General features: G+C 37.0%; 5 protein-coding genes and 1 long non-coding RNA gene across 6 annotated transcripts; 1 reads left to right on the top strand and 5 right to left on the bottom strand.

Annotated features, from left to right (window-relative positions):
- Positions 1–22943: 22943 nt before the first annotated feature.
- Positions 22944–32652, bottom strand: LOC127114580 (uncharacterized; the record flags this gene model as incomplete). The annotated part of the gene is made up of 4 exons (XM_051046637.1): positions 32216–32652; positions 31976–32054; positions 31231–31431; positions 22944–23855 (listed from the first exon to the last, which is right to left on the bottom strand). Coding segments are annotated over exons 1-4 (1629 nt in total), but the record flags the coding sequence as incomplete, so codon positions are not given.
- Positions 32653–33171: 519 nt separating this feature from the next.
- Positions 33172–37750, top strand: LOC127080111 (transcription factor GTE9-like). The gene is made up of 10 exons (NM_001426871.1): positions 33172–33385; positions 34186–35041; positions 35231–35291; positions 35616–35665; positions 35757–35814; positions 35904–35987; positions 36078–36199; positions 36290–36356; positions 37007–37128; positions 37212–37750. Exons 2-10 carry the CDS (start codon positions 34319–34321, stop codon positions 37467–37469), a joined length of 1545 nt encoding a protein of 514 aa, NP_001413800.1. The 5' UTR covers positions 33172–33385; positions 34186–34318; the 3' UTR covers positions 37470–37750.
- Positions 37751–38211: 461 nt separating this feature from the next.
- LOC127080120 (eukaryotic translation initiation factor 4E-1) lies at positions 38212–40707 on the bottom strand. Its single transcript, NM_001426872.1, has 5 exons — positions 40320–40707; positions 40063–40228; positions 39848–39973; positions 38581–38646; positions 38212–38496 (listed from the first exon to the last, which is right to left on the bottom strand). Exons 1-5 carry the CDS (start codon positions 40595–40597, stop codon positions 38446–38448), a joined length of 687 nt encoding a protein of 228 aa, NP_001413801.1. The 5' UTR covers positions 40598–40707; the 3' UTR covers positions 38212–38445.
- Positions 40708–45723: 5016 nt separating this feature from the next.
- On the bottom strand, positions 45724–47933 carry LOC127080108 (uncharacterized). Its single transcript, XR_007788006.1, has 2 exons — positions 47732–47933; positions 45724–47231 (listed from the first exon to the last, which is right to left on the bottom strand). It is a non-coding gene; the product is annotated as an uncharacterized LOC127080108 (long non-coding RNA).
- Positions 47934–49950: 2017 nt separating this feature from the next.
- Positions 49951–53806, bottom strand: LOC127080097 (serine hydroxymethyltransferase 3, chloroplastic). Its single transcript, XM_051020428.1, has 11 exons — positions 53320–53806; positions 52521–52716; positions 52238–52412; positions 52018–52135; positions 51807–51919; positions 51570–51692; positions 51303–51407; positions 51075–51161; positions 50887–50994; positions 50608–50680; positions 49951–50414 (listed from the first exon to the last, which is right to left on the bottom strand). Exons 1-11 carry the CDS (start codon positions 53501–53503, stop codon positions 50140–50142), a joined length of 1557 nt encoding a protein of 518 aa, XP_050876385.1. The 5' UTR covers positions 53504–53806; the 3' UTR covers positions 49951–50139.
- An 11428-nt stretch (positions 53807–65234) lies between these two features.
- Positions 65235–69053, bottom strand: LOC127080087 (uncharacterized). Its single transcript, XM_051020419.1, has 9 exons — positions 68856–69053; positions 68699–68779; positions 68538–68587; positions 67222–67299; positions 66417–66474; positions 66284–66333; positions 65827–65935; positions 65685–65746; positions 65235–65604 (listed from the first exon to the last, which is right to left on the bottom strand). The coding sequence occupies exons 1-9, from the start codon at positions 68937–68939 to the stop codon at positions 65562–65564; spliced, it is 615 nt and encodes a 204-aa protein (XP_050876376.1). The 5' UTR covers positions 68940–69053; the 3' UTR covers positions 65235–65561.
- Between the last annotated feature and the right edge of the window lie 3036 nt (positions 69054–72089).

Raw genomic sequence — 72089 nt, 5'->3', positions numbered from 1 at the left:
GTTTGATCCGTTTGCCTGAGTTTCATTTTGAATTTTCTGTTTACCGCGGATCCTGACCAATCGCGTGCTGCCAGGGCGTTTTAATGAAACGCCGCGTTTCATCGTGGCTGTGGATAATTACGCAAATGCCATTTTCAATATTAATTTGTATTATTTCATTTTCTTTTTCATTTTTTATTTCATTTTGATTCATGATCTTTAAAAGATCATAAGTTCTTCATTTCTTGTCCAAATTTGATGAGACTTTTTGCATTATTCTCCTTGTGATGTGTAGTTTTTTATGGTGATTTTTATTATTTTTGTGCACGTGTGGAAAAATAAATTGCCTAGGGATTGCTTGAATGTATCATTTGTGTACCATGCTTGCCATTTCACTCATAAAATGATGATGCTTCCATAGAAATGCTTGAAATTTTACATGCATGTTTTGGACTCTTTGCTGGTGATTTTGATGTATAGTTGGCAATTTTTGGATCCCTGGTTGAGGAGATATGAATTTTTGATTAGAGGTGTGACAATTTGTGTCACACCATGCTTGGTGAATTTCATGATTTTATTTGATGTGCTTAGGGACATTGGATTGAGTTGAATTTTTGCATGATTGAGCATATGGATGTTGAGATCACATGAGAATTTTTCTGGAATTATTGCTTGCATTTCCTATTTGATTGGAATTTTTCCCCCTGTTTGGTCATTTGTTGATTTTTTGTGACACATGTTTGTATTTGGCTTGTGAAATTCTGGTCATTAATTGGATGGATGTGAAATTTGACATGTGTATTCTAGACACATTATAGGTAATTTTGGCTTTGATCCCATTCATTTATCATGTTTTGTCACTGTTTTATGATTGATGGAAGTTGATGCTTGTTTTGATGCCTTGTGTTGGCTTGCTTGAACTTGTCTGGACTTTCTGATTTTCATTGACCTACTTCCTCTTGTCCAAATGGCATGAAATTTGATATGATGCTCATTGAATGTGTTCTGTTTAGGCCTGAATTTTTGTGGAATTTATTGAAATGTTTTGAGGTTGATTTGATTGAGATCATTCTGTTTGGTCCTTTGAGGTTGCAAATTGCATGTTTTGTGCCTTTTCTTTTATGAAATGATGATAATGAATGATATGAGCATGGGACCAATTGGATTTGTTTCTAAATTGTTTGATTGTGATTTTGGATAATTTTCACTTGCTGTTTTGGATTTTTCATCTCCTTTTGACCCTAGGCTTGTCCTAGTGGTCTAGTTTCTCATATTTGAGTTTGGCTTTTCAGGATAAGATGCAAATGCCTTAAGGAGGATGTTAATTCAAGTTGATTGAATTTGGTTAATTGTTGTGAACTAACTTGTGTGTTTTGTAGGATGCTTGGCTCACTTGCTTTGAGCTTGTGCCTGGCTCACTTGAGTTGATTGTGCTTTGCACATTGCATTATTTGATTATACATTGTCTGTTGGTTCTTATGCTGTTTGTTTTGACTTTGTGATTGGTATACTGACTGAATTAGATTGATTTCAGGTACTTTAGTCGCTAACAGTTCATCTTTGAACTTGATTTGTGCTGCTGCTTGGTTGTATAAACCAATTGAGGTAGACTCTCTTGTCTCCATGTAGTCTGGAAGACCTGGCATGTTACTTGGCCAGGCAACTGTCTGAAGTCCTCCTTAAGAGGCGATGTTTGTGATTGTTTAACTTTGTCCCCAAGCAGGAAAAGACCTTGATTAAGGCAATTGGCGGATAAGAGAGATATGTAATCTATCTCCCGCTATTCTGTTGAGTCGTCCCTCTGCTCACACCACTGTGTTGATGCATTGGGACATTAACCCAAGATCTTGTACAATTGTACAGTTGAGTCAGAGTCATGAGTGTAGAAGGGTTCCCCCTTTCTGAACCCACACTCCTTTGTCTGAAGCTCTCCCTGGCCAGGGATAAGAGCTGTGAAGTCTAATCTTCACTCACCTTTCATCTGGCTTCACCCTGACTCTCAATGTCAGGGTTAAGAGCTAACACCACCCTGACACAGTTGACTTGCCTTGGCAGTCTAACCCTTTGTTTGAGCCCACTTTGACTGGATATAGTGTGTGCTAACTGTGAATGTTTGATTTGCTTTGTTTATGCTTGCATGCTTTGCTTCTTCCTGGTTAGGATTAGCTTGCTGTTGTGCAAGTAGGTAGAAACCATAACATAGGGCGATGATGCATGATAACGTCTAGGCTCGAGTCCAGCTCCCTAGTAGTGCGTCTCCCTTTGTATCTGGTTAGAATTTCTTTCCCATTCAGGGGAACTACGTCGCCCTGATCCTCATACCAGATGAGGTACGTAGGCAGGAGACCGTGCGAGGTCTCTCCGGGCACTTTTTTCCTTTTTTGTGTGTGTTTTCTTGTTAACCCTCTTGTGTGTCAGGATATGGATGTAAGCCCAGCGATTGGCTGTCTGTATCCTGAGTGTGTTTGTTTGGTTCGGAAGCCGATGTAAGTCCAGCGATTGGCGTTCGGGTTCCATGTTTGCCTTTTTGCGTGTGTTTTGTTTTGGCGTGCGTGAGCCGAACTACGGCAGCTCTGATTCTCGTTCCAGACGAGATACGTAGGCATAGGATGCGATATCCTAGCGAGCCCTCTCCCCTTTCCCCATCTGTGTTGTCTTCAGTGTGCGTGTGATGTTTGTTTTAGCAACCTTTTTCTATCTTTAGAGCGTGGATCCCGTCGAGTACGACGGACGTGAGGGGTGCTAATACCTTCCCCTTGCGTAACCGACTCCCGATCCCATTCTCTTTGGTCGCGAGACCATGCTTTTTCCAGGTTTACTTCGAGCGTTTCCTTTCCCTCTTTTGGGATAAATAACGCACGGTGGCGGCTCTGTGTTGTTTTTGTTTTAGCCCGCCGGTTGTTTTTCGCGGATGCTACACAGCGGGTCTCTTTATATGAAGTATTTTCTAACTGCGTCCGCATTCACAAAGGATGGAAAATCCTCGTCATCCGTAGTCATCAACCACAAGGCTCTGTCAGAGAAAACCTTTTTGACCAGGAATGGGATCCATAACTGTATATCCACTTGCCCCACGATCGTCTTGAGGAGGAAGGATCCTTTTCAACACCATCTCTCCTGCGTGGTACGCACGAGGTCGCACTTCTTGGTTAACAACACGCTTCATTCACTAGGTACAACTGCCCCACGATAAATAACTGTCAGCCCTTTTTCCTCAGTCAGGCTCAACGCGTCATACCGAGTCCTTATCCACTCAGCCTTTCCTCATTTTGCATCCATCAGGATTCTCCCCAATGGGATCTAGACTTCAGTAGGTAATACCACTTCTATCCCATACACGGGTGAGCGCGGCGTTGCCCCAGTAGACGTACGCACCGCAGATCGATACCCAGGATACAAGCTTCGTACTCAGCCACCGTCGTTGGTGCATTCACATGTTATCCGGGCAACGAAGGAATGTGGGATCTTTTTGGCGTAACCAACACGGCACTAACTCATCCACATCAACCTTTCCCCCATCAGACATCAGAATCCATTCGGATTCAGGGTCAGGCCCCTCCTCTGGGATCGGTTCCTCACAATCTTTCGATTTGAGCACCTCGAGATGTCCTCATCAGGGAACTCAAACTTCCTTGGTTGATAATCCTCAATGGGTTACTGTATATCACGAATCAGTCAGAATTATTTTCCATCTCGCAACCCGTCCGGTCAATGCTAGCTTCTCAAGCGCATACTTGATTGGATCCATCTTGGACATCCACAAAGTGGTATGAACCAGCATATACTGTCTCAGTCGGCGAGCAGCCTATGCCAAAGTACAGCAAGTTTTCTCGAGCAGTGAATGTATTGTTTCACAGTCGATAAACTTTTTGCTAAGGTAAATTGCATACTCTTTTCGACCAGACTCGTCATGCTGACACAATACGCACCTCATAGACCCCTCGGGGGCCGTCAAGTACCAGATTAACAGAATCAGAGGTTCCTGCAACTTATTCTTTTTTCAATGCCCTTTTGGCAATATCCACCCGACCGTTTGCTATTTTTTTTTCGGTTCAGGCGTTTCTTGCATTGCTTTTTCCCTTTTTTTTTTTTTTTTTTTTTTTGCCAGGATCGACCTCGATTCCTCTTATCCGCTCATAATAAACCTCAGCAGTTTACCGGACAGCACTCCACAAGTGCACTGATTCGGACTCAACCTCAGTCTGATTTGTCTCAACTCAGTTAAACGACTTGCCCCAGATCCACCAGATGCCCCTCTTCTGCTTGGGGCTTTGCTATCATGTCATCAACATAGCATTTGATTCCACGATGAATCATATCATGAAACAAAGTCACTCTGACACGTGGCACTGGCGTTCTGCTTCACTAGAGGACAGTCTTCTCTCCATGGTAGCTTGTGCCCAACGACATCGGTACCCGACCCTGGCATATCCTGACATGACCAGGCGAAGGTATCCACATGCTCTTTTTAGCAATGCTACCATTCTGCTCTTGACATTTGCCCCTGAAGCGGTCCCAACTTTCACTTCTTTTCCGACCTCGGCGATGCCTGGATTGAATCTCTCCTTGAGCGGTTGAATCACCTTCCCCTCTTGTTTCAACAACCTGGCTAATTCCAGCGAATCACAATCTTCTTCGCCTTCTTCTTCGGCATGATAGATCGGATTGTCGAAGTCATACAGAGGTGTAACCGAATTGTTATCAATGAGATCAAGAGGATAGTCACTTTCGAAGTCGGAACAAGACAAATCAAAAGGAAAGAAAAATGAAAATAAACATTGCCATTTTTATTTTTTTAAACTGCAAAAATAAATGAAAAACAGGGAACACCGCTTTTAATCACAAAAACATCCATTTATTACTGATGCAAAATGTTGCATAATGAAACACATGAGATGGCCCTTACAATGGACCATTACGTTTCGGGCAAAACGTATGGCTTTCATGCAAACAAAATTAAGAAACAGAAATACTACACTTCCGGATGAGTGACAGTGATGATCTTGGAGGCCTTCCAGTTCCCTGGTACGCACGATTTTATCCACGACTCAAGCTCGCGGTCACTGTCAATCTCTTCACCCACTGTACAGGCATGACCAGGATCCAGCATTCCTGCACTGACGAAAGTGTACGGTGGACGGCATCCTTTGCTTTGTCTAGACAAGTCTTGATCTGGCTGATAGCCAACCCCGAACATGTCCGCTTTTACCACAATGTCCACGATCTTTCCCCAGCCTAGAGCTTCTCCACTCTTCACCACTTCCAAAGCCTGTTTGTAAGAAGAAATGGCCAGCTTCCTCTCTTTCTCAGCAAGAATGGCGTTTTCTACCTCGACGGTTTCAACGGCCTGTCTTGGTGTTTCAACTTTTTCACCATCCATTTCTGCTTCTGACATCTTCTGAGTCGTCTCCCTCATCATTACACACATGTTTGTAGCGACAGCCGCACGACAGTTATCAACACTAGGGAATGCACCACTCTCCATCAGATGATTTTGGACCACAGACATCGGAGTTTTTAACCGATCCCCATCAGTCACATCTGTTCCTCTCTTGTCTTTGGACATTACCTTCGCACCCACAGGACCTTGCATCAGCACGGGGTTACCGTTATCATTCATTATCTGTGCCAAGTTGATAGCCTTGGAGTCCACCATGTCTTGGACGACATGCTTAAAAGCTCTACAACCTTCCATGTTGTGTCCTGGTGCCCCAGAATGGAACTCGCACTTAGCATTTTCGTCATAGTTAGGGGGCCTCTAATCTGATCTTATCGGAGCCATCATTCTTGGCTGAACCAACCCAAGATCCCTCAACTTTTTAAACAGAGAAGCATATGTCACGGGTGGCTTGTCGAACTGACGATTCGTCCCCTTCTTCACCTGGCTCTTGACTTTTGGTGCCTTCTGTTGAGGTAGCGGTTGTTGCGGTTGTACAGGTGGCTTACCAACAGGAGTGGTTATAGTGGCAACATAGGGGTGGTAACGATCCTGACCGCGTTCCTTTTTGGCCTTCATCCCTCTTGACTCAACCTCCTTCTCGAGTTGACCGCTGCTAGAAGGCTTCTTTACTACAATGCTAGAGGGCTTCTTTACTACAGATGACGGAGCCTTCCCCTGAACTCTCTCCTTTATCATCCAGCTTTCAATCCTTTCCAACCTCTCGACCATTGCTTTCTGCCCCAAGGCGAGCCCTTGCACGACTTTGAAGAACTCCTTCATCATCTCTTTCAGTTCGAGAATGTCGGCACTGGGTGGATCCATCAGTCTAAGCTGGTTGAGTCTGGCGGGACGTTTGAGCAGGAGAGCTATGTGCACTGGTTAGATACCTACAAAACAGCAAACGGGTTAGTATGACTCACACATGCAATGTCCATCCGTACTAGGAATATTTTGTCCTTTGATTCAGGCTTCATTGAGACGGATAATATTTTATTAGCAACATTCTGACATCCCGATGTCCCTCAACCGGAATCTTAATCAAAAATGGACCCTGAGTACATACAGACATGGGTTAAATGCAAATGAATGCGAAATGGGAATAATGCAAATGCATGCAGGCAAGATTGTGCCATCCTCCAAGTCTACTGAGGATCAACTGTACTGGACCGGTCTCTGAACTGATTATCATCATCTGAAGGCCCGAGTAACCATCAATCCAACTTGGGAGGTTCCGAAATAAACGGAACCGGGGGATGCATCACCATCACAGGAATCCACTGGACGGATGACAACCGGATCTTCTGAACAAATATCCTCTAATTCAACCCGGGGATCCGAAATAAACGGAACCCGCTGATAGATATCACGGACACAACTATGACGTCTCAGAAGTAAGTACCCACAAGTTCATTTGAACCATAGTCACCATCTGTACCTGCAAAATGATTCAAACCCTCCCCACTCACGGGTGTCATCTAGGTCAAGGTAAAGTCGAGAGAAACGCAGCATAAATAACCCTTTCATAGAATATCATCATATGCACACCCGAAGTATGTAACGACGATACCCCATCAGAGTCTGAACTGCTCGTGATATCAATGTTCCGCTAAGTGGCGCAATACCACCCGCTTCCCATGAATCACTCTATTCCTAGGTGTCCTAGATTTCACTCATAGCCTGGGTATTGGGCCTTTTACCTCAAGTAACTCCCACCCCAACAGAGACAAACAGACAACCAGCCAGCCAAATGAACAGATGAATATGAATGAATGCAAACATGAATGCAAACATAAATGCAAACAATAAATGCGAACAATAAATAAATGAATGCGATAAATGAAACAGCAAAAGCAACCAAAACCCTATCCTAGAGAGCGCTAGGATTGACTCGCTTAGGGAAGATGGACCAGCAAGAGGTCAACTTCTCTATGTCCCCAGCTGTCGCATTACGCGAAAAACCGGCGGGAAACGAAAACAACAGAGCCGCCACCGTGCGTTATTTATCCCAAAAAAGGGAAAGGAAACGCTCGAAGTAAACCTGGAAAAGAACATGGTCTCGCGACCAGAGAGAGATGGGATCGGGAGTCGGTTATGCGAAGGGAAGGTATTAGCACCCCTACGCATCCGTCGTACTCGACGGGATCCACGCACAAAAGGAAGGAAAAAGGTTGCTAGAAACTGCTCAGACATCACACAAGGCTGGAAGGAAACACAGGAAAACAAGAGAAACTAACTCGGCAGGATATCGCATCCTGGGCCTACGTAGTCTGTCAAACACAGACATCAGAGTCGACGTAGTTCGGACAGGGGAAACGTGCTCGCTAGGATATCACATCCTATGCATACGTATCTTCTCGGACTAAAGAAGAATCAGAGCACTCGTAGCTCGGCTAACGCACGCCAAACAAAACCACACAGGAAACCGACTGCCAATCGCTGGACTTACGTCAGACTCCACACAAACAGGCAAACATGGAGGTCGAATGCCAATCGCTGGACTTACATCATACTCCGAACCAATAAAACACACACACAGGAAACCGACTGCCAATCGCTGGACTTACGTCAGACTCCAAACAAAACAAACAAGACACAGAAAACCAACTGCCAATCGCTGGCCTTATGTCGGACTCCAAACGCACACAAAGGGGTTGAAAAAGAAAAAGGGCGCCCGGAGAGATCAGCTCATCTCCTGCCTACGTACCTCATCTGGTATGAAGATCAGGGCGACGTAGTTCCCCTACGCAGGGAAAGAACTTGCCTAACCAGATACAAAGGGAGACACAAACTACTAGGGAGACTACGACTCGAGCCTAGAAGTTGTCATGCATCATAGCCCTATGTTAAGGTTTCTATCTAACTTGCACAGGAAGCAAGCTAACCTAAACATGACTTGCACAGGAAGCAAGCCAAACAAACCCTAACTTGCACAGGAAGCAAGCTAAACTAAAAAGCACAAACATACAAGCACAAGTAGCACACACTATATGCAATCAGTTGGCTCAATCAAGGTTAGGTTTTAGTCGAGGGGTCATATCAACCTCGACAAACAAACCACTGTAACAGGGTGATGTTAGCTCTTAACCCTAACATTGAGAGTTAGGGTGAAGCAGATGAAATAGGAAGTGAGGGGTGTGCCTCACAGCTCTTATCCCTGGCCTGGGAGAGTTTCAGACAAATGAAAGTGTGGGAGTTCAGAAAGTTGGAACTCTTCTATCCACATGACTGACACAACAAAGATCTTGGGCTATTATCCACAATGCATCAACACAAGGTGTGTGAGAAAAGTGGATGACACACTGAGTAGCATGAGATGGACTACACATCTCTTGTATCTGCCAATGCCTCTTCACTTAGGAGGTCTTTGATATGTACAGGGCACAATGATAAACAAACACAAGCATTGCCTCTTAAGGAGGACTTCAGACAGGTGCCTGCCCAAGTAACAGGACAGGTCTTCCAGACTACATGAAGTTAGAGAAGTTATACCTCAATGCTTAAGCAATCAAGCAAAGCAAAAGCAAGTTCACAATGAACTTAAGCAACTAAATTACCTGAAAACAATCCAACTCAATCAGTACACAACTAAAATGAACTAAACAGACAGTTAATAGTCAACAGTCAACAGACATAGTCAAACAAGCCAAGCATCAATGTGCAAGGCACAAGCCCAAACTCAAATGAGCTAAAAGCAACCTACAAAACAAATCAATGTTAATCAACATCAACCAAATAGGCAACTCAAACCAATGAATCAATTCCTCAAGGCCATATGCTTCTTGTCCTAAAAACAAAGCTCAAACATAAGCACAAACCACTAGGACAAGGCCTAGGGTCAAAGGTGGAGAAATAATCCAAAACAGAACATGAAAATTGACATGAATCAAGCTCAATCAATTAAGAACAATATCCAAGTGGTTCCACATCCATATCGTGCACCCAATTCATTTCACAAATCAAATAAGGCAAAGCATGCAAGTTGAAAGCTCATTGAAGCAACAGAATGAACAAATGCATATTAATTCCAAAATGATTCAATAAATCCCAAGAAAAATCATGGCTAAACAGCACACATCACATGATCATCATACCAAAATTCAAGGCATTTGGACAAGTTTAAGCATGGCAATCAAATTCATCAAGTCATGGTAAGCACAAACAAGCTCAAATAGGACCACAATTGGTACATCAACTTCACACAAGCCTAAAACAGAATCCAAACATGATAAAGACATCAAACCAAAGCCACAATAAACTTCAAAGTGTCTAGAAACAATGTGCAAAATTTCAAGTTCATATGATACACAACCATCATTTCACAAATCATTGAAGTTCATGACTATTCAAAAGTCCACAAATGGTCATCCAGCAAGAAAAATACCAAACAAATCAGAAATCATTCCAAAAATTCTATAAAAAATCATGATCAATCCTAACATCCAGAAGTAGCATCATGCAAAAAATCACATCAATTGGCATTTATTTGACATGGCAAAGAAAATCAACAAGTTGAGCAAGCAATGGTGTGACACACATTGTCACACCTACCTTAACCAGATCATAACTCAACAACCAGAAATCAGAAAAATGCAAACTCTATACCAAAATGTCAATTAGGATGTCTAGTTTGAGCATGCAAAGTTTTAAGAGCATTGGATAAAATCTCATCATTTCATGAAGCAAATGGCAAGCAAGGTCAAGAAAACACACATGTGAACAATCCCTAGGCCAAAAATATTTTCCAACCGTGCACAATTTCTGGAAAATTAGTCAAAAAATACTAGACATCATGAGGAACAACATGCAAAAAATCCCAGGTCATTTGGATCAATATTCATGGAGTTATGATTTTTTGAAATGAATGGCAAAATAAAAAACACATGAACAAGCATACATGAACATGGATGGAATAATGATGAAAATAATGCAAGGCCTTTTGGAAATGTCCGGAGCTAAGAATCGAACTGTGTTGAAATTTAAACTTGGCGCTTAACAATGAAACGCGTCGTTTCATTAAAGTACATGTGGCACGGCAAAACGAGTTGAACCAATCAATTAGCCACGCCGAGGCCACGCTGGACCAATGCATGGTCTAATAACACAAAGTCACATGCAAAACGCGCTGAACACGATCAAAGCAATTCTGGACAGAAAACCCTAGGTTCTTCAACATGTTCATCGCGTTCATCACAGGTCAAGAACATTTGTCACAGAAATTCAAAACGAGCACACCATTGCATTCATCTTTCAACATACATCACAGATCAAGGCTCGGTTTAACCTAATTCGACCTAGGTTCAAAGATTCGAGCAAAATAATTTTCATGTATCAAACTTAGATCTATCATAACTATCTCATTTCTCCATGGAATTCAATGAAACAAAGCTCCGATTAATCACCTATGAAAGACCTACAACATGCATCTATCAATTTCCTCAATCATGACATTTGAAATCTGACCTTAATGGAAGTGCAGAACTGGAATTGGTTGTTTTAAGTCCTGGAAAGCAAAAACAGATGATCTCCAATGCTCATGTAAATGAATGGATGAAGAAATTATGCTCAATCGTGCTTGATGTTGCTCAAATCTTCAATTGCCATTAATGGATGTAACTTTCAACAGTTCCAAATTAGCTCGAAAATGGATGGATCTTGCTTCCAAAATGTCCAACTATGCTTGTGGATGAAGGATTAATCAAGAAACATGCAATGCTTTTGAAGAAATTTGCAGAAAAATTTGAGAGCACAATGTGAAAAAAAGTGTGAAATAGATCTAGATCTGAGAAAATATGAAGTGTTAATGCTGAAATCTGTTAGGGTTTCACTTATATATCATCTGTTAATCAAGTTCTTAATCATGTTCAGCCATGTGGTAAGTGGAATTAGTGAAAACAAGTGTTTATGAAAATTGATATTTCCACCTCTATGCATGGTATGAATGGAACAGTACACGAATTTGGGCCTAAATCCACTCAAAATTCTGTTTGTAAGCCAATGGAAGTGTTGAAATGTGTAAACAACGCATTACTTTAAAATTTGAAAATTCCATCCAAAAATCAAGTGAAAGATCAAATGATTATGTGATGGAAATACATGGCTTATGATGCATGATTTGGATAGTATATGTCAAGACATGAATGTTGCAAAAAGAACCACTCCAATTGGCCTTATGGTGTGAAAGTTATGCATGTTTGAAGTTCAAAATCACTTGGCAAAGATTGATCCATATCTTTTCAACCACACATGAGAAATTCATGTTCTTAGACTTTTTGGAAATGGGAGAGCAAGATCTTCAACTTTCATGTTGGACAAAATTTTATTTGAAGCTTGCTTGATGATGTAAACTTGAGGAGAAAACCTTTCCATTTTTGGCAATTTCAAATTACAGGTCACCTGCTATTTTTGGCAAGTTTTCATCTGACCTCAAATTCTTCATTGTTGATGTTTGAAATGTCAAATGAGACTCGTATGGACATGAATGAGGCCTCTCTAACCATCTCCCACCTTCAAATCCATGATTGAACTGACAGTTGACTTCTGTTGACTTTCTAGGGTTTCAGGTGAATTGCATCTTGACTGATGATCTCTGAACATCCAACCTTTGGCCAAACCTCTTCAAAATGATCCCTAGGTCATATGAACACAATGAACCAACTCTAGGGCTTTGCTTCAATAGGAATTGCACTTGCTTGCTTGCACAACTGAACCTCCTAACCAGTCTTGACCAATCTTGCCTGATGACTGTTGACTATGCAAATGAAATGCAATGTTAATGACCTAAAATGAAAATGTATGTACAAATAGGAGGTGCAAATTTGAGGTGCTACAGTTTTGTACTTCATTCTTGAATTCCTTGAACTTTTCAAAGGACTCTGAATTGTGTTTCATTAAATACACATAACCATATCTACTGAAATCATCAGTAAATGTGATGAAGTACTGAAAACCTCCTCTGGCTGGTATGTTCAGTGGTCCATATACATCAGTATGTATGAAGGCCAAAAGATCATTAGCTCTTTCACCTTTTCCTGTGAATGGAGACTTTGTCATCTTTCCAATTAAACAAGATTTGCATGTCTCATATGATTCATAATCAAAAGAGTCCAAGAGTCCATCTTTATGGAGTTTGGAATTGCGTTTCTCATTTATGTGGCCTAATAGACAGTGCCAAAGGTAAGTTGGATTTAACTCATTAGGTTTCATCCTTTTAGTATTAATGTTATAAATAGGCATTTTAAGATCAAGGACATATAGTGCCAAAGGTAAGTTGGATTTAACTCATTAGGTTTCATCCTTTTAGTATTAATGTTATAAATAGGCATTTTAAGATCAAGGACATATAGTCCATTGTTCATTTGTGCAGTAGCGTAGAATATATCATTCCAATAAATTGAGCAACAATTGTTCTTTATTATAAATGAAAAACCAAACTTGTCCAAACAAGAATTGGAAATAATATTCCTGCTAATTGCAGGTACATAATAACAGTTCTCTAACCGATTTATTAAACCACTAGGTAAAGTCAATACATAAGTTCCTACGGCTAAAGCAGCAACCTTTGCTCCATTGCCAACTCGTAGGTCGACTTCACCTTTTGCCAAATCTCTACTCCTTTTTAGTCCCTGCACATTTGTATAAATGTGAGAACCGCATCCAGTATCTAATACCCATGATGCAGAAGTAGATAAATTAATTTCAATAACAAAAATACCTGAAGTTAAAGTCTCTACTCCATTCTTTTTATCTTCCAGGTACTTTGGGCAGTTTCTCTTCCAGTGTCCGGTCTTACCGCAATGGAAGCAGGTGCCTTCTTTTGCTATGCCTCCACTAGGCTTTAAAGCAGTAACGGTGGGTTTGGGTTTGGCAACTTCCTTGCCTTTCCCTTTATCACCCTGCTTGGTGGGCCTTTTGTTCTGTCTCTTTCCATTTCCGATCATCAGAATGGACTTCCCTTTTGACTTCAGGTTCTGCTCAGCAGTTCTTAACATGGCGAGCAGTTTAGGAAGCGATTTGTCCATATCATTCATATTGAAATTTAGGACAAATTGACTGAACCCATCTGGCAACGATTGCAAGATCAAATCAGTCGCAAGTTCCTTTCCGAGGGGAAAACCCAATCTCTTAAGGTTTCCACATACCCAATCATCTTGAGTACATGGGGACCTACAGGGGCTCCCTCAGCTAACTTGCCTTGAAAAAGGGCTTTTGAAACTTCAAACCTCTCATGCCTTGCTTGCTCTTGATAGAACATTTTCAGGTGTTTGATCATATCGAACGCTGCCATGTTCTCATGTTGCTTTTGCAATTCTGAGTTCATGGTAGCTAGCATGAGACAAGTAGTTTCATTGGCATCATCGACATGCTTCTTATAAGCATCTCTTTCTGCCTTAGGTGCAGAACTAGGAGGTTCCTCTTCAGGAACAGGTGTCTCCAAGACATACAACTTTTTATCATGTTTGAGGACAATCCTCAGGTTTCGGTGCCAATCCAGAAAATTTGTCCCAGACAATTTTTCCTTATCAAGGATTGATCGAAAAATGTTGTTAGAGGTGTTTGTTGTCATGGTAATCTACATAAGAATTAATGAAAATATAAGCATCATTGACATATTTAATTAGGCCTTTAATCAAATATGCTCCCACTATTTTACTCAAAACAAATGACCCTCATCATTTGATTCGGAAAATCCTGTTGGAAGATTTTCTAGTGGGTCGAGATCCATATTTCACTTCGTTCTAAGTCCGCGTAGGCGGATTACACAAAACTAGGTTATTTAGGTAGGAACTCCTTCCAATTGTATCTCATACAACTCTCGAAAATTTCAGTTGGGTGAATAACTCCTTATTCCAATCCATCATATGGATCATTCCCAACTCTTGCTTCTAAACATATATAATATTATTATAATTAAGTTTGACCAATCGTTTTAGCATATGGATATTACAATTATCCCATCGCACCTTACCAATATAGAAAATGCACCTCGCGTAGGCGAAACCTACATTATCCGATACTAGTCTTGATGAGTGCTAAAACTTGGAAAGCAAACACATATAATATTATAATTTTTTGTTTAGTTAAGTTTGACCCATTGCTTTGACAGTTGGATATTACAATTATCCCATCGCACCTTACTAATATAGAACATGCACCTCGCGTAAGCGAAACCTACATTATCTGATACTAGTCTTGATGAGTGTTAAAACTTGGAAAGCATAAACTTAATATTTAATTTGAGGGAATTGCAATTTTTCTGATCTCACCGGCTTATTTATCATATAAATCGCCTCTCACATGCATCAACATACATACATACATAATGAAACAGTTATGGCCCCTAGCGCAATTGTTCTCCCAAGCCAATGAGAGAACCTAAGCTAACCTAACAACGATCTACGCTTCTCCAAGCAAGATCTTCAAGGTTGTCCTCCTTTGGCATTGACTTCTTTGCTTTCTTCATATCATTACATTACATAAAAGAAACTCGTTTTACATACGAGGGAGTGAGATGAGAAAAGAAGTTACATTGAGAGATTAAAAGAGAGGCACGACACGCAGGTCGTATTTTAAAAACCAAAACAAAATAAAGGAAAACTAAGGCCATAACCGATCACCACAAGACAATAATAAACACATTATTATTATTATCAATTTTAACTCTTTTAATCAATTAAAACCAAATTAAATCTCGACGACCGATCACACTACGCAGAGTTAGTCGGGGGTCCGCTGCCCAAAATTTTTAATGAACAATTCATTTAAAATTGACGTCGCTTTTCGCATCAACACTTGATACTTTAAAGCACTAAGTTAGCCGAACGGGTGAATTTTGCCTTGCGTTAACCGGTTAACCATATGCGTTAACCGGTTAACACTGTTTGAAATCTGTTCAAAAATTTGCTTTCTGTCTTGCGTTAACCGGTTAACCAAATGCGTTAACCGGTTAACACTGTTTGAAAATCTCTTGGAAAACTGTTTTCCGTCTTGCGTTAACCGGTTAACCAAATGCGTTAACCGGTTAACACTGTTTGAAAAACTTAAAAATTTTATTTCGTATTGCGTTAACCGGTTAACCATATGCGTTAACCGGTTAACACTGTTCCAAAAAGTGTTTAGAAAGCACAACTCTTGTGCAGTCATAACCCCAATCGCATAAGTCTCTGACAACACAACCCTTGTGCCGTCACTAACCCTGATGCACCAATTTCAGACCGTCAAACACATCTCGATTGTTGATTCAGTATGATTGATCAACACGTCATTGCTTCACCATACTAATGTCGGATCAAGAAGCAAATGACCATTGATCGCTCAAAAGAAAACAACCATTGAGTGTTTGAATGAACGAAACGAGAACACTATATCATATATAATGTATTTTGCATCAAGATTACATATATCATATATATATAACTTGATCGATCTCAATTTAATCTTTGATCCATTCTGTCTTTAATCATATTAATACAGAACAAAATAGTTATCAGATTCATGGTTTCGTAAGTGGCTCTGATACCACTGAAGGAGAATTGCCATCCAAGGCGTAGCGGAATTTAAAAATGTCTCCATTTAGTGATCCTTACGAATGGGCATGATCAGTGATAGAATCGTTACCTCTTGTGGCGATCACGAACGTTGAACGATGACAACGTCTCTACTCAGTCCACATGAACGGATTCCTTCAATCTCAGTGCTAGCTGGTACGAATGAAGGCTTTGAGTGAGAGAGAGAGAGAGGGAAAAGAAATTCCAAGTCTTCACTTGAGTCTTAGTCTGAGTGACAATGCTTCTACCCAAGGGTTCTATTTATAGAACCACTTGTGTGGGCTTCAAGCTAAAAAGCCCACTTAAGTGTATTTTGGCCCATATCTTATAATATGCCCAAAATCACTTAAGCGTGTGGTACCTTACCATATTTCGTATTCCATTTAAGTGCATCGTACCTTACGGTGTTCCTTAGTTACTCTATTTCTCATCAATCCGTCCTTTGTGTGTGACCCTGTAGGTTTTCGCGACGTTGGCAATTATATTAAATCACGCATTTAACATAATAAACAGTGAGCGGTATCTAGCAACACATCACTGCTACCCAAGACACGAAAATGTCATGTGATCTGACAAAACCTCCTGTGATAATAATTATGTGTATAATTACCCTTTTGCCCTTATGTCTATATTGAACACAAGGTATAGACCGTGTCATCCTTGTCCAGTTCAATATTGGGCCCATAGACATTTATCCTGTTACGCAGGATGGGAAAATTCCATCTAGGACACTCATGTCCCTCAACATGCTTCGTGGAGTACCCATCAACTGTCTTTATGGTTATCCAGTTACGGACAACATTGGATCAGCAACAAAGCACTCGACTCTACATCTAGGGTCCATAGTGGTTTCAGGTCGAAGAGTGGTATACACCATTATCACCATGAGAATAACTTATGACACTTTGCATAACATTCTATATAGTATTCTCATAGCGGGTCAATCCAGTATAAATATTACTCTTAATATTCATACCTATGTTTAAGACTTGATAACTCTTTATCCATGATCCATGAGATGTGATCATCAGTCTACAAACATAATAGTCTCAATGCTTTAATGTTATCCCACTTCACAATAAAGCTCGACTACAGATACTTTAAGAATAGTGTCCTTATGTTTAATGTGATCTCATGATTAAGTCATACTTGATACATTAAACGGGCTATCTATTCTAGGGACTTTCTTAAACAAACATAATAAAGAAAAAGCCTTTTATTATTAATAAATAATTCGATACAAGTACCAAAAGTATTGGCCTCTAGGGCTTAAAAAGCCTTCCCTTGCCCCGTCCGTCGATTCCTGTTCCGTTTAGGTGGCACCCATTAGGTAGAACCCTTTGTATGATAACATAGGTAGAATTCCCTTATTCTTTTGTATGATAACATAGGTAGAATTCCCTCTTTTCTTTGCATGCTAACATTAGGTAGATGTTCCCATTTGTAAATCCTAACACTTAGGTTCACATTGCATGACAACTCTAGGGCAGAGCTTCCCCATTTCTTTAGACCTTCCGTGCGTCTCCGATCCTGTGGCATGTCACTCCGTCCTATTGCAAAGAGGTAACTGCCTAAGACTCGATTCAGCGAGCTGCGACACCTGCTGCTAGGACGTGAACACATTGCCCACTTTCCTTTGACACAATTGGTGTCCTCCTTTGTAAGTCCATGTTCAGATGGCAACCCCTAGTTAGTCGAACTACGACAACTCTGATTCTAATGTTCAGATGAGATACGTAGGCACAAGATGTGATGTCTTGTCGAGTTCTTTTTTGACTGACGACTAACAACTAATCTTTGTTTGCTTTCGCCCTCGTTGCGATTCTTTTCTCTCGCCCTCGTTGCGATAAAGACCTTCCCTTTCTCTTGCCCTAGTTGCAATCGAGACCCATGTTCCCGTAGTTAGCTGAACTACGTTTTGCTCTGATTCTCATTCCAGATGAGATACGTAGGCATAAGACGCGATGTCTTAGCGAGCACACTTCTCTTTCACCCATAGGTAGCCGAGCTACGAAGACTATGATTCTCATATTCATATGAGATATGTAACACCCTTTTTTCTACCCCAAAATACTTAATATATAATCAGAGTAAATAAGCACACATATAAACAAAAGGGCGTCACATCGACGTTTTCGCAAACTAAAAGCTTTCAAAAACCAACATCATTCATCATCGATATACAATACACCTGGTCATTTCAAAATAACACATGTCAATTATCATGAATATTCAAGAATATGCGTTCGCAGCGGAAAATAATGAATATTCATGCATTTCATAAAATGATTCATGTCTCATACCATGATCATCTCTCAATAATCTCTTTAAGATAAAATAAAACCATATCCAGAATATTTGGCACTATGGCCTCTCAAACAGCAAATTGCAATTAAACATGTTCACAAATAATAACATAATACATATCCAAATAAGATATGAGTTCAATACTACCAATCTACCCCGTGTTACATGACCAGAGCATTGACTCACTACCTAGTCTTTATAACCAAAACACGGAAACTCTCCGGCTAAATCTCGAGTGAGCTACCGTCCACTTACTTCAGCAACACTACTCTTTAGTATCTGCACGATGCCCATGTAAAGGCAACATTCAAACAGAAGGGTGAGAATTCAAATCATTATGAAGAAGTATAATAAGGCACAATGATTAAATCAACAATTAAAGGAATTCATCACACCTTGTTTAACCATGTAAATAATACTAACCAACATCTATTTCGCATGTTTCAAGCATACACCGAAACTCAAGGAGTATAATATTAAAATCCAATACTATATTCCCAAATATACACATAACTACAATTATCCCATAATCACGTATTTTGCCAAGTTATGTATCCAAACATCACCAAATTCAATTACCATACCTCATACACACTTCACAATCACATCAATGCATACATTCAATTATCACATAACTCTAATGTGACTCAATGCAAGACATGTGACTCTATGCATGTGGTACCGCAATGTGAACCCAACGTCTCACCGCTTTCCGATTCAATATCTAGAATCCAAGCCACGCTTCCGATCCGGACAAGATCAAAGCCACTACGTCTATTTCCAATTAAGGATCAACGTCTGCTACGCCTATTTCCATTCAAGGATCAACGTCTATTACCATGTGAACCCACAGTTTCACCGCTTCCACCATGAAGCCGACCATGCCATGAATGATTGTACAAATACCAACACATATGCAATTAAGATCATCTCTACCATCTTAATATTCCACATATCACCATAATTCAACTTTATGAATTATCCACCAATGGTACATATACACATTCATAACAATGTATCATTCACAATTATAGGCTAATTATCAAATACGCACACTTAGATTTCATTTCAAAATGAATACAACTTTTAAAGTCTCAATTTGTCATTTTTCAACAGTGTTAACCGGTTAACGCTTTTAGGTAACCGGTTAACGCGAGACAGAATGCACTTCCTGGCAGACTTTTAAGTATGTAACCGGTTAACGGTTTTGGTTAACCGGTTAACGCGATGCAGAATGCAATCCCTGCGCAGATCTTTAACAAGTAAACGGTTAACGCTTTTGGTTAACCAGTTAACACAAAATAGAATGCAGAATTTACTGCGTTTTTCATCGTTGGAGGACTTTCGGACCTCCGATTTCGATTCCGTAAAAAGCCAAACGCTTAGAAAATTATAACTCATACAATACTCTAAGTATATAAAGTTAATTTACAGTTTTAACACAATTAAATCATCACAAATCAAGAATACTCATCAAAACCTAACAATTCCAAAAACCATGAAATTTAGGGATTTCAACATAAACATATTTCTACCCATTGACCAAATCATACTAACCCATAATAATAAGGATTCTCCCCCTTACCTCTTCAATTTTCTGGAAACCTTAGCTTCTCTCTTGTTCTTCTCCTCTTTCCCTTACTTTTCCTCTTTTCTTTCTTTGTTGCCGTCAATGATCAAATGAATCCTACTTCTTACTATTCTAGTATTATATTTGGGCTTAAAGAATGATACCTCTAATTTAATTAATAGGCACAATAAGACATAGTATTATAATATCTCTATTTAATTCAAATAAATTAAACCAACACAGTATACACACCAAGTTAATTAATATAATCAATTATTATACTACCTAACAACCAATTAATTAATTAACACTCCAAATAAATAAAATAAAATATATTTATAATAATATAATAAATAAATACTAAAATTGGGTTGTTACAACTCTCCCCCACTTAAAAGATTTTCGGCCTCGAAAATTTACCTCAAACGAACAACTCCGGATACGATTCCTTCATCTTATCCTCGAGTTCCCAAGTAATATTGCCATTGGCGGCTCCTCCCCATATCACTTTCACCAAAGCAATTTCCTTACCATGAAGCTTCTTCACTTCTCGATCTTCAATTCGCATAGGTGATGTATCAACCGTCAAATTATCCCTCACTTGAACATCATCTACTGGAACAACATGTGATGGATCCGCAATATACTTCCTCAATTGAGACACATGGAACACATCATGAAGATTAGAAAGTGACGGTGGTAATGCAATCCGATATGCCACTTCACCTACCCTCTCGGAAATCTGATAAGAACCAATGAAACGCAGCGTCAACTTAAGCGACTTCAAAGCTCTACCAACACCCGTTATTGGCGTAACTCGAAGAAACACATGCTCATCTTTCTCAAACTCAAGAGCCTTCCTCCTCTTATCATGATAACTCTTTTGACGACTCTGAGAAGCCTTCATCTTCTCTTGAATCATCTTAATCTTATTCGTAGTCTCTTGAATCAACTCGGGTCCAACCACAACACTCTCTCCCGATTCGTACCAACACAAAGGAGTTCTACACCTTCTACCATAAAGAGCCTCAAAAGGTGCCATTCCAATACTCGAATGGAAACTGTTGTTATACGTAAACTCGATCAAAGGCAAGAAACTATCCCAATTTCCTCCTTGTTCCAAAACACAAGACCTCAAAAGATCTTCAAGTGACTGAATAGTCCTCTCCGTTTGACCATCAGTTTGCGGATGATACGCCGAACTCAAACGCAACTTCGTACCCAAAGCACTTTGCAAACCTTCCCAAAATCTCGAAGTGAACCTCGGATCTCTATCCGAAACAATGCTCGACGAAATACCATGCAAACACACAATCCTTTCGATGTACAACTTAGCAAGTCTCTCCATCGAATAATCCATCCTCATCGGAATAAAATGAGCACATTTCGTCAACCTGTCCACAACGACCTAAATCGCCTCACAATTACTCGATGTTCTCGGCAAACCCGAAACAAAATCCATAAAGATACTATCCCACTTCCACTCGGGAATAGATAACGGTTGCATCAAAACAGACGACTTTTGATGTTCAATCTTTAACTTTTGACAAGTCAAACATGAATACACAAATTCCGCTACATCCTTGTTCATACCTTGCCACCAAAACATCTTCCTCAAGTCTTGATACATTTTAGTAGCACCGGGATGAATACTCAAACCACTTCTATGCCCTTCCTCAAGAATCCTCTTTCTCAAATCCGCAACATCCGGAACACAAACTCGATCACGACACCTCATGATACCATTCTCATCAATCCGAAAGTCACCACCTTTGTCTTGATTAATCAATGTCATAACATTGACTAATTTCAAATCTGACTTTTGACCTTCTCTAATCTCGTCAATAATGCCACACGTAAGCTTCAACATACCAAGCTTAACACACGAAGGCGTCGCTTCACAAACCAAACTCAAATCTCTAAATTGTTCCAACAATTCAAACTCTCGAATCATCAACATAGACATGTGCAATGACTTCCTACTCAATGCATCAGCTACAACATTCGCCTTTCCAGGATGATAATTCAAACCAAAATCATAATTTTTCAATAATTCCAACCATCTCCTTTGCCCCATATTCAATTCTTTCTGATCGAACAAGTACTTCAAACTCTTGTGATCACTAAACACATCAAATCTCGATCCAAACAAATAATGTCTCCAAAGCTTCAACACAAACACAACGGCGGCCAACTCTAAATCATGCGTCGGATAATTCCTCTCATGAACTTTAAGTTGCCTTGAAGCATAAGCTACCACTTGCCCTTTTTGCATCAAAACACCTCCCAAACCCAACCAAGAAGCATCACAATACACAACGAAAGTTTCTAACGGATCCGGTAAAATCAGAATGGGAGCCGTAGTTAATCTTCTCTTAAGCTCTTGAAAATTCGCTTCACACTGCGAAGTCCAGATGAAAGCTTGACCTTTCCTAGTCAACTGCGTCAATGGTAACGACAACTTAGAAAATCCTTCAATGAACTTCCTATAATAACCAGCCAAACCAAGGAAACTTCTAATCTCAGCAACAGACTTAGGAGCTTCCCATTGAGATACAACCTCAATCTTCGTAGGATCCACAAAAATACCACCACTCGAAATCACATGACCAAGAAAACTTACTTCACTCAACCAAAACTCACATTTAGAGAGTTTAGCAAACAACTTATTCTTTTTCAACACCGATAACACAACCTTCAAATGCTCGGCATGATCCTCTTCACTCTTAGAATAAATCAATATATCATCGATGAACACAACAAAAAACTTATCCAGATAATCATGAAAAATTCTATTCATATACTCCATAAATACACCAGGTGCATTAGTCACACCAAAAGGCATCACGGAGTACTCGTAGTGACCGTACCTTGTCCGAAAAGCAGTCTTTTGAATATCCTCAACCTTTACACGAATCTAATGATACCCAGACCTCAAATCAATTTTGCTAAACACACAAGCTCCAACCAGCTGATCCATCAGATCGTCGATCCTCGGAAGTGGATACTTGTTCTTAATCGTCACTTTATTCAGTTGTCTATAATCAACACATAATCTCATAGAACCTTCTTTCTTCTTGACCAATAGAACAGGTGCACCCCACGGCGACACACTAGGACGAATAAACCTCTTCTCAAGCAAGTCTTCAAGTTGACTCTTCAACTCTTTCAACTCAGAAGCAAACATTCTATAGGGAGCCATCGATACAAGACTAGTTCCAGGAACTAAATCAATAGAAAACTCAACCTCACGTTCCGGCGGTAAATCACGTATATCTTCCGGAAATACCTCCGCAAACTCACAAACTATTGGCAATTCTTCAATCGTCTTCTTCTCATGAATATCCAAGGTTGCCAACAACATAAACAACTCGGCCCCACCTTGCACCGATTCATCAACTTGCTTAGCAGACACAAACCAATCTTCCTTAGCACCGACCTCAGGAAAAATAACCGTCTTCTCGAAACAGTTGATATACACCCGATTAAATTCTAACCAATTCATACCCAAAATCACATCAAGCTGCTCTAAAGGAAGACAAACTAAATCAATTCCAAAATCCCTACCAAAGATACTCAACGGACAATTCAGACACACATAGGAAGTAGAAACAGAACCCATAGCAGGTGTATCAATAACCATACTTCTACGCATATCAGATAATATAAGATTCAATCTCTTAGCACAATCCAAAGAAATGAAAGAATGTGTTGCACCGGTATCAATAATGGCAATCAAAGGTGTACCATTAATAAAGTACGTACCTTGGATTAGCCTATCATCGGTAGTGGCCTCCGCACCAGACAATGCAAACAACTTTCCCTTCGCTTGCTCCTTCTTTGGCTTATCACATTTGGTACTAATGTGACCTTTCTCACCACAATTGTAACAAGTCACACTCGAACCAACTCCACACTGGTTTGCTCTGTGACCACTCTTGCCACACTTGAAACACGTCACAAAATCCTTACTACAATCAACAGCACGATGACCTTCAACGCCACATTTGAAACACTTAAGTGGAGTAGAAGATCCTCCCCCACTTGGCTTCTTGCCAAAACCAGATTGTCTCCTCTTGTCATCATACGGTTTCCCACGATCCTGGTTTTTCCCCTTCAAACTCTTGTAGAAAGAAGCACTTTCCCTACTATCCTCATCATAAATCCGACTCTTGTTAACCAACTCCGCAAAACGAGTAATCTGTTGGTAACCAATGACCTTCTTGATATCATGTCTCAAGCCATTCACAAACTTCAAGCATTTAGATCTCTCAACATTAGCAGTATTGTAATGAGGACAATACTTGATAAGCTCCTGAAATCTAGCAGCATATTCAGCAACAGTACCATTTCCTTGCTTCAATTCAAGGAACTCCACCTCTTTCTTCCCACGACAATCTTCTGGAAAATAGTTCTCCAAGAAGACATCCCAGAAAAGAGCCCAAGTAACCTCAATGTTGTCTTCTTCAAACCTCTGAAGAGTGTTATTCCACCGATCCTCAACTTCCTTCTCAAGCATATGAGTACCAAACTGCACTTTCTGAGCATCCGTATTGTTCATGACTCTGAAGATCTTCTCAATTGCCTTCAGCCAAGCTTGAGCTTTATCACGTTCATGCTCACCCTCAAAGACAGGAGGATTGTTCCTCTGGAATCTCCCCAAAGCACGGAACTCATCATCATCTCCATTTCGGTTACCAGCATTCGCTTGAGGGATCTGACCAATGGAGTCAGCCAACATCCTCAGCGCCTCAGCAATGGCATCATCATTCTTGCCTGCAACCATCATCCTGAACAGCCCGAACAACCAGACAAACAGTATCGATCGTGTCAGATACACAAATCAAATACAACAGGATGGAAAACATTAACGACTATTGACCAACTGGTCGACCATGCTCTGATACCACTAATGTAACACCCATTTTTCTACCCCAAAATACTTAATATATAATCAGAGTAAATAAGCACGCATATAAACAAAAGGGCGTCACATCGACGTTTTCGCAAACTAAAAGCTTTCAAAAACCAACATCATTCATCATCGATATACAATACACCTGGTCATTTCAAAATAACACATGTCAATTATCATGAATATTCAAGAATATGCGTTCGCAGCGGAAAATAATGAATATTCATGCATTTCATAAAACGATTCATGTCCCATACCATGATCATCTCTCAATAATCTCTTCAAGATAAAATAAAACCATATCCAGAATATTTGGCATTATGGCCTCTCAAACAGCAAATTGCAATTAAACATGTTTACAAATAATAACATAATACATATCCAAATAAGATATGAGTTCAATACTACCAATCTACCCTGTGTTACATGACCAGAGCATTGACTCACTACCTAGTCTTTAAAACCAAAACACGGAAACTCTCCGGCTAAATCTCGAGTGAGCTACCGTCCACTTACTTCAGCAACACTACTCTTGAGTATCTGCACGATGCCCATGTAAAGGCAACATTCAAACAGAAGGGTGAGAATTCAAATCATTATGAAGAAGTATAATAAGGCACAATGATTAAATAAACAATTAAAGGAATTCATCACACCTTGTTTAACCATGTAAATAATACTAACCAACATTTATTTCACATGTTTCAAGCATACATAGAAACTCAAGGAGTATAATATTAAAATCCAATACTATATTCCCAAATATACACATAACTACAATTATCCCATAATCACGTATTTTGCCAAGTTATGTATCCAAACATCACCAAATTCAATTACCATATCTCATACACACTTCACAATCACATCAATGCATACATTCAATTATCACATAACTCTAATGTGACTCAATGCAAGACATGTGACTCTATGCATGTGGTACCACAATGTGAACCCAACGTCTCACCGCTTTCCGATTCAATATCTAGAATCCAAGCCACGCTTCCGATCCGGACAAGATCAAAGCCACTACGTCTATTTCCAATTAAGGATCAACGTCTGGTACGCCTATTTCTATTCAAGGATCAACGTCTATTACCATGTGAACCCACAGTTTCACCGCTTCCACCATGAAGCCGACCATGCCATGAATGAATGTACAAATACCAACACATATGCAATTAAGATCATCTCTACCATCTTAACATTCCACATATCACCATAATTCAACTCTATGAATTATCCACCAATGGTACATATACACATTCATAACAATGTATCATTCACAATTATAGGCTAATTATCAAATACGCACACTTAGATTTCATTTCAAAATGAATACAACTTTTAAAGTCTCAATTTGTCATTTTTCAACAGTGTTAACCGGTTAACGCTTTTAGGTAACCGGTTAACGCGAGACAGAATGCACTTCCTGGCAGATTTTTAAGTATGTAACCGGTTAACGGTTTTGGTTAACCGGTTAACGCGATGCAGAATGCAATCCCTGCGCAGATCTTTAACAAGTAACCGGTTAACGCTTTTGGTTAACCGGTTAACACAAAACAGAATGCAGAATTTACTGCATTTTTCATCGTTGGAGGACTTTCGGACCTCCGGTTTCGATTCCGTAAAAAGCCAAACGCTCAGAAAATTATAACTCATACAATACTCTAAGTATATAAAGTTAATTTACAGTTTTAACACAATTAAATCACCACAAATCAAGAATACTCATCAAAACCTAACAATTCCAAAAACCATGAAATTTAGGGATTTCAACGTAAACATATTTCTACCCATTGACCCAATCATACTAACCCATAATAATAAGGATTCTCCCCCTTACCTCTTCAATTTTCTGGAAACCTTAGCTTCTCTCTTGTTCTTCTCCTCTTTCCCTTACTTTTCCTCTTTTCTTTCTCTGTTGCCGTCAAAGATCAAATGAATCCTACTTCTCACTCTCCTACCTCTTACTATTCTAGTATTATATTTGGGCTTAAAGAATGATACCTCTATTTTAATTAATAGACTCAATAAGACATAGTATTATAATATCTCTATTTAATTCAAATAAATTAAACCAACACAGTATACACACCAAGTTAATTAATATAATCAATTATTATACTACCTAACAACCAATTAATTAATTAACACTCCAAATAAATAAAATAAAATATAATAATAATAATATAAGAAATAAATACAAAAATTGGGTTGTTACAAGATACGTATGCAGTGGATGCGACATCCGTGCGAGTCATTTTCTTTTAGTAAATAGTACATTAGATAAACACACACCCTTTAGACAAGAATAACAAGAGTGGATCCCGTAGAGTACTACAGATGTGTAGGGGTGCTAATACCTTCCCTTCGCATAATCGACTCCCGAACCCAAGATTTGGTTGCGAGACCTTGTCTTTTCCTTTCCTTTCTCCAGGTTTACTTCGAGCGTTTCCTTTCCTTCCTTTGGGATAAATAACGCATGGTGGCGACTCTTCTGTCATTTTTCTTTTTTTTTTCGCCGGTTATTTTTTTTCCGCAGGTTGCGACACATGCAGTGAAATTCCCAGAGAACATACACAAAGTTAGAGTGATAAAGACATACCTCAATATCGCTTATGATGACAAATGTGTTTGGCTTTTTATGCAATGTTAGGTAAAGAATGACAACATCCACAATACTTTGAGTATGGTGCGACTTCTTACTCAACTCGGAATGCACAAGGAACCTACGTTAGTTGAGCTTTAGAAGTTGCATCCGATCTTTTCTTCAGCAGTATCCACTTTTTGGGAAGATCCTTCACAACAAGCAATAGTAAGTGGAGTGATCATTTCATCCACTACCGCTATTGATCATTACCTCATCCAACTATAATACCAAGAACCTGAAGTACATGCAACATATGATACCTGATAGTAAAAATAAACCAAATGTGAAATGGTAAAAATTGGGAACTAATCAAATAAAACATAAAACAAAACAAAAATAAAAGCAAACAACATAGTAAACCTTCCCCCACACTTGAACTAAATATTGACCTCAATGTTTTAGAACAGGATAGAAAGAAGATGACTCATAGTTCCCTGCTGAGGGGGATGAGAAGTGGAAAGTGAGACATGCCCATACGAAATTCAAATTTTCCAAACAAATTTAAAATCCGCAAGCCTGACACGGACTGTGTTAGGCTGCTGTTCTGCTCATTTTTCCAACTTTTTCCATGTGAGTACCTTCACCCTTTTATGCAAGGCACTGTGTACACCTAAAATAACAAACAAACACAAACCATAATTATAAATAACAATGCGTGGGTTGCCTCCCACGAACCGCTTCGCTTAACGTCGCATGACTCAACGATTCATTTTCCCTTGTTATGGAGGGATTTCAGCCATAGTTTCTTTTTCTGAATCTGAGTGATCAGAGGGAACTTCTTCTTTGGAATCCAATCTAGCGTTTTTGCGTCTTCGGTGATGGGTTCTCTCGATTTCTGCGTCAAAAAAAATTCTGCTAAGGGCTCTCCTCGCATACACAGATTAGTGAATGAAAATATATAAATGAAAGAAAAATAATTTTATTGAAGAGCAACAAAATTTTAATTGAACTTAAAATTAAACTCTATATTTTGGCAGTCCCCGACAACAACGCCAAAAACTTGGTCGAAAAAATAGCAAGTGTACTATTTTGCTTGTTATAGTAATAAAGGGGAAATTCTCCGAATGTCGATCTCAAGGATTGCAAGTTAATATTGAGTTCAATTCATCGTTCATTTAAACAAAAATTACAATTGGGGTTTTTTAATTCAAAATTATAAAAATAAAGGCAAAGGAAAATAATAATAAAAATAAGGGTTTGCAAGGTATTAGGAACAATGCCAGGGAAGGTGTATGATTTATCCCTGTAACAACTCTGAGTCACTATTGCATCAAGAAATATCAAGTACTAGCAGTTCTCAAGGGTATTTTCTCTCAAGTCCTTTGTGAGAAAACCTTTAATCATTTTACCCTAATTTCTATGTCCATAGGCAATTAGGGTGAAGTTAAGCTTTATTATATCAAGAATGCTCTAGTTCATGCAGAGTATCCCTAGTCTTATGTGATATCTACTGCAGAGTAACCTTATGAAAACCTTACCAATGACGGTCCAGCCTAATTGATAACCACAAAACAATCTCGATTGGTCCGAAAGAGAAAGCATTAAACACATCAAAAGGTTACCGTAAGAATAATATTATAAATGCAAATGTAAACTCAAAGTCATTACAATTCTAAATCAGGGACACCCCCTAGCATTTAGGGGTTTAGCTACTCATATTGTTCAAAACGAATGCAAGATAAAAATTACACATTACAAGTATTTGGATGACTTGGATCTTCAATTGCTTCCGCTCATAAAAACCTTCTGCTCTCCGAACTCCTTGCTCTCTGTAATACTTGATTGCTTGACAATATTGTGTTTGCCTCATTCCAAGATCCCCCTTTTTCTATTGTAGAAACTCTCATAATATAGTGAAAATCCCTTGGCAGAAGGTGGAAATCTCCAAAAGGTCCCTGCAGCTTAAGCTCGGTGAAAAAGCCCGAAAATTAGAAAATTAGCGTTTTGGGCTGACAATGGCCGTGTCAGGCCGACAAGGGCGGTCGTGTCAGGCCACTGTTTTGAGCATTTCTTGTACTTTCTTGGCCTTCCTCCTGACATTGTCCGTGTCAGGTGACACGGGTGGCCGTGTCAGGCCTCATGAACTGGGAAATCTTCTTTTTTCGAACACTTGAACTTCCCACTTTCTCGCATTGAGTCCATTGGATCTTCTCCGTGGACCTGGAGGGCATAAACATGACAACCGAAGCATAAAATCATGAAAACACAAAATAAAACTGACATTTAATAAAATTGCTTAAATAACTTACGATAATGAAAATTAACTTTTAAAGGTACCATAATACGTACATAATGTCTCAATATCCTTGGTTTCTTGTCGGATAAGCAACGAAAACATAGTGAAAATGGTGACCGATCAACTATGCTGATTATTATTAAGATAATTCATACTTTCTTGACCAATTCCTTGGGCGAGGATCATCTGGCTGTAAACTGCAGTATGCCATTTTATTCCACGAATCTCACAGTAGAGAATTGTTGGGGTAATGCTCAAATTTTCTATTTTCTGATAGAATGTGTCTACCTTGGAATTCATATGATCAAAATGACTAACTTCATAAAGCCCACCGTTTTGAGAGGCTTTTGGAATGATTTAACGTGGGCCTCCTATAACACCTTACTTACAGACTCGACAATTAAGTAAATAAAACATATATAAATCATAAATATTCACCAAGCAGGATGCTACTCACAAACATCAAAACACTTTGAACCATATAATGACGAAATAAATCATAGCATCGGAAAATTATAAATCATTGGCATTAAAATCTTTAACAACATTATTAATTTTAAAAACGCGGTTCAAAATATTACGAATCAACAAGAAGATATGCAACATAAAATAAATGATAGAACAACCTGTCCCATTGTGTTACATATCAGAGTGACTCCAAATATAAACACAAATGATAAGCAACTAAAGAGACACAACATCGTCCTCAACCTCAAGCTTTTACTCAGATACCTGATTATCTGTACTCCAAAGGAGTATAGACGCAACAACACAAAAAGGGGGTGATAATACATTCGAATAATAAATGGTGCATAAACATTCAAGATAAATTCACATATCTACAAAATTATCCACATATCAGAAAACACACCAACTTCATGTATTCATACCTCACTCACATCGCAATCACACAATGATATTCATTAATGCTCAAACATCTCATCATCATGTAATATAATGCAACAATGACTTGACACATGCTCGTCACGGCCCACACTCTGAACCGGACTCACAACTCAACTCTATATGCATGCAGTACCGACTCAATGTTTGGCTTTTCATATGAAGTGAGTTCCAATCAACTGCGAACCCCAAGCTCCAATCAACTATAAGCTCCAAGCCCCCACTATGAGCTTGGGACAAGCCACTAGTCCCCATTTTGAACTAGCTAACATGCCTCTTTCACAACAACAACGACATATGATGTATGACATATACAAATGCAATACATCTCCACTTTGACTGTACATAATCACACTACGACAAAAGATGCAACCCAACCCAACTATGACTGTAACAAATATACATTCAATGCATCAATAATAATTCTCACTCCGAATTACGCGTCTCAACAACTCATCAACAAGTATGCACAATAGTACACACCACGTCATAATTGCATTCTCATCACACATATTCATAAATTACACATAACGTTCAGTTATGCATAATATCACTTACCAACATGCAATTAATCATATAGTTTAATTAATTAACTCATATTTATCAAAATACACCAAACAACAGCTAATCGCCGACCGCCCGACAAGTCCACCCCCAAAACCTAACTCGGTAGGTCAAAATACGTCCACTGATACGATGACGGGTAACATATCACCAGGGTGACACCCATCATCCTCTTCATCCCTCAACACGTCACAAATGTGATGACCGACAAGGCTACGTTTTCTTGGAGACCATGACGATTTCCTCGTCATATGCCTGGAACCCGTTAGCGCTTCATAGTTCATGACGCCTAGGGCATCATACAGGTGATGCCCATCATCCTATTAACAAAAACAGAATCACGTTCTACTATGCCAGTACCTGCAAAACTCACTCAAAACATCCACAAACACTTCCACACAGTCCAGAATCATTACCACATGATTACCATTTAATAGCATGTTAATTCCTATTAATCTAACATGATTACCACAAACACTTCTCAGTTATCACGACCCCCTTTAAGGCTAGATCTTTTTTTGGTTCCCAAACTTGTTTCTTGTCTGATTTCTTCTTTGGTATTCCCTACTTCATTTTGAATTCATGACCCACCTTGTTACATGTCATACAATATGGTGGTCTTCATTCATACTCCACACGCTGTGTCATTTTAACACCTTGAGGATCTCAAATTGTGATTTATTCCTTTAGTTCCACTATAACATCAACTTCAATTAGAAATCTAGCATATGATACTCATAATTTCTTAGCAGTGCATTCATCAGTCATAAGAGGTTTACCAATAACATTAGAAATTTTACAAATGCTTTTATCTCCCCAATAAATACGAGGCAGCTGTGGGAATATGACCCAGATAGGTAGAACCCTTAGAACATTATCCTTCAATATAAATGTGGGTGGCCATTCATGTAGCAAGTTTGGTTTCTTGTAGATGGTATAAGGTCTGCTCATAAGAATAACATCATTATCCTCACGAGATTTAAATCAAATGAGAAAGTATCCTTGATCATTGTATTATAATTATGGTATTGTCACAAAGTTCCAAGTGTTGATCATAAATTTCCTAACAACATTCATGGAAAGTTAATCACATATATAACATACATGATGAGCACCTTCTTCCAAAAATATTTTCCAGATGCCACATCTCGTTCCTCAATCTGAACCTCAATTTCACCATTGATTACTCTAGGAGTAGTATATGTGATCTCAATTCCATTCACTGGTAATCGATTCCGCTTTATCATATCCACCCATAATTGAGGTGATTTATCCTCATTTTTTTCAACTTCGATATGTTCTTCTAGAGCCATCTCCAACAAGGTCGTCTTTATCTCAGTGTTGTCACCACTCGTATCACTGTTGCTTGGGGGTTCCCTTCTTTTCACCTGATTTACTTGTATTTCCTTTCCTCTCACCTGAGTTTGGTGCCAACGAGAAAACTCTAAACCTCGGCAGTGGGGTCTGCGCCATCTTCTTCTTCGGCCGACCACGTCCCATCCCCAAACCCTAAAACTACTAGAACTTAAACCCCAGAACATCCCAGTATAGGTCCCCAACCCTAGGGTTCAAAGTTTAAACCATTACCGAGAGATTTAACACTGAGATTCAAACAGTCTCCGTCAAAAACAGGACGTCGAAAATCCCTAAATCGAAATCGCCTAAATCAAAATATTCATATAATCATTAATCATAAAAAAATGTATAATTCAAAACAAATAAATAAAATATAACTAAATAAATTTTTAGATTAAGATCATGACAATATATATTCTTTTAAACATAAAATATTAAATCATATTAAATTAATCAAATCATACTAAAATATAACTAAATATCTTTCAATCAAATCATACCAAATAAATATTAATTTAAACATTCTTGAAATTAATTTTAAAAAAGTAGTATCATAAAAAAATGTGCATGAATATTAATTTCGTAAATATTTTATAAAAATAAAACCAAATCAGCATCAATATTTTCCAATTTTTTTATGATTCACATCATTTATATTCAATCATCAAACTAAAATAAATAACTTTTTTATATTTACACTAAGAAATACTAGCACTACTATAAAATAGTTGAGTCTAGAATAACAAAAACCAAAAATATCAGTCTCAAAACAAAAAAATCTCAAAAGTCAATCCCACTCACGCGTAGTGTGTATAGATAACTAAAAACCCTAAATCGCAGTGGTGCCGTTTCTCTCCTTCCTCTTTCCGTCGACGTTCGACTAGGGCTGCGCAGCCCTTCATCTCTGGTTCAGTTAAGGTACTTCCTTTTTAAACCCTAATTCTTCTCCGTCTCTCGAATTTCCGTTCTTTCTGTTTTCTTTTTGTTTATTTTTTGTTATTGGGTTTCGCTTGGTAACCTAAAAGATTTTTTATTTTCGTGTTTGTTTTGTCTTATTGTTCTGTTCCTGTTCGATTTGAAACCGGGGATGGGTGAATTTCTCTCCAATTTTTTATTTTGATGTGAAATTGAGGTAGTTTTAAACTTTTTTGATTACTTGATCTAGTGAGATTTGTCGGTTATAATGCTTTGCGGTTTTGTGTATTGCCTCATATCGTTCTTGGGTGGATGTTGGGCTGGATATGTTTGTTAATTACAGTAATCTCCATGATTTTACTTTCCAGAAAATTGTTAATTTTTTGAGTGATTTTTTTGGGCTTTCAATTTCAATTTCCGTGTATCGGACATCAAATAACCTTTTTATATAGATGATATATTGTTTTAGGCAAACAAATTTCATTAGTTAGACTTTGAGTTTAGTTTTGAATCTTTGATACATTGAAGTTGTATACTCTCTTAATGAATCCCAACCAATCCTTTGTGTAACTTTCAGAAATATTATGATTGATGTCAAATGTTTGTACTGATTTAAGGATTATGATTGAAAAAATATTTGTGTGATTGTGTTTATGAATTAAATCTTATAACTATTTACTCATATATTCGAAGGTCCTTTAAAAAAGCTATTTGAAGGTTAGTTTTCAATATCATTGGAGAGAGTTTAAGTATTTTGATTTGAAATTAATGATGGCCTTTGTCTTTTTGATGTGTTTATTCAGGCTGTCCAGGTGATCTGTTTTCATATGGACTGATAGTTTCCTTGATGCCTTTGTGTCAAAGGAGTTAAAGTCGTCTGACTTTTGAGAACTTGGAAATTTGGAGAGTGTCCTTGCACTCACCGTTTATATCACCATGATTGCCACAGAGACTATTGCACCAACTACAAAGTTGAAGATCAAATTCTCCACCAAAAGGATAGAAGTTGTTTCTGGGCCAAAATGTCAGTTTGGAGAGAAAGTGTCTCAACTTGATGCAAATAGACCCTGTAATCCTATCAAAAAGTCCTCACCGCTATATTCCAAGAAAAGGGAACCATCTGGGAATATTGAGGGTCCAAAGAATAAAAGGCAGAAGATTGATCGGAAAGGGTCACAGATGTGTGCTGCAATACTCAAATGCTTAACATCTCATCACTATAGCTGGGTGTTTAAGGTGCCAGTGGATCCTGTAGCGTTGAACATTCCAGATTATTTTACGGTCATATCTCATCCCATGGATTTAGGCACAATTAAATCCAAGCTGGAGAAAAATATTTATCATAACAAAGAGGAGTTTGCAGCTGATGTCAGATTGACCTTTTCAAATGCCATGACATATAATCCTCCAAACAATGATGTTCATTTGATGGCAAAGGATCTTAACAGATTGTTTGACAGAAAATGGAAAGATATGGATAAAAAATGGAATTGTGAAGATGAGCTTGGGAAAAGTGAGACTGGAATAATTAAAGAAACTGTGAGAAAAAGTTGTATTGGTACACAATCCCGGCATAAAGATTCCTTGACCAAAAGGTCCCGAGCATCTGAACACAAAGGATTTCATAAGATTAGTTCATTGACACCAAGAGATGCTAGAGTAAGTGTTGTATTCTCTGAGGAGAAAAGCGTTATTTAAATATGCTACAATGCAATATATTTACATGAATTGACATAAAATTTATGCTTCTGCCAAATTTGTTATCCACAGTCACCTTAATGTGAGTTGGAACTTTTGTTTCTTTTATTTATTTTGGATAGATGTATATTGACAATGCTTTGCTCATAGGTGGATGTACCTAAATTATCACAGATTCCTTGCAAACCACTTCAGAAGGACTTTATTAAAGGTATGATGCATTAAGGGTACTGTATAGGTTTATGGTTATGTAGAAGAGCTACTACTTGTGTATTCCACAGGTGGAAAATGTAATCATGATTAAGAACAGTTCTCTGGTTCTAGCTCTATTAAGAAAAGCCTGTCTTTCATAGAGTCTTGTTACATGCAAGCGAAATATTTATTGTGATATCACACACTGTTGTTCATGTCTAGCAATTTTAACTCCTGGGCCATTAGCTAATTAGACAATCTTGTGTTTGCTTACATGCTTAGTCTTTTATGGTTTGCCTGATTAACTTATATTTCTGGTTTGACTTTGTTATGTCTTCTGAAGGATCTGAAGTTAGGGAGCCAACAACATGTAGTGATGCTGCTTTGAAACAGGTTTTAATAACATACCATTAGCAATCTTAAATGTAACTTTAAGATATTCCTGTTACTTTCAAGTCTAATAAGAGTATAATATCTTTATCAGGACTGCAAGACTAAATGTACATCACCTTTGCAGAGGAAATCTGATCCTGGTTCTGATGGTGAGAAGAATTATGATTTGTAAAATATTGTGTTCTACCCGCTTACGTTACTGCTGATATGGTATACTTAATGTTCATATTATGTAAAGGGGCTGTAAGTTCTTTAGATAGTGAACACGCATGTCCTAGTTCTCAGCATACAACTCTTGCTACTGACGCCTCTTCTGGTGAAGGTCAGTTTCTCTGTCTAGTAAGCATCGATTAAATTTTATTTTTTTGTGATGAGGTCTGATAGTGATGGTTTAATACTTTTTATGTTTTAGTATGGAGCACCACTGTTCTTCCTGTCCAGCTTTCACCTAAAAAGGCTCTCCGTGCTGCTATGCTCAAAAGTCGCTTTGCGGATACCATATTGAAAGCACAACAAAAGACTCTTCTGGAACATGTATGGCTTTATCTCTACTCTTGCCTTAACAAAAAGCTATTTTTGTAATGTAGTGTGGTTTACTAATATATTTTTCATTGCACATTTCAGGGTGATAAAGGGGATCCTTTGAAAATGCAGCTTGAAAAGGAGAGACTGGAAAGGATACAACGTGAAGGTGAATATTATCTCTTACTTGGAAGACAATTTAATTTGATAGAACATGTGTACTTTTTGAACTCGAGTGCTCATCATAAGAACTACTTGTCTCAGTGTCATTTTTCCAATTTTCTTAATTTCAATAAAAACATGCACTTCATGCATTTTATCTGTGATGTGTATATTACAAGGTGCCATCTATTGTGTAAACCACACATGCCCGGAGTTTCTCAATAAACCGAGTTTTTTGCAAATAGATATACTGAAGCACTCTCTGTTCCATAAAAACTGTCACATTTGTCTGTTTCAGAGAAAAATATTGGTAATTTTGTCAAATTATCCTTGTTGCGCATTGGTGTATTCACCATTATAATAAATGCAAAGTGAACTATTATATGGTACAATTGGAATGAATAATTAATATTTATTTGAAAACAAAAAAATGTCCTTCATTTTGATACAATATTTTTTCTGTAAGAGTAACATTAATGGGGTAAGACAGAGGGAGTATTATGTGATTTTGGATTGGTTAGCAATATAATATGATGCGCACTTTTTTGCAGTGGTTTTTTTTAGATTCTTTTTAAGTGATTTCTTTAGGTTGGGATTATGAGAATTGAGTTTAATTCGATTATGATAACAACCTTTATGACATGCTGCATATAACAGAGCAAGCAAGGATCGAAGCCCAAATTAAAACTGCTGAAACAGCTGCAAGAATGAGAGCCGAAGAAGAAACAAGGCAACAAATAGAAAAGGAAAGAGAAGCTGCACGGGCTGCGATAGAAAAGGTTATATTCTTGTCATATATTTATATATTTTGCAACTCATCTGTATATTAGTGAAATGAATATTCACTGTTTGTCTTTTGTAGATGAAAAGATCAGTTGACATCGAACATAATTTGGAGGTTGTGAAAGAACTGGAGAGTTTGAGTGGCTGTACACTATCTTATAAGGCTCTGGGCGGTAGAAATGGCTACAGAACTGCAATGGGAAGATTGGATAAACTTCAGTTTGAGAACCCATTGGAGCGACTTGGTTTATTTATCAAGGAAGATTATGTCGCAGATGAAGATGAGGAGGTTCTGAACGGCGGAGGAGGAGGCTGGGAGGAAGGGGAAATTTTTTGACAAACCTTTGTTCTGCCAGTATTGATTGTTTATATATCCTCTAAAAAGGAATCATACAATAATTGTAATCAGGTCTTTGATCATGTGTGCCCTATTATTGGAATATAAAAAAAGTCCTGATGGGGATCTACATGGAGGAATCCTCCTGGAAACTTAGCAAGCACGGTAGACTTAGTGTTGTCTGTTGTTATATAAAAATGTTGAGATTATGCTTAAAACCGAAAATATTGTGTTTGTGCTCTTCATTCTCATATTGATCAGTCTTAAATGTTGAGATTATGCTTAAATTTTATGCTATTGATGAACGAAATAACACTTACGTTATCCTTCAAGGGTGAACTCCTAGAATATGCACTGTATTAGGGCGTTTAAATTCAATTCAAATAAAAATTGAATAATATTGATGATGTTAGACTCTAATTATCAGTTTTAAATGAAAAATTCGTCTGAATTATCCGAAACTACAAAATGTTACAAAGCCACTAGAACCAAGGTTTGAAGCATAAAATGTTCCAAATTCTGCAATCTATGCACCGAGTCTGGCTGCAATAGATTAGAGGTGGTATTTTCTTGGATGGATCCATTTTAACGAAGTTATACGTAATTTCCCTAACAACCAAATCGCTTGAGTAGAGGTGGGTATTTAATCCAAATCTTCTTCACTCACGAGTTTGCAATCAAAACAGAACGCATAAGCAATTTCCAAAACTTAACAGCAAGTAAAAAAAACGGTCTAGCAGATATTCAGAAAGCTAGGATGTATGAATTTGCCATTCAATCGAAAAAAGCAATTAACTAAATCACTCTATTATTGATGAAACATCGTCTACAGTCAAAAGATTATCCGCACACAAATCTGGAAATACTACTCAATACGAGATTTAAAAGGCTTAGAAAGCATTAAGCAACATGTTGAATATCGGAGAGGCATCTCATGCAATTGCTAGTTTGCTACCATGTAAGAACGCAATACAGTTCACACAACATATTTGTTTTTAGCATTTCTGTCGAGTTTCCTTGCATCATCCTGCAAAAACAATAGTTAGGATGACTTAAGATAATGTGCCACAAATAAGAAACCACGCGGTTAGTTCCAGTTAGTTCTACTTACATGAAATATAAAGCCCATGGTCTCATTATAATCAAGAAACTCCTTCCACTGTTTTCCAATGCTCACCTGAAATATAACAAAATTAAGTTTACATGTTCCTCAAGTTGCTACAAGTTCAGACAGAAGATTCAAACGGACACCAGCACAAGCATACAATGATACATATGGTGGTCTATTGCTAATTCTCATCGTCATAAATCATAACAGAAAGCAAGCTTGGCAAGTTGAAGAGTAAATTGTATGGAATTGCCACAACATCTGGTATAATCATGTGGTATATTGCTAATTCATGGCATCATAAGTCATAACAGAAAGCTAGTTTGGCAAGTTCAAAAGTGAACTAAATGGAATTGTCACAACCAATTTAAGATCGGCCAGCTTGTGAAAGATCATAAAAACTCGGATTATTATCACGGCACGTAAGGTCTTACCAAAGGAAAAACAAAAGTAATTTCATATATTTATACACAAACATACACAATAACATAAAAATTAAAATACAGGCCCCAAAGAAAAGGCCCAACACGTTTTTTTTACGATCTTGCTTCAAAAAGCTCAATCTTGACCACACTAGCAACAAAAACAATCTTTCTCATATCATAGCACTCTCAGGCACCCTTGGCACGTAAGTTCTTACGATCTTATGATCCAGCACTCAATCTTGACTACACACTCATCCTCTCCCACTCATATGGTACAGTTGGCCCTTGAAATCAATGAAACTACCAAGTGGTCTCAGTAATTTAAATTCTCGATCACACTAGCCCCCTCCATGATAAATTTAAGGACTTAAATGGTCAACCCAAAAGGACTAATGTTCTCGACAATTTTCAATATCAGAGATCTTAAATGGTCGACCCAAAAGGACTAATGTTCTCGACAATTTTCAATATCAGAGATCACTAGGAAATATAGTGAGTTACCGGGACCAAATTGCCCAACATGGTAAAATTCATTAATATTACATGAAAACAAGAAATACAGTCATTGAAACAACAAAAAATGTGAATCATTTAAGAAGCTCGTGAAGTGTAAATATATGCTCCTATAGGTCTTTCATTTGGGTGACACTCAGATTCACATAACAAATGCACATTTCATGCTTAACATCATAACAACCAAAAGAAGTTTCAAGAAGTTAGAAAATTACTTATTAACATCATAACAACCAAAAGAAGTTTAAAGTTAGAAAATTACTGATAAACATCATAACAACCATCTAGCTCTTATACAACCAAAAGAAGGAAATGAAAAAACAAGAAATTACCTGAGCAGCTTCATTTGAAGCATTCTTAGTCCAAATAGAAATCTTCTCAGCCCTACCCCTTACATTCACAACCGCTCCGCAAATTTCATCTCCATGATCAAATTGTTCTCCAATCATTGCCAACAACTTCAGTTAACAAGAAAAAAATAATAATAACCAATCTTTCACAACAAACAATCAAAACCAATACACTCAACACAGATTCAAAATCATACCGTGTATAACCAACTGGTATCAGATTTTCCCTTCGGATAGTTCGCAGTCCATTTCCCACCATTAGCACAAATGGGATCCTCCCATTTAGGTTCAATTTTATGCTTGAAACAATAGAAATCTGCTCCCACAGCCAACTTACCAGGATGATGAATGTTATTGTAAATGCTGAAAAACAAAGAAAATCATTCAAGAAACAATAAATTAAATTTTTTAGTGTAACCCTAAATACCTAAAAGTGAAAAGATAGAAGCTTTACCTCCAAAACTCTTCAACAGTGGAGAAAGTGTAGATGGGTCGCATTGAGCTACCCCAAGCGGCTTGTTTGGATTTTGCTGCGGGGGTATCAAACCAGAAAGTCCAAGAATTCTCGAGGAGGTGAGGTTGGTGGACGACGGGTTTGGAAGTGGCGGAGGAATCGTCTTCATCGAGGATCTCTCCTTCTTCAAGATTGTTGTCGTCTTCGATAACGCGATTAGGGTTTGTTGTGATTTGATCGTCGGTGATGATGGATTTGGGGGTGTCTTCTACAACCATTTTTGCTCTCTCTCGTTTTCTTTCTCAAATGAATTGTGAAGTTACTCGTTTAGTGGTTTTGATGAAAAATATTGAAGGTGAAGTGATGCTAATGGGCTGGGTTGGTGATTTATAAAGGAGAAATCTAGTTCCCACCCCTCAAGGTACTTCCCACTTCCAAAAAAAGGACTAAATTAGAATTGTTCCTAATTTTTTATCATTGAATTTCTTTTTTTTTTAAAAGTTATATATGAATTACCTCCGGAAGAGTTAGAAGCTAAAAGGATTTGAAAACATGTACAAAAGTATACCATGATGTCAAGGAAAGAGCTCTTTCATATTAAGATGTTTATGAGAGTATGAAATTACCTTAGTTCTTATAGAGATATATCGGGATAGACTATTTCACAAAGTGGATAAAAGTTGAAGTCGTCGCGAAGATCACAACAGAAAGAATCGGCCACTTTTATTAGAAGTGGCTCATGTGCAGGTTCGATTTACCATGAGTTATTATTTCAAACAATGATACTTAATCTGTCAGCTCTGTAGTGACTGAATTATGCCATGACCTTGGGGTACAAATAAACTTTATCTTCCACAAGCGAACGAGAAGGTCGAGTCAATAAACAAAGTTATATTGGGGGAATAAAGAGAAAGTTTGAAGAAGTTAAAGGACTATGGGCCAAAAAACTTCATGAAATACTATGTTCGTATCATACCACCCACTTTCAACCACCAAACAGACTCCATTCACAATGGTATACGACGCTGATGTCATGTTACTCGTGAAATCTACACACCCACATGAAGGTGTTCTTAATTCAATGAAGAGGAGTATGAAGATGGGCTTAGATGCGTAGCCGACCCAATTGACGAGACCCAATACATCACCGATATAAGGGAATTCTTCACCAAGCAAAGAGCGGTCAAAGATACAATTCAAAGATGATCCCATGAAAGATGCATGAATGCGACCTTATGCTTAGGCATGTGGTCGTGCCCGTCCAGCAAGGGAAGCTACAACCTAAATGGGAGGGCCCATATCGCATATATCAGAAACTACCTCATGAGGCCTACAAGCTTGAAGAGCTGAATGGAAAACTGATCCTAAAGACATGGAACTCAGTTTATCTGAGATATTATTATAATTAGTTGTTTTCATGTTATTGTTTTGGGCGAAAGACGATTAGCCAACCAGTGTACAAATCCCTTTAAAACTAATTGTTACCATATTTACATCAAATTATTATACTTTTCAAGTAATATAAATATTAGACTTCCATTGGAAGATCCTTTCCACCCTCAAAGTATAATATACATGTTGGACTTTCATTGAAAGATCTTTGTCGCCCATATATATAATGGACTTTCATTGGAAGATTCTTTCCGCCCTCAAATGGGTAATATAAATGATGAACTTCCATTGGAAGATCCTTGAATTCCTTAAAGGGAAATACAAATACTAAACTTTCATACAACGGTTCCTACATCACTAGGAATAAGGAATCAACATAAAGTATCTCTGGAGGGACTCTACTTAAAGTCTCGTATGAGAAACTCAAATTAAAGTCTTGCATAAGGAATTCAACTTGAAGTCTCTCATAAGGGAGTTAACTCAAAGCTTGTATGAGGTAATCAACTTGAAGTCTCGTCTATGGAACTCAGCTTAAAGTGTCACATGAAGGACTAAAGTTATAGTCTCGCATGAGGGACTCGACTTAAAGTCTCGCCTGAAGGATTAAACTAGAAGTCTCGCTTGAGGAATTCCAATTGAAACTTCGTGGAGGGCCAGGAGATTAAATCACTTTTCCCTTTACAAATGTCCTGTGATTGAGAGTTTGTGTATTAATATATTTATAAATTCCCCACAAGAAGCGGCATAAAAAGTTCACTAAGGGACAAAAATGTAACACATCACCCTCGTCAGCTTCCTGGTTACCCATTTTGTTGGAACGGATGCCCATAATTTAGTTATGGTTCCCATTCTCCATATCACTCGCCTTCCTACGAAAACATGAAGGTGATATGTCCTAATCCATAATGGTACGAGAGAGAGTGAGTTAAAAGAAGTTAGCCACGTTCTTTCAAGAGACATGGAAAGTATAAACCCTCTTTCTACGCTTCTGAGAGTAGATAATACTTCTTTGGAACCTGATATCCAGACCCAAAGGATTCTTATAAATACCTTAACCCTAAGGTTGATAGGGAGATTCAATTTCACCCGTAAACAAAAGTATACAAAGCTTCTCACCACCTCACGTGAGCTTGCTCTAGCACTATAACCATCAGAAAAACCTCTGACAACTCTTAACCATAAGGGATTACTATGTATTGTACTTTTAGCAAGTACATTCACCATATGACAGTTAATACGATTTTAAATGATGATTGTAAGATATTTGGTTGCAAAAAGTAAAGGGATGTAAAAATGGTAAATGATAAATAAAGTAACATAGATAAGAACTTGTTGGGATTAGATTTTGTTAACCTAGTTCGCATGTATATTCTTGATCAACTATATAAGTCTTCTTACTATTCAATATTATCACGTATGCTCAACAACATTATTTATGTCTAAACAATGTTAGGAGTTCAACTGTATTGTTTAATCGACGATCTCTCAGCTTATTAAATAATACAATAGCATTAAGAATTGATACTCATGGTGAATATTAGATCCAAGTCTATCTCTAGAGTTTAGCTTCTAACATATGATTAACCTACACCGAGAGTCAAACAGTATTTCTCAATAGGAATTTAAATATATAAAGTTAACATTGAAACAAAGATAAAATCAAGATTGATAAGTAATTACTTCATATATAACAATGATCAAAAGAGATACATGAAAGTACATTTAGTTACATCTAATCCCAACAAGAGAGAGAGAGAGAGGGGGAGAGAGAGAGAGAGAGAGAGAGAGAGACTCATTATCATGGTAGCTTCGTACAAATGAGAAAAAGAGATATGAATGAACATCAATGTTGATTTCTCAATAATTGTTGCGTATCCACCTTCACTTCTATAAGTTTTGACTTTTACTCCTTTCTCTCTGTTTTCTATCTTTGAAAAATGTGATATATTCTTTTTGGTTGTGTTTAAATGGCTTTTATATTGGTCCTGAATTCCTGATCCTGCATAGCGACCAATAGTCTCACCTAGTGAGATGTCCTTTCTTCACCATTTAAAGTTATGCCATGTTAGCCTTAAACCTTATTTTATCACTTAGAGAGAGTTAGCTCTCTTAGTGAGCTTTCTCGCTTTGACATTGCTAGGCGTGAATGCTGAATTTGAGAGATGCTGACATTATGTTTTTCCTCGCCTGGAGCTCGATGTGGGCTCGTTAGGCGAGAGCTCGCTTGGACTTTGGCTGAGTAAGGGTGGTGATTTTTCATACTTTTAGCATTATATTTTTCTTTGGAGTTCGCTGGGTGATAACTTGCTTGGACTTTGGCTAAACGAGGATCTTGATTTTTCATACTTTTGGAATTATGTTTTTCTTCTCCTGAAGCTTGCTTGATACTCGTTGGGCGAGAATAGTGAAACTCAAATCCATGCTTTGCTTGTCCAATCTTCAAGGTGAGTAAAAATACCTTAAAAATGGTTATAATTAGTTATGCAATGCAGAAATGACTGGTATCCAGTATATGCACTATGGTTGGAGTTTTGATACTCAAAACTTATGAAACAAGTCAATAAGTGCACTAATTCCATGTGTCCATTTACCATATTTTGGAACCTATCAACTCTCCTCAAACAAAAGTCTCAAAAATTTATTTGAATGCAAGAGCAAATTTACCAAGTTTTTTCATGATCAACCAATTTGAGAGAAAAGATGAAAATGCATGGTTCAATTGTAGAATGCACATGCAAGTGTTATGCTTATCACTATCCTAGAATCAAACCACGACCATGAAACGAGTTTTAAACACAAAACTCATGGCAAACATTCCAAGGCAATAACATATCTAATTACGAATCACACCTAACACTTTGTAAGTGGATAAAGAATTTGAAAATAATATATGGGACTTGAACTCGCCTCCAACAATCTTGCTAACATCTTGATCAACTTATGCAATCATTCAAGCATATCATTTTGAAAGAACAAAAGCATAGATTACTAAGGTCTTTCAAGGGTTGTATTGTGTCCTAGTTAACAAAGAAATGGCATATCTAAAGGAATTTGAACCAAAATGGCCAAAGTCTAAAGGAACATTACTTTCTTTTGCTATTTTCAATACACAACTTTATTTACACCTTTTTCCTCTTTTGGATTTTACACCCTTGATGCAAAATGGTAGGCACTATCTCTTATTTCCACTTATTTTCTTTCAAATTTTTCTTTCTTCCTCTTTTCAAAATTTTGTCATTCATCATTTTTCTTTTCATGTTACTTGTTTTTGAAATAACCTTTCCTTTTTTCTCCCCAAATTGAACAAAACCTTTAATTTTAATTTGAATGATCCTCTATCCTAGGGAAAGGGACATAAATTAAACAATCAATGAAGGTTTAGGGTTTAAGTTTCCAAGAAGAATGAAAATCTATCCAATGATCAATTATGAACTGGAATTTGAATGAACATAGAAAATTCACTAAGTGTTTGACTTGCTTAATGAATTCTACCATTCATAATTGATGTAGACTCTGTCACTTAGGCTCAAAGGGACTAATGAATTCTCGCTAACTCACAAGGTAGGTTACTTTTGTTCAAGTGGTTATGCTCAAATTCAAAAAAAATGCATTGATCCTTTCTATGCTTTCATACAATTCAAAACAATTGCAAGATTAAACATAAATCAACCGAATTAAAACAAGCAATTGTCGATATCCCGTGCATATATTGAAAAATGGAAAGCTTCCTCACCTTTTGGTTTGTTCTAAGTGATTCAAACTAAAACATGTTATTGTGAAACAATGCATGAACTGATTTTATGCAAAATACAAGTTTCATATTCATGTTGTATTCTAGAAAGCAATAAGCATGTACCTTGGATTATGCAATTATTCAAATTCTTATCATTACCATTGCACTTTTTGTTGATTCACTCAAATCTTGAGTGTTCAATCTTTTCCTCTTCAAGAAATTTTAGAAGACAAGTTTGAACACAGACATCAAAAATGAAAAATAATTGAACAATTGAAATAAAAAAACACTACTACTTCTTACTACTTGAAACAAATTCAAAAACAAACTCAAATAACATAAACCACCATTCAAAAGTTATGGTTTCTTAGAACACCAACAAGAAATCCCAACATCAAAACACAAATCCCAAATAGTTTGACGAATACAAAAGATAAGGAATATAAGAATAATACAAAGAAATATAAATGACTGGAAGTTTTAAAGATATCACTCAGTAGTGGTGAGCTTTTCAGTCATCTATCTCCTACTAATCACTCATGTCCTCCTGGCTTTCTTATGATCCTTCATCCAATTATGTCTCTTCTTCCAATCCTTCTTCTCCTTCTTCAGTTTTCTCATCCTCTTCTTCTCCATCTTCATCCCTATGTCCAGTAGCAGCTTCCCCATAATAAAATGGCTTGACCCCGGGCCAAGCAACATGCGACTAGAAAGCCTCTAGGGTCATAATCTGGTATGCCTCCTCCTGTGGCCCCCTATTTACAGTTGCAGCCTATACATAGAGTCCTATATAGAAAAAGACTCTGATTAGACTCATTCTGGTCCCAAGTATAAGTAAACGTGACTATAACCCTGGATCCTAGTCATAAAATCCAAGATTTGTTGAGCTGAAGGAGATAAGGGATTTGCTGGAGCTCGACCAGTGCTTATAGGTCTCTTTCCCATGCAGTACCCAAAGACATAAACATCATTAATCATTCTAGAAATGATGTCAAGTACTTGTGTTGGGATAATCATTCAAGCAACCCTACATAATCACATAATGAGGTCGGGGAAGATTAAAGGGTAGTTAAGGTTTGCTCCTGGATTATGGCCACTTTCAGCGGCCATTTTGAGCTCATTCTCTATTACCCGAGCTATATATTATTCAAAATGAAATACAAGAGGTATGATGTCTCCAAAGGTATGAAGGAAGTGTGATTTCTTGGTTTAATGTTATGGAGTATCAGGAGTAGTATCACTTGGGAGGATGGCTTCATGTCCTCTCTTAAAAATCTAATGGGGACCTCGGAAGAATTAAGTTGAACACTCCTTCCTTCCAGCAAAATAGACTCAGATATTTCTTCAATGTTCCATGACCCATGGTCGAGGTATCTTGCATAAGCACACAACTCACCATCCAACAAAGTGATAAGATCACCTAGATATTCATTGATGGAATTCCGGTAGAAGCGGATGGTTCTCCCTCGAACCATGGTAGTAAATGAAAAGGGTTATTCGTTTGATAGTAGAACATTAACATAAAGTTCTCGGGTGATGTCATAGTTGAGGTAACTGAGAGGGTTAACCAACATGCCTCACTTCCTTATTTAAATTATTTGAGTTATGTCCCTAAAGTCTCCTTGTTCTCTGCTTTTTAGACCAAAATTTTCTTTTTGCCAACTCTCGAAACCTTTCTTCTTGTTCAGGACCCAAAAATCTTGTTGAATCAAATGTCCTTGGTTCCCTAGAAGTGATGGTGGCGGTCTTTTGTTTCTTAGAGGCAATGATTTTCTTTGGAGCCATTCCTACAACAAAACATGTCTAATGTTAATTATAACAAGCAAAACATATTACTCTGTTGAGTGCAGTCAGAATGCATTAAAGATCTCTATCAAATATTAAACACTATTGAGATTTTTCAAAGTTGCACAAATTTTCAGTCTGGTGCTCTGTTATGCTTGCTTAGTGAGAAAGTCTCGCCTAACAAGAATACCCTAAATTATGGGTTCAACAAATCACGCTTAGCCTGGCTTGCAACGAGGGCTCGCTTATCATAGAAAGTCTCGCTAAGCGAGCAAGCCCAAAAACTGGCTTCCTTATAGCATATCAACTATCCACCAGATCCACAAAATTGATTAATGAACACAAAGTTATACATCTAACATAGAACAAATACACTACCATGAATAAAAACCTAAAACAGATTCAAAATCTTGATTCTAAGTTCTACTTCAAGTGACAACATAATCCAATTTTTAACCTTCATAAGGTTTAAATGATAAAACAAAAACAATAACTTGCATACCTGAGAGTTGAGTGCATACGAGAAATGAATGGTATGAATGCTTTATTGCTTTGAGAGTGAGAGAGACGTGAGAGAGAAAATGAGAAAATGGAGGCTAGGGTTTGGTGTTGAGTGAGAGAGAAAATGAGAGGTAAGTGGAATTTTGAAAAGTGCCTTTTGGTGTTTTAATTGAAAACGAGTGCCATACAGTAAAAATTTGGTGGGTGGTAGTTACGTGAGGGTAAATAGCAGTAAAAACATTATTTTCGATTCTGCAAGTCTCGCTTAGCGAGCACATTGATGACAGTCCATCATTGCATATATTTAGTCGAATAATCGGAGCAAAACAAGTGAAAGTTGAGCTAAAATGAAGAAGAATGACCAAAGAATGAGGAAAATTTAGCTAAGTGTGAAAATTGCGGAATTAGTGAAATTTTGAGTGAAAAAGGGAGCAAAAGCGTACAACCACTAGAATAATCACGCGCAGCATCGTGCACGTGGTAGTGATATAAAGGCTACATCGCGCGATGCAAGGTATCACGCACATGATAAGCACTTTTTTAGGCTTTCCTGATGTGTTCTGATCCATCCTGACGCCTTTAAAAGGAGATTTTCTACACTTTCACAGGGGTTACAAAATTGGGAGATCAAGGCACGATTTTGAGAGCCCCAAGTGGTGATTTTTAGAGCATTTGAAGTCATTGGAGGCCATTACTTCAAGGGATTTCATATGTTATTTTCATCTATCAATTGTGGTATTGTTAATTGCATTATGAGTCGCTAAACTCTTCTCGGTTAGATTGTGTTATGATGAACCTATTCCTATATTGTAGGATCCTATGTCGATTTTATTATTGTATGAACCTTTTTATCTATAATTCAATTGTTTATTATTCTTAATGTTTTTTACATAAGATACTATTTTAATCTGATTTTGGGCACATAGGAAATACTGATCATTAGTCTATGTGTTAGACCTAACGCAATTGTTGTACATACGATGATTGCATATGAATAAGAGATCCTAAGTAGTGGCATAGAGAATTAACATTCTATACATCGTCTAACCCTGCTTACGCTGTAGGACTAGGGATAGAAAGCTTTGAGTAGTAGTTAGTGAGTTATTTCGTAAGGGATCGACTATAATGGTTTTGTTAATTCAGCATGGTGTTATAGTGATAAGACCATTCATATAAGGCATTAAACATCAACAATAGAGGAAGAAAGGATTCCAAGACCGCTTTCTTGATATTGTTTACTCGTTTATTTACTTTTCACATTGAAACTCAAAAACCTCATTTTTACTAGTTTTCTATACATTGCACACATTTTATCCTGCTTGAAGACAGTCCCTATGGATTCGATCTTTTTATTACTTCAACATTATTGGTACATTTACTGAGAAGTCATCCCACATCAACAATCAAATTTTTTAACTTTGCTCTTGTGTATCTTTTATGCCATTTAAACCCTTAATTATAATACCTAATATGCAAATAAAAACTTAAATACTTACGAATCTGAATTGTCTCCTAAGAAATGCTTGTTTAATATTTTTAGATTTTAGAGTTACATCTAACAAGTGCTTGTTTAACATTTTTAGATTTTAGAGTTATATGAAATTTATGTTAAATTTTTTAACAAGTACTTGTTTAACGTTTTTAGATTTTAGAGTTATATAAAATTTATTTTAAAATTTTTAACAAGTGCTTGTTTATCGTTTTTAGATTTTAGAGTTATATGAGATTTATGTTAAAAAAATTATTTCACGAGTCCTTCCGGGTTTTAAAACATTTGAACCAGAGGTTTGGGGAACTTGTGTTGAGATAATTTCACCTTAATTAATAGAATTCTCAGCTTCTTAATCAGTCATATAATATACTTTTGTCTAACAGAAAAATAGAATATTTCTAATGAGTTGAAAATGTTTTTCTAGGTTGTTCTTAATTGTAGAAATGTAAAGTTAGTTACTTGATTAGTTAGTTAGTTAGTTGTAACTAATTAACTTCAAAATTAGTTGGTGGCTGTTAGTAAGTAGTTAGGTAGTTAGTCCTTCAAAAACTCGAAATATAGAGAAAACTCTCGAGTACCAATATCTCCTTTGTGAGTATGATTTGGAACTATGACACCCTCTGATTTCTAACACATCTACTGCTCACATGTTAAATTTGATGGTTTTTGGTTACAAATATTGAACTGATTATTTCACCAAATTAAAATCTGGTATAACAAACTATTGCTTCAGCATTCAATACTCACCACTTTTATAGAGCAACATGCAACAATAACACCATGATAAGGTTTGCTTTTAGACAAACGAACTAAAAAGTATATCAGGGATGTTAAAAACAGTACAAACAAAACGAGTAAATTATTATCATATCAAAATTTTCAGCAGTGTTCTAGTTTGTGGCACTCATTAAATAGGATTAGACTCCAGGAATAGGATACTTTGTGGCAAGAGCTTCAACTTTCCTTCGCAAATCTGAAACCTTATCTTTCAAAGGAAATTCAGGAGATATCGCAAAGTTCAAGAAATCTTGAACCTTGGTTCCCGAGGCCAAACTTTTGGCTTCAAGACTTATCTGCACACCCTCGTGAATTAAGTCTGCAATGAGTTCAAATTCCTTCTCACCAAGTCCTCTTGTTGTCATTGCAGGTGACCCGATGCGAATGCCACCGGGAACTTGGGCACTTCTGTCACCTTTTGTAATCACCACATGTCAGTAATAACCATAAAGAATAAGCAAAAAAATAAAAAAAACAAGAGAAAATATTCCTTAGAAACTATAGCAGGGGAATCCAAAATTCCTATAAAGATGAAAACCCTATAGCATAACAAACACATTTATGCATATTCTACATAAAAGTCATGTCAAAAACAGCATGTGACTTACCAGCTACTGAATTCTTGTTGAGGGTTATAAAGGCCATGTCAAGAATTTTCTCCACCCGAGCACCGTCAATACCCTAAAGAATATGTGATTAATATGAGATACAGTCAGGGTACTAAAAGGAATATACATCAATAAGAAAAATCACATGATGACAACAGTTTACATAGCATTGCAATTTTATGAGAAAAATTCACACTTACGTTATTTTTATAACAGATCGAGGAGAAACAGAAGAGGGAAATATTGTTATATTGATACTAGAAAGTAGGAGAAGCTTACCGATGGCCTCAGATCAACAAGAACCAGGTGATTATCACTACCACCAGAAACAAGTTTATATCCATGCTCAACTAATCGGTTAGCAAGAGCTCTGCAGTTGGCAACCACCTGGATGATGGTAGGTTTAGGAGTGTTATTGTTAGGAAGTGCTTTATGTCAAACTTTAACCAAGGGACATTGATATATACCTGGTTTTGGTAATTTTTAAAATCTTGTGACTGAGCATATTTCAAGCAAACGGCCAGTCCTCCAATTGTGTGGTTATGTGGACCACCCTGAATAATTCTAAACTATGTTAAAACCACAAAATAGTATGGTAAAGAAGCAAATGCATCCGACTCCACAGGTGCATAAGAATTCGTGTAATTTCTCAACTAGAATAGTTTTACACAGAACAAATTAGAGGACATTCCAACCTGTAGACCGGGAAAAACAGCATTGTTGATGGCAGTCTCAAGATCAACGTCATGCACAGGATCTTTCTTGAAGAAAATCATACCACCTCTAGGACCTCTCAAAGACTGGAGAAAGTCATTAATGTTGTAAGTATTATTACAAAGGAAAGTACTCAACTCACAGCTTCACGTAACTAGAATTACGTTTTCACACAAAAAATACATATTTTTCTCACTTTCATTTTGAGTGCATAAACACAAAGCTAACACAAATATCTTGAAGCAAACCTTGTGGGTTGTGGTGGTCACAATATCACAAAACTCAAAGGGGTCGGCAAGCACAGATGCAGCAACGAGTCCACTTATGTGAGCCATATCCATCATAAGGAAGGCACCTATGCTATCTGCAATCTTTCCATGCATATATAAATATGTAATTAGCTTTTTGCGAGAGAAAAACCACAAGATGTAGAGAAGCAGATAATTGGATTATAATTCCATAAATTGCTCATGTAAAGAACATACTTTTCTAAAGCGGGGATAATCAATGTCTCGGGGGTAAGCACTAGCACCAGCAATAATGAGCTTTGGTCGGAAGATACTAGCAGTTTTCTCCAGCATATCATAATCAATAAGACCTGTTGTCATTCCAAGTTGTCATTCCAAAAATCATCTCAAGTTATTCCACAAATAAGTCAATATATCTGAAGCGACTTTAATGAAAAAATATAAGCACCAGTTGATTCATCAAGTCGATAAGCCATAGATTCAAAATAAACTGATGTAGCTGATACACGTCTTTTAGGTGTCATGAATCCATGAGATAAATGTCCACCATGAGACAAATCCAAACCCTGGCAACATATCATTACATATTACAAAAATAACATCATGAAAAGGAATTCCCATTTTGAAATTCGGAAAAGCCAGACTTAATCGAGGGAAAAATAGCTAACCATTATTCGATCATGCGGTTTAAGAATTGCAGTGTACACTGCAAAATTAGCCGGGGAGCCAGACAATGGTTGAACATTTACACCCCACTTGTTACCATCTAAATGAAACGCAGCGAGTGCCCTTTCTTGACATAGGATTTCGAGCTCATCAATATGCTCATTGCCACCATAATACCTTACATGTGAACAGAATTCAATCAACAATTACAAAAGATAAAAGAAAGGAAGTTCTTAAAGAAAAAAAATCTTTGAGGGGGAAAAATTAAAGATAGATAGAATTTACCTTTTACCCGGCAAACCCTCTGAGTACTTGTTTGTGAGGCATGAACCAACTGCTTCCATCACTGCTCTAGATGTAAAATTTTCAGAAGCAATAAGTTCAAGACTTTTAAATTGACGGTCTTTTTCCTTGCGAATTATTGTATGAACCTCATGATCAGCTTCACTCAAACCATAGTCTAGGAAACTAGACCCATCACCTGATATGGTAAAAAACATATGATTCCAAGACCAAACAAGATCACCACTAAGGCAAATATCTTTGAATTTGAACTTTATAATGATAACAAAAATTAGAAGTTTATAATAATAACAAAAATTTATTCAAACACAGTTTTAAATTAGGCTTAAATGTTTTAGTCCCTTAACTTCGTGGCATGACAGCAAGTCATTCATACAAATGTATTGATACAAATCTGAGTCAACATATTAGTTAAAAATGAATAGATTTTATAAACGGAGGGGTTTTGTTTTCAACCTCCGATAACAAAACCCCAGCAGTTCAAACGTGTATCAGTTAAAGTTTTTAACTTCATATGCTGACTTAGATTTATATCAATGACCTAGCTGTCACGCGGCACCAGAACTTAACGGAAGGACCAAATATGGTAGGATAACAAAAGTGAAGTTAAGGGAGTTAAGGGAGTTACTTCTGGATAAGATTAAACTATTAAACTATGTTAAGGGACTTGGTGATTAATTATGTCTATAAATATTAATCATAACAACAACAAACAAGATTAAAACACATTAATATACAACAAGATGTATAATTATTGAATGAAATGGAAAATTAGAGTTACCTCCAATTTGAGGGGCAGTGACTACAGCTCCTTCAACATGAGAAACTTTGCAAGGTTTGAAACTACTGTTGAGTTTAAGCTGAGGTAAGAATCCATGGGTGGTGTAGATTTGATTCTGGAGCTTCGTCGAAAGAGGTTGTTGCAGAGAACCCATTAGTGCAGCTCCGGTACACGCCGTTGGCATTTTGGGAATTAGGGTTTTGTTATGTGACTGTGTGGGTTTGCTCTAAGAACAGGACGATGAGGAAAAGAACAGAGAACGAAATGAGTTGAAAGAACGGCGAGATGTATAAATAGGGAGCACGGGTGAACCGGTTACCGTTTTGAAAAGCCCGACCCGTTTGGTAAAAAAAACCAAACCAGCTCATGTACCTCCAAAAATAGTAAACCGGTATACTATTTTACTAAATTGGTTTTAGACCGGTTTTACAAACGGAAATCTGGTTCATTTCCCTGCTAAGGCATGTATCCGAAGATAAATGGTTGGTGATTAAAAGAATAAATTGAGATCTTAGTGTATTTAATATTGGGTGCTAATAAACAGGAAAGATAATTGCATTCATTTTTAGCGGGTTCGTAAAAATTATTCACAATGGTTGGAATAGAAATTCGTAAAATAAATACGGTCTTATACATATAGATAACTACTTATTAAAATAAATGACTATAAACTCAGATACGAATATCTTATTACACACTTTATTTCATATATATATATATATATATATATATAAGGTATAATTAGTTACGAAATTCTCTAACTTAATTTAATGTTTCATTTTACTTCATTATCTAAAAATGTTACAAATTAGTCTTTTAAAATATTAATGTTAGTGAAGTTGGTCATTTCTACTAAATTTTGTAAAAAAAAATATTATGCGAAGGAGGACTACCAATATTGGGAGCATAGTTCTCCCATGAGTAGGCATAAGTTTAGCAAGATGAAGTAGTTTTTCATCCTCTTCTCTAGTCTATTCATTCTTTTTAATGGAATGATCTGTTTGATAGATTTACAAACAAACAATGAAGAAATACAAGTCCATTAATTTTTACCATATTTCATAATAACAACTTTCATAATTTCATCCTCGGGGTTTTTCCAAACACCTTTTTAATCATAATCCTCATTTTTTCAACACTTAGTTTAAATTCCTCTCACGAAATTGATTGAACCGAATGAACTCCAATAGAGTGAACCCGTTTACTGCAATAACAAAAGAAAAAATGGAGCAGAAAAATATAAACACCAATCAATTCTAATAAATGAAAATTGTGAAATGCGTTCAATCAATTCGAAAAGGTTAAAATCGCGAAATGCGTAGAAACTAGAGAAGATGGAAAATGGAGATGGAAATTTAGAGCAACGAGAGATTCACCCACGGTTGGGATAGTGAAATTCTGGCGTAGTCAGAGTTCAGATGTTCTACTCCAAGTCATGACATCTGATCTAACATTGTTACTAATACAGCAAAACAGTTATACAAATTAAAACCCAATACTAATCTGCACACATTCACTGATGTCACGACATCTGCTACTATATCACCATAGAATGGAAGAACACCCAGTTATGTCCATCTGGTACAAAGACACAGCATAAATCAAACATAGCACTTACTTCTGTTGAACCAGCACCGTGCTCAGCATGATGTCTCAACATTGATTTGAACATCCCCTATTACAACATTTCAGTTTGTTGTACTGTTAAAGATCAACCAGGCTATACTTCAGTATCAGCTGACAGAGATAACGGTCATAACATCCAATTAGACATTTAGACAATGGACCATATGTCAGGTCTGTTATGCTCCTGAAAAATAGACTGAGATAAAGACTGAACTTTTACATTGCAGCACTTGGGCCTTGTACGTGTATTTGCTAAAATTAAGGTTAAGCAAGTTAACCTAATTTCCACATACTAGGGTGCTAACAAATAGGCTATTTGTTAGGTTCATTAATTGTAGCTCAGTTGTTAGTTTCCTGGATTTTAGCTCAGCTGTTGGATTCCTGAAAAATAGCCTGAGAAAAATACTGAAACAGAAAAACTAACCATCCTACAATTTAGCATATGCTGTCAGGAATGAATGTCACAACATTCAGTTTGACGTCCAGAACATAGACCATATGCTAAGTCTGTTATTTTCCTGAAAACAGACTGTACTAAATGTTGTATTGTAAAAGATGTTGTCACTGATGAATGTCAAAACATTCTGTTTGACATTAAGACAGTATGCTCTGTATCAGGTCTGTTATTCTCTTGATACACAGACTGAAATACATACTGAGTTATAACAGACAGGATTATAACATGCAGAAGGTAAAAACACAAGTAATTGTTAACCCAGTTCGGTCCAACATCACCTACTATGGGGGCATACCAAGCCAGGAAGAAGATCCACTATCAGCAGTATTAATTCAGAGTTAAACTCCCCCGTTTACAACTCTTCACTTAATCCATATCCAATGCAATCTATACCTATGAACTCCTAGATAGAAACCACCAGTTTCCATTCCTATCACAACAATTACAATGTAATGCAAAACTACTTGAACTTGCTTCACAGCTTCGTTCAAGACCATAACAACTCTTACCTACAGGCTTTGAGTTACAAATAATCTTATGCTTTGAGCACTGAGAAACACATGGTAACCATCCCACAGGTTGGGAGGTTTACCTCACACACACCCCTAATTTTACATTATTTGAGACTTACAAAATCTAGGTTACAATATGCTATTTATAACCTAAACCCCCAACTGGATTTGGGCCTTCAGAAATCGTAGCAAACTTCTCCTTTGCTGTTACAAAGCCAACAGAAACCTTCTGCTACAATCAAGGTCTTCAATCTTTTAGTTCCTAAAATATCTCCATATTTAGAACCTGTATATTCACCAAATATTCTGATTGAGTCTTCAAGACCTCCACAAATATCGCCACATAGGATTCTAACTAATCCCAGAGTATTGAATCAGTCAACACATAACAGAATTAACTAATTCAGTTTTATACACAGGCGTGATGTCACAGTCACGATGTTATGACATTCTACATGACATGTTGGTCCAGATGTTGAACTTCTTCAACCCAACATATTAAAACAACAGAGGTGATTACATTATTTGTTTTACAAAATTAATGTCAATCCTAAGGTACTAACAATCTCCCCCTTTGGAAATTTTTAGCTAAAACAAATAAACATTACACTAGACACCACATCCCAATATGGGCCTGCACTTCCTCTTTGTCATTGTCAGCACCATCACCAACACCAACTTTGGTGTACATGAGGAAGAAGCTGTACAAGAATCAGTCGCATCAAAACCCTTCCCCTCAACCCTAGAGCTTCCTGAAGAATATGTAATGCTGAGTACATAGATAATGTAACTCAGATCACAGGACACAACTGTCCTCTTAACTCAGATCACAAGACACAAGTGATATACCCAGTTAGTGGCTTTTGTGCCTGAAACCAACTTCTGCTCGCTACCATATTTTACTTGCTTCTGGTACATCCTCAGGGCAATGTTTCTCTCCCCCTTTTTAGCTAAACATTTATAAGTGAAACCTTCACAAAACCAGATCCAGGCGCAGTATGCCCAAAACTTAACAAACCCCATGGTTTAGAGGGAATGGAATGTCGCTCTTGTGAGAAGAGGAGTGCTGATGCATCCTTTAAATAGGCCAGACTGTGCTTAGGAATTAACGGTAGGAGTAAATGCTTGGTCAAGATCCATAAATATTTGCTGAGAATCAGTCAGAGAATCACCAACAATATCTCAGACTATCTTTGAATACCTTTTATAGCTCTTGATTGTTTCTTTTCAGAAACAACAGTTCCAATGCATGTAGACTATTCCATATATGCAGTCAGACACGTTGCAAGCAATGTCTTAACATTCAACGCGGCTTTTGCCTGCATTCTTCATGTATTCTCCCTATCATCATTTCCTATCATTTCCTAAAACCACTTTTGTACCTCCAGTGATAGCTTGACATCTGGCACCACTACAGCCAAAATCAAAAACACCAGTAAATGGTTACTCCCCCTGTACCACACAACTGTAACACTCAGGCTTATTCTAATATATCATAATGGGACACACCACATCCATATTTCCTTATGACTGTAAGTTTCAGAAGGAAATAACAATATTGTCCAAGGCAATGTCATGACATCCGGTCAGACATTCTTCTGCTCACTCAGCCTTGACACACACCACATCATCCCAATAACTAACAAGGTGCCATACTTTGTTATCTGATAACACATAGACCACAAGCTTGATGATTACTTGCAGTGCAAAGACAGAACCCCCCTGTCATGAACAACCAACTCTCCTCTTGAAACTTGGAGATCACACATGAACATATCCAACACCCCAAAGTTGGACCTTCACATACTTCCTGATTCAAAGAGAACCCAGACCACTTGATGAATGGAAAACATAAGACGCATCTTCATGTCTTCAAGAGCACTCCCTCTGTTCAACCCTCTTGGCTGAACACATCCATACTTTGTGTCAATCTCTCTTCTAACCAGAACAAAAAGCCACTTCACAAAATGTTCTAACATAAGTTAGGACATCCTTCACAACACAACAAAGAACACCATCTGATAATCTTCAGATATCACTGAGTCACCAGCTTGATCCAAAAGAACCCAGACACAAATTGGGACATATACATTCTCATCTCATTACAAGAGATAATCTTCCATAGATAGCTCAGAACTCCTACCACAAGCTCCAAGAGATGACTAGAAAACACCTCCTTTTGTCTTCAACTTACTACTTTTCTGCTCAAAAGTAATTTGTCTTAGACTTTCCTCAAGAATAATCAGCTGCCATATGTTGATCATCTTGATTCTTCGAACTCACTTATGAGATAGACCAAATGCCATTGGTTGATTGCCTCCTTCATGAATCCTCATATGAAAAAGTCAAATGCCACTTTTTGACCTCTCCACGTTTATCAGACTTCTCCCAAAGATATTCTGGCGTACTAAGTGAGACTTGAACTTCAAGCTACATGTTAAACAAAACTTAGATTCTCTAAGACATGAACATGTAACATCCTCTCCATCCAGCAACTCCAAAGAACTGCAATGAGAACGATCTTTTTGAAGTACCCAATCTACAACTCTGTAGACACTTCTATCTTAAGTTGATGTGCCACTTTACCAACTAAGATTCTGATGTTGAACCAAATGTCATAACATTGTGTTTCAACATCTAGCTGTTGAATTCAGCTCCTTCTTCTGCCACTTGAAAGAGCCTCCTCCCTTCACAGAACAAGAGTTCAACGTTCTCATAGACTTGATTGTGGAACCAAGTTTGAGGAAACAACTTCCATCCTGCAGGTTGCAGTTAAGTCATCCAAGCTCACACCTTGATGAATCCCTGCTTCTTCTCTAAAGACATCAGACACTCTGATGCATGGGTCTTCAGAAGGACCGGTTAGAAACTAACCCTTCAGCTATACCAAGGATTCCACTTCCTAAATCAAGGTTGTTTCCATGATGTCAAGAATGCTGCCACTTGTTCTTAAATCCACAGTGTGCATTAGCCAATGCACTTCCTTACCTAGATCAGAAGTAAACTGATCCAAGTAATCACCATCAAGACTATGATGTCTTCTTCTTCTTGTACACCCCAAGGCTGAACATGTTTCTTGCCAAGAAACCTTTTCAGAGATCATACGCTTTTGCTGCCACCAAAGTGATAGATCATAACCCAATGTACTATCCTTCTAGTGATTCTACACAGGGTCTTGAAGAAGAGATGTTCCAACATCTTTAAGAACATCAGTTATCTTGAGCTCCAAGGATAATCGATTAAATACTTGTACTTAGCACAAGTAGACATTGATCTTAAATCCTTTTCCGATTATCCTTTCAGATACTTCCACCATAAGAGTACTTTGAAAATACTTTTCTTGTGTCAACATTTTCTGCTTGCAAGCACCCCAACCGTTTTGAGAGTCTTTCCAGATTAGATTCACCCTTAGGAATGAGAGAGATGAATCCTTCCTTGCAAATGTGTCACACAACAACCAGAACCCATGTGACACAGGTCAACAGCCCACCAGACCCTAGGCTGACCAAAAGTGAGAAGGTTAACCAAAACTCCCCCTCAAATTAACAATCATGGGAACTCCACACCAATATCCAAGCGTTGTACACAAATGTCTCAACATGACATACATCATCCCTCAACCACCTTTGAATATTCATATTCTCACTCCTTGAAGGAACTGTCACTTCTGAGCGTGGTGTTTGAATAACAAGATTCATGGTCCCAATCCTCTTAAATGAAATGGCAATCAGGTTACCCCATTCTTGACTTCTAACATCCAGGGGACTTGTCTTCCAACACAACATAGTACTTCAGGGAACAACTATCCAACCCTGATCAATCTACAGGTATAAGACACACAGCAGGAAATAACACAATGTCACATCTCAACCAGCTCCACTTCTAGAGATCAGACGTCCAAAAGTGACCTTCTTGAGCACACCACGGTTGACCCTACCCTTGTCAACTTAGCACATGCACATGTCTCCTCTTCCAGGTCAGGAGTAGGTTCCAAACACAAGTATCCCTTTGTTTGACACCTAAAAACATATGCTCTTCAACCAGTAGCTGCGTACTTGTTGCACAACATGTTCTAACATCACATAGAACATTAGTTCCACCTCATTGGAACAATCTCTCCTTGAAAGTCTTCAAGGTCTTCATGTACACTACCCAAGAGAGTAACAGAATCAGTGATCAGGTGATTCGTACCATCTTGAAGTGAGAACGTCATGATGAGTGGACTTGAGGAGACTCAAGTATCTTTGACATCTTCAGTAGATTCTGATGCAATCTTGAATACAACAGTTTTTCATCCACATGAGGGGAAACTACATCAGAGTTTGAGTTTTGCCAGGTATTATGCAGCGGAAATCATAATACAACTCAACCTATGAACACACACTTCACCAGATCAACCTCCAAGAACATACCAAGTTTGAATATGATTCAATACTAGCACAACTGTCCCACACACAGGCCAATTGCCAGCCTTCAGAGACAGGTATACACAGTTCTTGTCATGAATAGTCCATCCACCTACTTCAAGGGACCACTCAGGGAACTCACAGAACCTTCCACCGGTTCCAACATCAGTACTAACATAACTCCTTACAAGATACCAGAAAGTATCACCCATGGATCTCATCCAGAAACAGAACAGGATGCTTGCTCTGATACCAATTAAAATTCTGGCGTAGTCAGAGTTCAGATGTTCTACTCCATGTCATGACATCTGATCTAACATTGTTACTAATACAAGAAGACAGTTATACAAATTAAAACCCAGTACTAATCTGCACACATTCACTGATGTCACGACATCTGCTACTATATCACCATAGAATGGAAGAACACCCAGTTCTGTCCATCTGGTACAAAGACACAACATAAATCAAACATAGCACTTACTTCTGTTGAACCAACACCGTGCTCAGCATGATGTCTCAACATTGATTTGAACATCCCCTGTTACAGCATTTCAGTTTGATGTACTGTTAAAGATCAACCAGGCTATACTTCAGTATCAGCTGACAGAGATAACTGTCATAACATCCAATTAGACATTTAGACAATGGACCATATGTCAGGTCTGTTATGCTCCTGAAAATTAGACTGAGATAAAGACTGAACTTTTACATTGCAGCACTAGGGCCTTGTACGTGTATTTGCTAAAATTAAGGTTAAGCAAGTTAACCTAATTTCCACATACTAGGGTGCTAACAAATAGGCTATTTGTTAGGTTCATTAATTGTAGCTCAGTTGTTAGTTTCCTGGATTTTAGCTCAGCTGTTGGATTCCTGAAAAATAGTCTGAGAAAAATACTGAAACAGAAAAACTAACCATCCTACAATTTAACATATGCTGTCAGGAATGAATGTCACAACATTCAGTTTGACGTCCAGAACATAGACCATATGCTAAGTCTGTTATTTTCCTGAAAACAGACTGTACTAAATGCTGTACTGTAAAAGATGCTGCCACTGATGAATGTCAAAACATTCTGTTTGACATTAAGACAATATGCTCTGTATCAGGTCTGTTATTCTCTTGATACACAGACTGAAATACATACTGAGTTATAACAGACAGGATTATAACGTGCAGAAGGTAAAAACACAAGTAATTGTTAACCCAGTTCGGTCCAACATCACCTATTATGGGGGCATACCAAGCCAGGAAGAAGATCCACTAACAGCAGTATTAATTCAGAGTTAAACTCCCCAGTTTACAACTCTTCACTTAATCCCTACCCAATGCAATCTATACCTAGGAACTCCTAGATAGAAACCACCAGTTTCCATTCCTATCACAACAATTACAATGTAATGCAAAACTACTTGAACTTGCTTCACAGCTTCGTTCAAGACCATAACAACTCTTACCTACAGGCTTTGAGTTACAAATAATCTCATGCTTTGAGCACTGAGAAACACATGGTAACCATCCCACAGGTTGGGAGGTTTACCTCACACACACCCCTAATTTTACATTATTTGAGGCTTACAAAATCTAGGTTACAATATGCTATTTATAACCTAAACCCCCAACTGGATTTGGGCCTTCAGAAATCGCAACAAACTTCTCCTTTGCTGTTACAAAGCCAGCAGAAACCTTATGCTACAATCAAGGTCTTCAATCTTTTAGTTCCTAAAATATCTCCATATTTAGAACCTGTATATTCACCAAATATTCTGATTGAGTCTTCAAGACCTCCACAAATATCGCCACATAGGATTCTAACTAATCCCAGAGTATTGAATCAGTCAACACATAACAGAATTAACTAATTCAGTTTTATACATAGGCGTGATGTCACAGTCACGATGTTATGACATCCTACATGACATGTTGGTCCAGATGTTGAACTTCTTCAACCCAACATATTAAAACAACAGAGGTGATTACATTATTTGTTTTACAAAATTAATGCCAATCCTAAGGTACTAACAGATAGGGAGGCGAGGGATCTGTAGACGATGGTGGTAGCGAATGCAGTGGTGAATGAGAATGTGAGAGCGATGTAGCTTGGTGAAGTATCTAATGAAATAAAATTAGGGTTACGGTGTATCACATGTTTAATAACAAACAATAATAAATTGTAAATAAACAAAACAAAAGGCAGGTAAGATAACATACTGCCAAGTAGACTGCCACATATGTACAGTTTAATGTTTTTTTTTAATTTAACGAAATAGATCAATTTGACTAACGAAACCGTTTTAAGGAGCTATAACGTAATATTTTTTAACTAAGGGACCGAAGCGAAACAATAAATTAAGTTAATGGACTAAAAAATGAATTAAACATTTTTATTATTATACACATATTAATGTTTATCAATGTTATTAAATACATCTTTAATGAACTTGTATTCATTTTAATATAAGTGTTTGTTTATTTCTTAAGTCAATAATAACGTCTATGGATTTTTTTTAAATGTTGTTAAAAATTTAAACTGATATGATAAGTTATAATTGATTGATAATTTTTTTATTAAAAATGCGAATAAGTAAGTATGATTATGGATACTTTGGTACCTATAGGATTCAGATACATATATAACTATTAGTGCTCATGCAGATATGAACTCGCGTGCAAAGGTTTTTTTAAACCGCATATATGAAGACGGGTAATATAATACTATACACAAATTCAACCCATTGTCATCCGTATTAATAAACATGGTTATGTTATTTTGCTTAGTGTTTTTCTTGGATGGTAGTTCCAATAAACCTGATTTTACGGTGATTTTTTCTACACAACTAAAATGGTTTACTTTTGTACATTGGATTGTTAATGAGGGCTACGTGACATGGTTCTATAAGGTATCACACATTATCATGACGTCAGACGCTCTTGGAGGACCACCTAGGTCAACTAACCGGGAGGTACTTGAGGTTCAAGACGAGCAGGCAGAAAGCGTGACGGTGGTCTGTCAGCATGTTGTGGAGATGGATAGAGCAGCCACAAAGTCAGAACTCTTTGAAGATGACAATCCCCAATTATCCCCCGTGGAGCGCATGGTTGCCGAGTAAAGGAATGCCGCGTAGTACAAACGGCGGAGGAGGCAAGGGTTAAACATACATAGTAGTTTATATTTGAATGTATTGTTTTTTATATTTTCAGATGTATTTTGGGACAAATGTCATATACGATCTTGACTTTTTGATTAATGTATGACTTTTACTTTCCTTTAACTTTAATATAAATTCATTTTTCTTTGATTTTATTTTAATATAATTTGACCTCACAAAAATTACAATGTTTGGACAATGGTTTTGCTCTGTTATGATTCAGGGGGGATTTCGGAGATGCATCTTCGAAATAATTCTCCATTGCAATTACCACGCTTCCAAAAACTTTAAAGGGACACTTCAGAGATATATATCTGAATACACCCAAACAACATTCGAAGATGCATCTTCAAACCATATTTGGTTCAAAATTGGGTGGATATTAGAATATCACATTTTGGTTATGATTTGAATGTGTCCGGAGAGAATCAGACTTGGGTGACGTTAACCTGCAAAAGTCATCATAACTTTCACCTAAACACCATTTTACGATCAATCAAGAGTCTCATATTGAACCACATGTGTTTCCTTTTTCTTTGAACAACCCAAAGTAAATGAAATAGTCTTCTACATCAAATAAAAAATCCATTTCATAATTGCCTTCACCTGCTGCTACAGTTTTCTCACATCGTCGCCGCCACCACCATGATCGTCGTTTTCATCTTGTCTTTTCTCACTGCCATCAATATTGCATTTGTCATTGTTGTCTCGTCATTCGTCAATCTGTCATTATCAGAGTTAACTTCACCTTTGTTTCTCCCACACCGACGAGTCAATGGTATACAATTTTACGCGCACAATATATAAAACTAACATCTTAAGTTGTTGGTATAAAATTTATGGCACAATATATAAAGCTAATATCTTAAGACATAAACAATAAAATGTCTCATAACTAAAAGTTGAATCATGTTCTCAACCACAACCAATTTTATGACAAATTATATTTAAGGGTGGAAATAGAATTTCCCTTTTTCTTTCTTCAAACTGTGTAGATTTAAAACCGATTCATGTTAAAAAAATCAGTTTTTTTTACCAATCCACATATGAACCGATTTCAAACTAGATTTTCAAAACAATTCACAATTTTAACCTGAACAAGTTTATAAGACTATAATAACCACAAAGTAGTTTGGTCACCCATATTTGTGAAGTTTATTCTTCAAATGATTTTAAAATTTTATAGAAATTTGTAAAGTTATCTATTCATTAGAAACTATTTATTTAATGATTGGATTAGTAAAATTTAGTGGTTATAATAAACTATCACCATCCAAATAATATATATATTTAAGTATCACATACTCTGTCCCATGATGAGTAACTATTTGGAATAAAATAGTATCCCAAAATGAATAATCAATTTTAATTTTTAATGTATTTTTTTCAATTTTATCCTCTAATTAATATTACTTTCATAATTTTCAATACATGATAATGATAGTTTTCATCCCAATTTTTTATCGCAATTTAGCGACGGTTTTTACAACTTTTGATTTTAATATTTATGACAAAATCTTTAAAAAAATATTTTGGGGACTAAAAATGAACTTTAATTAAATACATAATCCTATGTATAAGAATAAAATTATACATCTACGTGTAATTAACTACCCAAGTTTTCTTTCTTAGCAAACCGAGACAAATCGCATTTTTTCCCTTTTAAACGGGTTAATCTCACACACAGAACAGAATCAGATTCATTTCTTTAAGAAAAGTCTTTGCATCTCAATCAACAAATGACAAACTTCTGCAACAATTACATACCAACAAAAATAGCATCTAACCCTTTCCATTGCTTTTTACCAAAAGAACATATTCTTTCAAAAGCATAGACAACCGAATTTATAATGCTTAGTGTTTTCATTGTTCTACAAGATATTTATACTGTCATAATAACTCATAACATAACAGCATTGATATTGATCATCTAGATCAACAGGTATCTAACCACAGAATTTCATATGTAACTTACATCAACTCCAGGATAAAATTATTTCATTTTGCATATGTATTTTTTAGCTATTCAACTCTATTCTTTTCGGCTCGAGAGGTAGTTATCCAGTGACAATAAAATCACTGAATCTCTTCTCACTCGACATGTGAAAGACCTCCGCCACTTTCAGCACGTGTCCTATAGAATAATTTGTTAAGGATTACGAAAGGAAGATACATATGATGGCAAAGTGATGATTTCAAGAGTTCACTACTTACTTGTGATCAGAAGGATTTGGCATAAGCTCGTAAACAATAGTGGCCACGACATCCCTCTTTAACTATACAATAAACAATAAAGTTAATACTTTGACTTAACATATGCGTCCAACAGCCCTGAACTTTACGGTGGAAAAAATACCTGAGTAGCTTCGCCTTTAAGACCAATATAGTGTATTTTGGTAGTGTCGCCTCCAAAATTATCAGGAAAATGCAATGTAATATTTCCCACACTTTGAAATTTAGAATACCTAATCAAAAGGATAGATGCATTGAAAACCCATGGTAGCAGACAAAAGAAAAGTCCAATGATATAAAGCACTGGTGTCTTATATAACATAGCAATTGAATTTCATACGTGAATTATTGCCTTAATGAAAGTTGGTAAATGATAATAGAAAAGGGATGATGCACACCGAGAGTGTAAATTAATTTTCCACTGTCAACTAGCGACTATGTATCTCGCCAAGTCAGATTGAAAATTTTAAATTACTTATATGACATGACAGAATGATACATTCCTATTGGATGACATTTTAAAACTTTTTTCCACTGTCAGTGTCAGTGCATCTCCGTTAAACTCAAATGATAATGATTACCTTGTCTGGTATTCCAGTACTCCTTGCATATTCTCAGCTAAATCCCATTCCTTTATAAATAAAAATCAGTACTATACAAGCTGTGTTGTCCATTTTTCAATTCATTCATTGAAAATTTTGAAGAAAAATATACCTGAATGGCTTGCATGCTTTGTGCATCAGAAAAGTCAATGCCATCTCGATTGATAAACCTAAATCAAGTTGAAGTTCTCAGTCTTTGGTGTGGAGAATATTTAAAATAAACATAAATTATTGTAATCGAATATTCAAGTATTGCATCTAATGACTACATAGGAGATACTGCAAAAACAGATGAAATAAGCCTAGTTGGTCCAAGCACTAAATCATTGCCTTTATGCAAAAGTCAGAATTAGAAAAGCGGTTGAAAAACATTCATTGCTAGTTTAATCTTTCATCTTATAGCATGTCCTTCTGAGGTAAGTCCCGATAAATTTATAAAAGAACAGAAAAACAAAGGTGTACTCGTAAACAAAATACATAAGGAAATTCATCTTGCAGAAGCATCTATTAAGATATTTATATTAATCACCTCGATATCCAACCAAAAATATAAGAACTCAATCCAACAACGTGAGACAGAGGCGTAATTCGCATGAGCATTAAACATCACAGATAAAGGGAGACAGAATGAAAAAGAAGCTGGGTATATAAAAACAGTCTGTGATCTCTAAAAAAACACGGAGGTCACAATTTCGAGTTAATCATCAATGATAAATGTCATAGAAGGGATATTCACAATAATAAACTAAGCAATAACAACCATTTTAAATTAGGTTGATGTCAAAGCCAAGCATTAAAGAATACGGTACTTTCCTCTGAACATAAAACAGAACTATTTTCAGGAACTAGTACCAAAAGTTGCATGTGAAAAAGTCTACCAAATAAAATAAAGCTTCTTCAAAACCATATCAACTTACGCTCTCATCTTGGAAGGACTTGTTCCATCAGCTCCACCAACAATGGATATGCTCTTAAGCTTGACATCTGAAGTAAATCTATATCACAAAGAAGCACAACAAGCCATATAAGAATTTGTAAGAGCATAGTTTTTAATAAAAAATGGAGAATGTGACAATGAAAAGAGTAGTTCATTGGCAAAATAAATAATCATACAAATCTATAGTTTGGCAAAATAAATAAAAGCTTTACAATGAAAAGAAACATTATTCAATACATATTAAAAATCATAGCCACTCCCACACATTTATTTCTACCTATTAAATAGAGTAGTTCATTAGCATCAAAGAAAACCTATACAGTCGAGGACTACAGTTAATGCTGCTGATCTCTCTGGTTCTTGTAACATAAAGAAGCTGAAGTTATTGTTCTTTCTTAAAGACAAAAACATAAGAAAAAGGTATTGTAGCTAACAAAATATATAACATACTCATATAATCTAGTTCCAACCAACAACCAGGCTTTATCCCACTAAGTGGAGTCGGCTACACAGATCAACTTTCGCCATAATGTTCTATTCAGGACCATACTTCTATCCAAATCGTTAATCCCGAGATTTTTCTTAATAATTTCTCTTATAATTTTTCTAAGTCTCTCTATCTCTAGTTGTTTGACTTCTCTCCATCTGATTTACTCTCCTTACCACATAATCTACACGTATTCTCTCTACATGCCCAAACCACCTAAGTTTATTTTCCATAATCTATTCTACTATAGATGCTTGCTACCCCAACCCTCTCTCTAATATTGTCGTTATCTATTCTACTATAGGTGCTATCCCAACACTCTCTCTAATATTGTCATTTATTTTTATCCCAAATAGTCTTACCACACATCCAACACAACATCCTCATCTCTATTACACTTATTTTATTCTCGTGTTGATTCTTAACCGCCAAACATTTTTATCTCGAGCAACATCACAGGTCTTACTGCGGTCCGATAAAATTTCTCCTTCAGCTTGAGCAGTACCTATATAGAAACCCTAAAACCTTCCTCCATTTCATCCATCCAGCTTGAATTTCTCTATTTTTGTCTCTACTCTCCTCCTCCAAAGCCTTTCATTCCCCTCTCCTCTAAACTCACAAACTGAGCCTAGAGATAACTCAATACCTTATTTTGCAACTATGATAAGCAGCTATATTACACATGTGTTCTAAGTAACTAGACAATTTCAACGTGCAACAAGATTTCACAATTTCATCATACAAAATAGGTAGCAAAATTGATGTAATAAAAGACTAATTAAAAGATGAATAGAATACAAGTAACTTACGGAATGAATACAAGTAACTCAGGATCACCCTCATTGCTTTCCAAGTGTTCCTGTTGAATTAAAGCCATAATAACAACAGCGAAAACTTAAATATTCATATTGTTCATATCTAGCAACAAATTTAGCACTAAAAATTAATAAAAAGTGAAAATGATTATTACCCCAGAAGTATTCAAACGGTGTTCCCAAGCTTTGAAAACTGATTTAACACTGCCAGGAGTTGCCTCATTCAAAGCAGATGCCTGAAAGATAATTTGGAATTGTGATTTTGTTGATAAAAATTGAAGAAAATAGAGAAAAAGGAAAGAGAGATGGTACCTTGGTGAGGTCGATGTGTTTGTAGAGAGACCAATCAGATGAACAATCATGATCTTCACAACTGTGGTCATGCAAGCACGCCATTTTCGATTACCTCCCAACTCAACACCAAGCGCACAGAGCAAGCGATGTTGTTGATTCTTTGTTCTTCGATTTGGGTTTATCAATTTATTGGGCTTTTATTTTGGGTTGTTCAATATTACCTTATGCCCCTCATTTAATCTTACTTTTTCAATTATTTTTCAAAATCCATTTAGAATTTACGCAAATTCCAAAACTTTAATAATAAGAATTTAATTGATATACCCTGACAGTGTAAAGATTTTTTACACTTCAGTTAATCACAAACATTGATTTATTTAAAATGTTTGATTTTTATTTTAATCACTTAAAAAATAATACAAACGAATGATTGTTATGCATTGACAGTGTAAAATTTTTTACACTGACAATGCATAACCATTAATCTCTAATAATAATATCGGAAATTTCACATTTTTATCAAAAATTTTGAAAAAGATAAATTTTTGAATTTCTAGGATAATCCTTTATGTTTTTACTAGAAATTTCAGAATTTTTGATATTTTTACATAAAATTTTGGAATTCCCTATTTATTCATAACATGGTATTAGGAACTTTAGAATTTTGAGTAGTTCAAAAAGAAACCCAACTATCTTTAAAGAGCCATGTATCATAACTTGCTCTTAGACTTATTCTCCTCTACACAAGGAACCCAACTATCTTCAAGGACCCACCGGTCATAAGCATAATGACCTATCTCTAGAGTTATTTTTTCATTAATAAGAGGTGTATTATAGATACCATTTTCACACTCAATTTATCAAGATGACAAGTCTTCTTAGATCTCCAATATACTTCTGTTAAATTGTAATTCCTTGTGTCGAAGTAGGTTGCTCGACAGAAGCAATGAAGTGTCGAATCACCTAGTGTGTTAATTGTATTGATGTGTCAAAGTGTCGAAGCATGTTGTTTCACACATGATTTCGACTTAGGCCTATTTTTAGTAGTGTTAATTATTTTGGACTTTTATAGTTTTTGGTTTTGGCTCAGGGAGTAAGCTAATCTAAATCTATAAATAGAGGGAGTAACTCTTATTCTTGTATGAAGAGTAGAAAGAAATCATAATATTGTATTCACATGATTTTGCAGTTGTAAAGTGAATAAAGAAGTTTTCCACAGGTTGTGGACAGAGAGAAACTCCGTAGAGAATATTCTTCTTCTTCTCCATCGTTCTTTCTTTTCTTTCTCAATTATTCTTTTCTTTTCATTATCATTGTGTGAGTGATAACAATCTTGTTCATCAAGATTGATAGAAACTCTCCATAAATTGTGGTGGATTTCCAATATATGGTTACAAGAGCTCCGGTTTAAGCAATTTGTGGGAAGAAAATCACGATGATAATGAATCATCCAAACGAGCATTTTCCAACAAATCTTCTGATTCTCAAGAACAATAATTTTAAGAATTGGTGCAAGCAGATAAAGATTGTGTTCTGTTATCAAGATTTTTGAGATCTTGTGTAGGAAGGAAGTAGTAACAACACTTGCAGAAAATACGACAGATCAGGAAAGGGTTACACATGACGAATTGAAAAAGAAAGATTATAAAACTCTCTTTGTAATCCATCAATATGTTGATCCAGATAACTCTGAAAAGGTTAGAGATGTAGAGTCAGCGAAAGAAGCATGGGAAATTCTGGAGAAGTCGTTTAGAGGCAGGGAGAAGGTGAAAGAGGTAAGGTTACAAACTCACAAAGGATGTATGAATTGCTTCAGATGGAAGACAATGAAAGCATAACTTATTTCTTCACTAAGGTTATGAAATTGGTGAATCAAATCAAAGTATGTGGAGAAGTGTTGACATCAAGATCTATTGTTGGAAATCTCTTGAGATCGTTGGCTCCAAAGTTCGACCGCGTGATAGTAGCCATAGAAGAGTCAATAGATTTGTCAAAACTGACAAAGAAAGAGCTTCAAGGAACGTTTGAATCTCATGAACAAAGAATGACTGAAAGAGCTGCAGGAAAGCCGAACAATGATATGGCTTTGTAGGTACAATCAACAAAAGAAAGGAAAGGCAAAAGAAGATGGAGTGGCAATAAAGACTACAACAATTCGACTGGTCGAAATCAGCAAAAAGGAAACTGGTCAAGTCAGAGAAAACCCTGGAACCAAGGCAACAAAAGAGGTGGTGTTGCGGGTAGAGGAAGAGGTGGTAGTCAAAAGTCAGACAAGAGTCACGTTCAATGTTACAATTGTCAAAAGCATGATCACTATTCTAGTGATTGTCCAGAAAAGCATAAGAATCAAGAAACTTAAGCAAAGCTGGTGAAACATGAAGAAGAAGAAGAGATGTTACCGATGGTTACAACAAAAGAGGAAGAGAGATTCAAGGACCAGTGATACTTGGACTCAAGATACTCATCATGCATGTCTGGAAGAAAATATTGGTTTGTCAACATAAAACCCTCAATGAAGAACATGGTGAAATTTGCAAATGACAACACTCTAGCAGTTGAAGGTGTTGGTGATATTTTGATTATGAGGAAAGATGACAAGAGGTCAGTAATTTCCAATGTGTTGTACATACCAGGCATGAAGAGCAATTTGCTAAGGATATGATAGTTAGTCGAAAAGAACTACAAGGTGTCGATCCAAGACAAGATGATGAGAGTTCTCAACTCAAATGATGGGTTGATCTTGAAGGCTCCAATGTCTCAGAATAGAACCTTCAAGATTGAGCTTAATGTGATGGAGCATAAGTGCCTTGCAACAACAACCAGTAGAGATGAATGGATATGACATTATAGACTTGGCCATCTCAATTTCAAAGATATCAGAGATTTGAAGAGAAGAAATGTGGTTTTAGGATTACCAGAAATCGACATTCCAAACGAAGTGTGTGAAGAATGTGTGCAGGCGAAGCAACACAAGAACAACCTCAGTAAGGATGCAGGAAGCAAGCCTCTTGAAGTCATATACTCTGATGTATGTGGTCCTATCCCGATGGATTCAATTGGAAGTAACAAATACTTTGTCATATTCATAGATGATTTTAGTCGAAAATTATTGGCTTACCTGATCAAGAAGAAAAGTGAAGTGATCGAGGTATTTGCCAAGTTTAAATCTATGATCGAAAGACAAAGGGGTCAAAATATCAAGATTCTGAGGACTGATGGTGGTGGAGAATATGTGTCGAAAGATTTCGATGC

The sequence above is a fragment of the Lathyrus oleraceus genome, chromosome 1 (assembly GCF_024323335.1).
Source record: "Lathyrus oleraceus cultivar Zhongwan6 chromosome 1, CAAS_Psat_ZW6_1.0, whole genome shotgun sequence".
In the NCBI taxonomy this organism is placed as follows: Eukaryota; Viridiplantae; Streptophyta; class Magnoliopsida; order Fabales; family Fabaceae; genus Lathyrus; species Lathyrus oleraceus.
This window is presented reverse-complemented; position numbering and strand designations above follow the sequence as displayed.

Coding starts and splice junctions, on each gene's coding strand:
- LOC127080120 (NM_001426872.1), bottom strand. CDS start 40,597: ATGGTTGTAGAAGACACCCCCAAATCCATCATCACCGACGATCAAATC. Junction 39,974..40,062: donor ATACCAGTTGGTTATACACG/GTATGATTTTGA, acceptor TGTTAACTGAAG/TTGTTGGCAATGATTGGAGA. Junction 38,497..38,580: donor CCATGGGCTTTATATTTCAT/GTAAGTAGAACT, acceptor TTGTTTTTGCAG/GATGATGCAAGGAAACTCGA.
- LOC127080111 (NM_001426871.1), top strand. CDS start 34,319: ATGATTGCCACAGAGACTATTGCACCAACTACAAAGTTGAAGATCAAA. Junction 35,988..36,077: donor TGACGCCTCTTCTGGTGAAG/GTCAGTTTCTCT, acceptor TTTATGTTTTAG/TATGGAGCACCACTGTTCTT. Junction 36,200..36,289: donor AAAAGACTCTTCTGGAACAT/GTATGGCTTTAT, acceptor TGCACATTTCAG/GGTGATAAAGGGGATCCTTT.
- LOC127080087 (XM_051020419.1), bottom strand. CDS start 68,939: ATGGCGTGCTTGCATGACCACAGTTGTGAAGATCATGATTGTTCATCT. Junction 68,588..68,698: donor ACCGTTTGAATACTTCTGGG/GTAATAATCATT, acceptor TTAATTCAACAG/GAACACTTGGAAAGCAATGA. Junction 65,605..65,684: donor CCAAATCCTTCTGATCACAA/GTAAGTAGTGAA, acceptor ATTATTCTATAG/GACACGTGCTGAAAGTGGCG.
- LOC127080097 (XM_051020428.1), bottom strand. CDS start 53,503: ATGCCAACGGCGTGTACCGGAGCTGCACTAATGGGTTCTCTGCAACAA. Junction 52,413..52,520: donor GAGGGTTTGCCGGGTAAAAG/GTAAATTCTATC, acceptor TTCACATGTAAG/GTATTATGGTGGCAATGAGC. Junction 50,681..50,886: donor TTGTTGATCTGAGGCCATCG/GTAAGCTTCTCC, acceptor CATATTCTTTAG/GGTATTGACGGTGCTCGGGT.